This window comes from Hakea prostrata, chromosome 3 (genome assembly GCF_041222555.1).
Source record: "Hakea prostrata isolate BN-2017 chromosome 3, UWA_Hpros_2, whole genome shotgun sequence".
NCBI lineage: Eukaryota > Viridiplantae > Streptophyta > Magnoliopsida > Proteales > Proteaceae > Hakea > Hakea prostrata.
This window is the reverse complement of record NC_142602.1, coordinates 73,714,515-73,771,932: the sequence shown is the minus strand read 5'-3', so window position 1 is coordinate 73,771,932 and position 57,418 is coordinate 73,714,515. Positions and strand designations below refer to the sequence as shown.

The window sequence follows — 57,418 nt, the reverse complement described above, 5'->3', positions numbered from 1 at the left end:
ATTTCAAAAGGCTCTCCTATGTACGTATTTATGTAGAAGTGTCTGCTACTCATCCTCTCCCGTCCTCCATCTCCATTGTTGATGATAATGGACTCAACTATAGACAAGTTATTGTCTATGATTGGGTTCCATCAAGATGCATCTCTTGTCGACTATTTGGCCATGAGACTGCCTCCTACTCTTCTGCTACCCTGAATACCCCCATCAGCATCTTCTAGCAAAGAATTCATGTTGGTTCTTGGTAGCCTCATATTGACAAATTAGAAAAATGTTTGATTGATGTCTCTCGCACCATTGTTGCCACTGACCTAGAAGATTTTGTTGTTGCCGCTGTTGCTCAAGAACAAGAAGGCACCGTTGCCGCCACTGCTAATCAAATCCTTAAAGAAGTTGTTGCTGTTACTGGTGCTCAAGACACTTTACCCCTTGCTGATTTTAGTGAAAATACCTCTGCTCTTGTTTGAGAATTTCTAGTGTCAAGCACTCAGAAGTTCCTACTCCTTCATCATTAGCAATAGCAACCTCTATCACAGCCGTTGTCATTCAGGCGGTTCCTTCAATATCAATAATTGTGATTCAGGGTTCTCGATCGCCGCCGGTAGCCAGTACTTACCGGAGAAGAAGTCGATTAAATCCTGTTCAGACAGCGACAATTCCTAGCATAATGCCCCAAATTGTGAAGACCTTCAAGAAATTTTGTCAGTTCACTGTAGTCAAAGCCCCTGCTTCCTCTGTCGAAGCTAGGATTTCTGCTCCTTCCACAACTTCTGAAGGTCCTTCTTCCTTTAACCAGTCCCTACAGGAGTCATTGTATCTCACTCCTAGCCCTCGAGATCAGACCACCCTCTTCCGTGAAACCCACACCTTTGAGCTCTCTGTTAACCCCTCACCACCTATCCAACTTTTCTCTTTGGTTAATGAAATAAACATTTCAACCACCGCCACTTCATTCTCCTCTCATACCCATGATCAATTTGGCCTTCCCATTTTACCTCCCCAAATTGTTCCATTTTGGGCCCTACGCCCCATGGGCCTAACCTTATTAACCCCTGCTCCTCTCCTCACTCTTCCCCCACCCTTGTTCTGAACCCCTTGGCCCATTCCTCTAATCCCCTCACTTGCTCCACCTCTCACCCCTCTTTCCTATCATTAACCCTTGATCGCTCTGCCAAATCTCTGACTTGTGATTTAAAACCCACAGAGCACGCTATTGATTCTCTTATCTCCGTCCCTACACACGATCTAGACAGTGCTAGGTGTAGAAGGAGTAACCATCCTATTAAAGGGCACAACCCATTCGGTGATGACTTCTTGGTTGATCTCAAGTCCTCCAAGAGAAAGAAGGAAAAGAAAAAAAATTCACAGAATAGCTTCTTTGGGTCTCTGTTGGCCCTATTTCTTTGGGATATGTCCTAGCTGCTTTGTCTGTGCCCTTAAGCTTCGCTAAAATTTTGCTTTGATGTAAGTGTGTTTGTTCGGTTCTTTTTAATGCACTTATTTATTCATCCAAAAAAAACAACGCTTTTTGCTAGTGCTTGTGATGGTAAGAAATCACAACATATATCCTAACATATATGTTATATAATGAAGAAAAAAAATGCCAGAATATATGTATACATGACAATGATTTTGTAGAACATTGTAATAAATACATTATATCTACGTTTTTGTTAAATATTGTCATAACACCACCCAAAGTACTGTCGTTTACCCCTTTTCTTGTACTAAGAAGCTCATAAGTTGAATTAACATGGATAGAATTTTCATCTTTTTTACGGGTATGAGACGGTCATCCCATCCTATGCCTTCACAGGAGGCATGCTCTCAAATAGTCATTTTCCCTCATTATATTGTAACTTTCACATATGAATCCACGACCACTATAAAGATTAACCATCACTGCCCATCCTTCCTTCATTATTGTGGCTTATATTTCACCACCATCAAGTCCCTACATCCTTGTGGTTCTTGGCAACATGTCTTTGGCATGCATCTACCGTGACACCATTACTAATCCCTTCCTAGATTATGAGTAGCCAATGTTTCTACGTGTGAACATTCTTCTAGTTCCACTATTGGCTCCTTCACGAGGAAGTCTAAAGATTGAAATGTTTCGAGTTTTCTTTTTCTGCCTATTTTTTATGAGAAAAAAAAAAACCCGAAAAAGTAGCAAACAAGTTGCTGCACACCTTAAGGACCAAGGTCAGATGCCCAACTGTCCATAAAAAATCTATCACTGACTTATCTAACAAGTTGAGTATTTGTAACAAAGCAAGGACTAAATGCAATGGCCAAGGTTTCTTCGATTCAAGCAAAAACCAACTCGATTGATCAAAATTGGAGAAGACGAAGTTGATTCAAATTCCCATAGTTGCTACATACTGTAAGCCTTGGTGAAGTACAATCAACATATATAGCTATTAAACAAAATCTTTTGGTTCCCCATAATATGCTATTGCAAGAGCCTTTGTCAATGAAGCCACAGTACCAAGTGCCCTCCTGCGATTCCCAATTTTGCTTGATCGGCAATGATTAAGGAATTATTAGGCAACATATTCCAGTTAAAAAGAGAATTATGTGATGAAGTAATTTGGGACACAAAAGCTTCATGGGCCTGATTTAAAGAGAAAGCCTTACTTAACCAAGTATCCCAATAGTGAATTTGTTTAACTAGACGCAAGGGACTCAATTTTTTTTATAGAGTCTAATTGCATTTCTCTCTCCCCAAATTAAATAACAAGTTATTGCAAGTATATTAAAGATCTAGGCGAGATACCCTATATCCCATTTATGCACGATGCAAAGCTATTTACAAGTACTCAATAGGTTATTCAGGTGAAAAGGCCAAACGAACACCCAGAAAAAAGGGTCCCGCGGCCTAGGTATGATTAATCCAATCGCATTCAAAAAACAAGTGAGAGATGGTCTCTTCCTCTTTTTTACAAAAACAAAAAAGGGGTCTATGTGAGCCCACTTCACAATTACAAAAGAAATAGGAACCCCACTATTTATAAGCCGCAAAAACAAACACCTTGGAGTCATTTTGATTTCAAAAAAACCACCACCACTTTTTTATCAATCTATCAGCTTGATTAGCCAATGAAAGAGATTTTGTCAATCTATCATTCTTCTTCTTCTTTTTCTTTCTTTCTTCTTTTTGAAAAGGACCATTGGTTGTCAACAAAAACTCTCGAGAATACGAGGAGTCTAAGATGGAGATATGGAGGATGGCCCGGGTTACTTCAAATGGCAGATTTTGAGAAATAGTCATTTCCTGCCATTGGAAATTGTTCACAAAATTTGAAACTTGAGAGTAGGGGTCACTTATTCTCCAAATATGATGGATTGAATGCAATGAAATCCCCTTAACCCAAGGGTCATACTAGAAAAAGGTGGAATTCCCATTTCCCAGTTTCCTAATAGTGCCATATTTTAAAAGAGACGACACAAAAATTATAGAATTCCAAATTCTAGACCCCTGCTTAGCTTGAATCTTTGGATCAAACATAGATGAATTTGGAGGGTTTTTGGTTTTTGATACTTTTTGCCCAAATGGATTGGGGTTCACTGAGAAGGCGCTAGGCTTGTTTTAAGAGAAGAGCTTTATTACGTGTTTCCACCTTCTAAAACCCAATCCTCCTACCTTTGTAGGGAGACAAAGTGTATCCTAACAAATCAAAGCAGAGTTAGATTGTTAATTATCTATATTCCCATCCATAATCTAGATGCTATGGAATCTATTTTATAATAGCTCTGTTTAGGTAAAGCAAACACTCATAAAAAGATGGGATGGAAGCTAGAAAGGATTTGATTAAGATCCTTCTCTTTGCAAAACTAAGACATTAGCTTTCCCTTTTAGCTTACTGGCTACTTTCCTAAACAAAAATCAAAATCTTGAGTTTGAGACTTCAAATGAAAGAGGTAAGTACATGGATACTTACTTGAGGTACTAATAAGAGGATGACCAATTTCTTCACTTAATTGAGTCTACAAAGGGATATGAACTTGGAATATTAGCACTAAAGAAAATACCGCTCTATTGAAAATTAATTTTCGGTCCAGACAAATATGAGTACAGGGTAAGAGCTGCATAAATTGTTGCAAAATCCTTTTCCGTAGCCTAGTAGAATATGAAAACATCATCTGCAAAAACCATCTCCAAGTTATTTTCTCATTATATTTTGTTTTTTGGGTACAAAGTGGGGTCACAAGACCCAAGAAAAACTAAATACACCCTGGTGTAAGATCAGTAGCACTAATGATCTCCCTCAAATCCTCAGGGGGATTTAGAAAGAACACCGATGATTGCTGAGCAAGGAGCCCCAACTTCGACATCCAATCGGTTGCTTTATTGGCTTCTCGTACAACGTGCTTGAAGAGGAAACCCTCACACAACCCCACCACAACCTGAATACTTCCAACCACCATCACGACCACTCCTTGAACTTGAGCATTTGGTTCAAGGAGACTGACCGCCTTGATCGAGTCAGTCTCTACATAACACGGCCAAGTACCTAAACTTTCCACCAAATGAACTCCCTCTAAAATCTCTAACAATTCGGCCTCCACCACTGAGCTAGCTTGAATACTCTTCACAAACCCTCCCAAAAACGTCCCTTCGCTATCTCGGATAACCCCGCCAACCCGGTCACTTCCTTTCCTCCCAAACGTCGCATCCACATTGCATTTGAAGGGGAGTACACGAGGACGCTCCCACTTGGCTACACTCCTTCACCAATGACTTCTTTGCACTTGCAAACGGCATGGATCCTAAGCCTCCCTCATTGAAGCATAAAGACCATCAATAGCATCCTTCCCATCAGCCGGTCTCAAAAACTCGAGATCATGAACTCTTGGTTATGCCAAAACCAAAACAAATACAGGGCACAAGCAAAATACTCTGGCCACCCCTCACTCCATCGCCCCCTTGAATCACAAATATTATCCCTAATCCACTCCTCAAACGAGCACCCAAAAAACCAAGAATGATGGCGAACATCTACCATACGACTCCACACTCCTTTAATGGCACGATAGTCCGTGAAAACATGAATAGTGTTCTCTCTCATGGCCAAACACAATCCAAAACTCTCATTAGCCGTCAAACCTACACTAAACTTGCTCTCATTTGTAATTATCCTCCCTAGACCAGACAACCAAACAAAGGAACAAATCCGGAGAGGCATCCGTAACTTCCAAATCGCCTCCCAAAATTTGTTGTTCAAATTTAATTGCATGAGTTGAGGAGATTCTGCAGACAAAACCTCATATGCCGATCTCACCTTGAAAACACCATCCGCAGTAGAGTCAAAATGATGACGTCCCTACCCATCTCCACCTTAGGCGGATCAACATGTTCAAGTCTATTAATGGCTTCTTGGTTTAGAAAGCGCTCCACTTCTTCTCACTTCCACTCACCAAAGTCATCCACAAAATCACTAACTACATTGAGCAAAAAAAAATTTGGAGGCACTGCTCAACAGTGTCGATAAAGCACCATTCTTGCTCAACCCAAGGAATCCACCAAAACAACGTAGAGCGACCATCACCAATAACAAACTTATAATTTTTTATAATTTTGGAAAGCACTTGGCAGATCCCTTTCCACAGAGTTGCATCCTCCACCTCAACCATAAAAGGAGAGCGTTGACAAGAAGAAAGGTACTTGGAATTGAGAACCTTCGCCCACATAGAATCTTGGTGTAAAAAAATCCAAGCAAGTCTCATCAAGAAAGCATCATGCATTAAGGGCAAATTTTTAAACCCCAAACCTCCATTTTCTTTAGAGCAACATAAGTAGTCCCATTTAACTAGATAAACCCTCTCTTGTCTAGACTATCCCCCCACACAAACCCACGGGCAAGCTTCTCCACCTCGCTCAAAATTCCCTTTGGATAATACAACTTTGCATAGTATAATAAGGAAGAGCCATAACAATTGACTTTGCAAGAGTCACTTTACCTGCCAAAGAAAGAGAAGACACCTTCCACCTGGCCAAATGCTCCTTAACTTTCGAAATAATAAAGTTATACCTTTCCTTCTCCTCTCTGCCACCCATCCCTGGCACTCCCAAATAGTGCTCAATGTCCTTGGATTCAAAGAAGCCACTGATATTCAGAATGTCCTTAGCCTATGCAGGAAGGACACTCTTAGAGAAGAAAAAAAATCTAGTCTTCTTTACACTCACCTTGCTTCTTGAGGAAACACAAAAATTATTAAGACAATCAAGGATTAACCCCATCTAACTCAAAGAAGCCTCTGCAAAAAGAATAACATTGTTTGCATACATGAGATGAGAGATCAGCGAACCCTTCTTGCCCAAATTAATTGGTTTCCATCCGCCTCCTTCAACAACATCCTGAATGCAATGAGTCAGACGTTCCATGCAAAGCACAAAGATGTAAAGGGAGAGTGGATCCCCTTGCCTTATACCCCTAGAGGCCAAAAAGTACTCTGTGGCCACGCCATTCCATAAAATGCTAACTCTGGTAAAAGAAACACAAAGCATGATGGTCCTAACCAACACATCCGGAATACCTGCAAATTCGAGAGACTCCTCAATAAAGTCCCATCTCAACCTATCATAGGCTTTCTCCAAATCAATCTTGATTGCCATATACATAGTTTTGCAACCTTTTTTGCTCATGTAGTGAACCACCTCGTGAGTAATAATAATATTATCTTGGATTTGCTGCCCAGGAACAAAGCTGGCTTGATTAGAAGCCACCCAACTAGGCATGTATTGCTTCAATATGTTGGTTATAGTCTTCGTTAAAATCTTCAAGCTTACATTGCATAGAGAAATAGGTCTAAACTGGGTCACCTGCTCAGGGTTGTCAATTTTTGGGTAAGGGTAATTAGAGTGTCATTGAGACCCTCATATAACGAACCCCTAAAGGCTCTCTGGCACATTATGATCATTGTATTACAATTAGCATCCCAAGAATGCTGATAAAAGGCAGCACTAAAACCATCAGGACCTAGGGCCTTCCAAGGGCTCATCTGCTTGATCGCTCTAAACACCTCATCAACAGAGAGATCACTTGAAAGATTAGATAGCCATTCCTACTCAAGAACAGGAAAAGTGTGATTAGTCAACAAGGAAGGGGGAATCACACTCTCCACAGCAAAAAGGTTCTTATAGAACCCAATAACATGATTCTTCATAAGTTCTTTATCTGAGATCCAATTCCCATCAGAATCTTTAAAGCATTCAATTTTATTTCTTCTCCTCCAAGCCACAGTGGAAGTGGAAGTATTTTATATTTCTATCTCCTTGCAGCATCCACATCTTCCTAGCCTTCTGAGCCCAAAGGATCTCCTCCCTATACAAAATCCTTTCCAATTCCAACCTCAGCTTCTTCTCAAGCTTAATAAGAAACTATTTGTTCCTCCCTGCTGCTAAACTTCTTTGAATCCCTCCCAATCTCGCATTGAGTCTTCTTTTGACTGCCTCAATACGCTCAAAACAATTGGTATTCCATTCCTTAAAATGACCCTGGAGTTTTTGAAGAGCAATGGGCAAATCCAAATCCGCATCCCAATTATTGCTTACTACTGAAGAAAAATCATTACGGGTAAGCCACATGGCTTCAAATTTGAAAGGACATGGCCTATAAGGCTCTCTCTCCGAGAGAAGATCAACAAGGATAGGGTGGTGATCAGATTTCACCTTAGAAAGCACTCTCACAATAGCATCAGGGAAAAGAGTACGCTAGTCAATCGAGCACAAGCCTCAATCCAACCTCCTAAACACTCGATTTTGACCATTCCACAACGAACTCCTCCATGTAAACCTGGGTCCCACAAAACCCATATCCAAGAGACTACATTTATCCATACTATCTCTAAAGCATTTGCAATGTCATTGAGGTCACCAACAAGAAGCCAAGACCCTAGAATATTCCTTCAAGCCATCTTCATCTCTTCCCACAAAACACGCCGAACAACATCCTGTGGGCTTACATACGCTGCCGCTAGAAACCAATAACTACCATTCACATCTTTCACTTTTATTAAAAAAAAATTGAGAATGAGAGAACAAGAAGTTACATTGCCATCGAGTGTCCATGAAAATACACCAAATTCCACCAACTAGCCCAACTGCATCCCTCTTGAAATGATATGCTCCTCCCATCTTCTTAATGTCCTTATCCACCTTACCCCCACTGATTTTAGGCTCAACGATAATTAAACAATCAGGTTTGAACTCTTTTTTATAGTGTTTTAGGGTCGCTGAGAATAAATTGCTCCTTGCACGTCAAAATTCCATGCAAAGACCTTCATTATAATAAAATAAAAAGAAAAGGAGAAGAAATATCAATCTATTTGCATAACATCGCTACCCTTGAGATGCCCTCTATCCACTGCCATAGTCTAAACTTGGATCCAACCTGCACCATGATCCAATGGGTCAGGTGGCTTATCTGGATCCCAAGGAATCTGTACATCATTCACCATCAAACGAGTATATTTTGCAATATATAAGGAAGCTTCCAAATTAGGTGCATGTATAGGATCCTCCATCTCCATAAATTCATTCGAGCGGACCATGTTTGAAAGCCTACTAGATCCCTCCATGGTAGCCACAGATTGCCTAGCTTGTGCCAACTCATCAGGCAAAGAATAGTGAATTGTGAATCCAAAGACTTCCTTCAATTAGCATTAATTAAATACCTACCAACCACATGAGAATCATTCCTTTCCATTTCAACTTGTAACCTACCATGCACAACCCCTCCATTACTATGGTTGACTTGAAAATTCTCTCTCTCAACACCTGGCTTCCCAAATTTAAAGCCCTTGGCCCCACCTCAGCATCACCCTCCAAAATAGTTTCCCTCAAAATTTGAAATCGAGATTTAGAAGTTGCGCCCACGTCATTGGTGGCAACACCTTCCCTATATTGCCTCCACCTTCCATATGAGGATGACCCCTCCATAGCCGCCACCATCTCCTTTCACCACCGTCATCCACGACCCATACATGTCTGTCGGAGCTGCCCCATCACCACCACCATCATTCACCTCCCACTGCTGCTGCTCAATCCTCTTTACTTGATTCAGTATTGAGAACTCTTTCGCCGCCTTATGGAAAGAATAATTTTCTCTACTGTGTCCAAACCAACCACACGAGTAGCATAGAAGGTGCAAAGACTCATATAACACATCATAAACTCGCCCCTGCAACTTGAACTTGGACAGAAGAGGTTTCTCTAGATCGAGTTCAACACAGACTCTTGCAAACCGCCCCCTGGTAGCCCTTTCTATTGTGGTATCAACCTTAATTACTTTCCTAACCTTACTTCCTAAGTTCGCCAGGAACTTGTGATCGAAATATTCGATCGATATCCCTAGGAAATGAACCCAAACAACCAACTTCTTCAACTCATCAGTATTAGGATCAAAATTTGACTCCCATCTACGAATTGATAAATAAGGGTTAGCAATGATCCAAGCACCATCGGTTAGAACCTTCTTGTAATCATCTGAAGAACCAAACTTGGCTATAAAGTAATCCCTTCCAACGTCAATTAACTCCATGGTACCACTTGGTTTCCAAAGTTGAAGCAACCGCCCTGACAACATCTTGTATGTGAAATCCAACCCAAACCTAGCCAGGGGACCCTATCTGTTTTGGGTAAAGAAGGGTTAGTTTAAATGTTACACCTTAAAGTTGGACCTTGATTTGATCTTAGCTTGTTGGTTGTAGACCCTTTTGGTTGATGATTTGGTGTCGGAACCCAAGCCCATGGACATTGTCGATGATGCCCCTCACTTGAGAGCATTGTCAGTGTTAGTTTTGAATCTGCGCACCGAAGAGGGGTGAATTAGCTGAAATACCTAATGAACTCTTCTGATCAATCCGAATATATTTCCTGAAACTAGACTTCTTGATGGACTTGTAGGAGAAAACCTCACTCAATGTGACCCCATATAACCTTCCAAATCCTTGTCCGAAGTTGCTGAACTATGTCTGGCAAATCCTGCTTGCGCATCGAAGAAGGTGAGCTTAGTTGGTGGACCTAATGAACTCCAATTCTTGATCTGAAAGTATTTCTGGAAACTAAACTTCTTGATTGACTCGTAGAAGAAAACCTCACTCAATTTGACCCTGTATAGCCCTCTGAATCCCTGTTTGAATCTTGCTGTCCTAATTGGTCGACTCATTGGTCGATTGGACCAGTAGACCAATCAATCGACCAATGAGTTCTGTTTTACCAATTTGGTCCTGTCTCCTCTATTTAAGTCCAAATCTCGGGATTACTTCACCTCCTATGCCTCATAAGCCTCTGGAACGAGTTAGAACCCTAATCTAATCAATTCCCTTGCATTCCTTGGTGATCTCTCACAAGACTTGAAGAAATCCTCATCCTCCTACAACAAAGGTATGTGTATACTCACTCTTTCTTCTCCATCTCTGATTTTCTTTCTTTAATCTGTTCTTGGCTGAGATCAGGAAGAAGATGCTGCAATCTTGCAACCATCTATTCCATGATCTCATTCCATCCTTTGAGATCTATGATCATCGTCATGATCTCAACCCTAGCCAAAAGGGAGAGATTTTGAGGGGAAATTCTTGGGTAACCCTCATTAGAGGTTAACCAATTTGGCAACCCTTTTATTTCTGTTAATTCATTGGACCCTCCCCAAAACCTTTCTTGATTGTAAATTCTTTGCCCTAGGGTGAATCTTTATTCTCCCTAGTCTTTCCGTGGGATACACGAATCCTTGTTAGTAAATCCCTAATCGTATGATTTGAATTTCTTTCCTTTCACTTTAATTGAGAACCTTATTTTCTCTCATTGGTAGACCCTTCCTAATTCCATTCTTGATTTTGAAATACTAATGAGATGTTCCTTTATCTATCTTGGGTTGTTTTTGTGAGAGTTAATTATGGGTAACTCTCATGGGAGGTAACCAACTCTTATGAGAGGTAACCATATCTGAGACCCTAATGTTCTTTTATCTGTTGGAAACTTCCCAACACCTTTTCTGATTGTGCATTCTTTGTTTCTCTTTCCCTAGGGTGAATCTTGATTACCCCTAGCCTTTCCATGAGAGCCATCAGTTATGTATGATGAAACCCTAACCCCTTTGTTATAGACATTTTGAGATTGATTTTCGGACTAAGATCTCCCCCATGTATTCATTAGGGTTAGGTTGTACTTGGTCATCAACCTCATGGGCAATGTTTTTATTAACCTAAACTAGATTTCCTATGATTTCTTGTTATTTTCTTGATAATAATCATTCCCTCTCTTTCTGTGATCATAACCTTTTTATGGGAACCATTAGGTTGAAACCCTAGTTTCTTGGGTTAAATCAAGAACCCATCTTTTTACCATGACTTGATGATTTTATCTTCCCATGTGATTCTAATACATCCTAGGGAGTTCCCCTTCGAATTGCGGATCAATCCGACTTCAAACGAAGAAGTTATGGCCAAAACAGTTTTCACTATTCCGTACTGACTCGATTGGTCGACTCATTGGTCGACTGGGTCAGTAGACCAAGGCAATCGACCAATGAAGTCAGTAGCTTCAATTTTTGCTCGATTTGATTCGTTTGCTCTCTGATCTTTTAGGTATCTTTCCTAATGTTATATCTATGATTGTTAGGGGTTTATTTGCTAAGTTTGGAGCCTCTCTCTTTGATCTTTGGATTATCTTCGGCGATAATCAAGGTAAGGATAGTTATCTCCTTAACTACATAGATTGCATACTCTCTGGTTTCTACTTTACGAAACTATGAGTTGTTTACTGTTTGTACACTTTATATTCTGATTTACTACTGTGAGAACAGTAGCTCTTTATCATGTTTCTTTTATTACTTAGACTTGTGTGAGATTGCTTATGACTATATTGTTTTATGAATTGATCATGATCTTATATTCTCTTTTATATGATGAAGTGTTGACTGTGTATGTCATGACTGATCTGAATGTGTTTGTTTAAGTTTGGTTTGGGATTGGGGAGTATCCTTTTGATGCTTCTGTCCTTGGACATTAGAGGGACTAGTATGGGATGTTCTCCGAAGATGCCCATCGACGCTTTCCCGAATCATTGGTTGTCATACCTAGGGATGTCTAGCAGTGTTTGGCTAGGATATACCCCTATTATATCAGACCCGATTCGGAAGGGTATTGAAACCGAACGACCCGTGGTAGCAATGGGGATTCGTGGGCGCTCAAGACCGGTGAGTTATATCCGTGAGAGGACATGAGAGCTTCCCGTTTACCATATGTGGATAACCAATAGGGTTGATGAGTTCGGTGAATAATATCCGTGACTCCAGTGGAAAGGATACCGGAAAGGATCGCCCGGGGCGAGGAATGGAAGTATCTGGACTTGAGTTGATGTAACTGAGTAGATGACTTGCATTGGGCTAGGCTTTTCCCTGACATGCGCCGGTACTTATGCCAAATGGTTGTGAGAGAGTGTGTTGACTTAACCCCCTGCCATGGTTTGTCCTGAGGGATGCAGGACCCATTACCAACCAGCTGCCCAAGATATCTTAAATGGTTGAGGGAACCCAAGATATCTTAAATGGTTGAGGGTGTCAGCGGACCTTCCCAAAGAAGTACGGTGCTATGACTTAAAGCATGTCTGCCATAAAGACCAGCATACATAGAGTTTAGATGCATTCATACATTATCTGTTTCATATTGCATTGCATCTTGTGATGTTTTGCCACATGTTATTTATGTTGTTATGGATTAACTTGCCTTACTGAGTTTCTTTCGAAATTCATTCCTTTTTTTGTACAATCTGTTGTTAGACTTCTCTACAGGTTCGGACTTCTTTGAGGGCCCATATAAGGAAGCGCAAGATGAAGACTGAAGGAGAAGAAGAGCTGACTGAAGATGTGGATTAGATTTCTCTACATTCTTCTAGACTTATCTTTTACTTTACTTGTATTAGCATAGAGCTTTACTTAGATTTCGATCTACCTTCCGCATGTGTTTGTAGGGTATATTTCCGCTATACTCTACAGTTGTCTTTTGATTTGGTATCTTGTTACTCCGCACTCTGATATTCTATAGTGATCCTTCTGAGATCCTTTCTTGACTTTTATTATAAATTACTTGAACATTATGATTTGTTCTTACTTTTGATTATGTTATTGTGCAAAATGGATATGATCGTCCTAAACTTGATCTTTTGGGCTATGGATCACTCCCTCGGGTATGCCAGTTAGGGTACCGGCTGGGGGGATGTGACATTGTATCCAACCAATCTACCTGCGAGGTTAACTATCACAACCTGCCTCCAAGGCCGCCGGAGCCGCTCCTTCTCTTCTGGCAATATGTAGATTGTCAGGCACAGGTCATTACCATTGAAAGTATAATCCTCACCCTTCCTACCTCCTGAACTCTTTGCCTAACTCTCTTCACCACCGTCATCCTCCATGCCCCACTTCGACGAATCCTCCGTATAAGCTTCCTCATCATCATCACTAGCCTCCTTTTCATTCATAAATTCCTGATAAAAAACCTCGTCACGCTTACCGCGAGCCACCATCTCAGCGTATGACCTCCGGTCCAAACCTTCATCAGAGCCATCCCCATCCATGACCTGCCTTCTCCTCCTGACCTTCTTGTTACTCTGTCGAATTAGATCCAGTTCTTCGTTAGACACTCCAGTCAGTTGTTGCTCTCCGTTCATCCCCATTCCAGTCATTACCGCCTATAATGGGTTTTTTTTTTTAACTTTATTTTATTTCCTCATTATATAATTCATAATCTTTCAATCATGTTATTTTTACAAGAACAATTATATGTTGAGAAAAAAAATCATAATTTCGAGGAAACACAAAAATGGGCCAGAAAAGGCCCCAAAATAGATGTTTACATGATAGCCCATTAAAAGTCAAAGTAGTACATATAGATGTGAATACCTAATTAAATTCTCAATTTATTTGAGGAGGAGGTTGCTTCTTCCCCCCCCCCCCTTCTGTGAAATGTAAATTTATCAACAAGAACCATGAAATCATTTTGATTCATCTCCTTCACATAGAAAAAGAAATCGGGAGTGGAAAATGGTTGGACTATGAAACACATAACCTTATCAACAAAGCCTTCTTGACTAAGTTAAAACGACATAATTGATACACCTTAAACAATATATGATAAGTCAAGATCCTCGTCTGCAGAATCTCTTTTAAGAGTGAAGTATCTTTAGTATATTTGTAACAACAAAAATAAAAAAAGGAGTATCAGAGAATACTCTACCTTTAGAATATAATTAAATAATCACTTTAACTTATCAAATCCTTATTTATGAACTAACCTTTATAGTTTATTCTACCTAAAGTAAGACTTTCAAATTATTTAAGTAATTATCAATATATTTTCCTCTTTCTTAGGCTCTTATCCTTATTTTCCAAATTTTTATATTGTATTACTCCATCAACCTTTAGGTTTAAAGATTAAACACACTTTTCTCTTCACAAATCACATCAGCTTTAGCTACGAATAATGCATACAAATGTAATGAACACCTAGTTTACTATATATTCAGTGACATTAGGTGAGGATTTGCGTGTTTGGAAAGGAAAGGGAAGCTAAAAGCAAAAGCCAACAGAAATGAAAAGGATGCTTCTTCCTGATTTTCCTTTTTTTTGGGGGAGAAGCTCTACCTCCTTCAGCCTCATTTATTAACAAACCCATCATACTCTTATTAGTGTAGCATGTCAAATTGTCAATAGACAATCTTCTCTTGCTGTTTGATGTTTCTTTGACTTTTCTTTGACTCTCATGTCATTTGGGTAGAAAATCCGCTTACCAATTATTCTCTGTCGCACAGAAAATTCGATCGCGACTGCGTGTGGTGTGGTCAGATGGAAAGCTGAGCCTGAGAGTATCTGCAAAAGAAAACTCGTGCTTCCCTGGGACTTCATCCTTAAAAGGAAGTTCTTGGGAGGTGGGCTTGCTTGTTACGTTATCATTTTGCCCCTAATTGAGAATTTGGCGATTGTTAAGAACTTTTAAGGATATTAACCGTAAGTAGTGAAGTGGGTTTTGTAGCAGAGATGATTCAGCTATTGTTCTTGGTACTTTTTGCTGAAGGGGTTGTGGCGTTTCTTCTCATGGTGAAGATTGGGCCCTTGAGGGAGCTGGTGATGAGAAACTTGGACCAGCTGAAAATGGGGAAAGGCCCCCCCACTGTGAAGACCATCGCTGCGACCATGTCCGTGATTTTCGCTTCGAGTGTTACAAGCATTCTCAAGATCCAGAACAAAGGATCTAAGATTGGGGCTCTCACTCCCATGGATCAAGTTCTCTGGAGGACTCATCTGCTAGAGGCTTCACTCATTGGTATGACATTGTCTATCTCTTCTCTTCATACCTCGTTTGACACTTTAAATTTATTCTTACCACTTCCCTCCTCTTTTCCCATGTTGTTTCGGCAAGTGATTCGAAATTTGGGCTCCCCATAGATCGTGTCTCATTTTTAAGTTTGTTTGTTGACTGTTTATCTGAAACCCATATCGTTCAAATCGTAATTTTTCTTGATTGATAGAAAAATTTTATGCTATGATCAACTCTCATTCAGGAACTTTACAAGAAACCCTGAATGTAGAGTAAAAAAACTGGGTTGTCATTGTTCTGTAGCTTTATTAATGGTAATACTTTGGAGAAGCAAAGTTTATCTCCTCAATCGGTGATTAGAAAAATTCATTTGTTGCTTGATTTGATAAATTAATGGTGCTGCTAGGCTAGGCATCGAGCAGAGTTTATCAGTTTGATTGTTGCGTGAAAACTTCATTTTTCGCTAGATGTGATAAAGAAGGTGAGCAGAAGATACCTTGGTGTTAAATCTGCATCCTGCTACGAATTGATTCAGCAAGGTTCCCACCAATCTTGGTAAATGCTGGATGACGTTGATGTTTGAATTGCACTTGGCATAAGTAAAACTAATTCTATAGCTGATATTGACACATTGTTGATACTGTGAGTGGTGTAGAAAGTCTGGATGATGAGAACCATTGTGGTATCAAATCGGTTGATACACACTAGAATGCCAGGTAGTGATAGATTTTTAACTGGCATCAGTATGGTGGCTGGTACGTGGAAGTCCCTCTGGTTTCTGTCAGTTGCGACACCAAGCAAAACTTAATTGGCACTCTTTCACAATACCTTATATTGGAAGAATGTGGCTGTTGAGATGGGAGGTAAGGCCATGAAGCCTTTCTTTGTTTTGACCTCACAATGGATTTTAGAAAGTTACAAGATGGTACTCATATTGTAACATGATTGAAGGGATTTCATTATTGACATTGATGTCTTGTGCATCATTACTAATTTACTATTTCTGTCTGCTCCTAACTATACAATTTCTTATTAGTCTCTACAATTATTTTGGTCTTCCTTAAAAATTTTTTTGGATGAATAGTTGAACCCCCAATACACGGCCACTTGCAAGCCATTTATGCCTTCTGTAGATAATTGTGGTACTAGGATGTATCATGAACTGTGAAAATGTCATGAGAAAGTTATCCTTTTGTTGTGAGGAAATTGCCGGGGAGTAGATGAGATATCCATATCATTTAAATGCAAAGTTAAGGTTAAGAGAAACATAAAGAAATATTCTTTTAATAATCAAACATTTCTTTTTATTTTCCTAGGCCTAGTTAATGGGTTGATTTATCTTCTGTTTTATTTAATTAAACTTTTCAGTTTTCAATTTGGGTCTTTTAAGTTTCTATCTGAGAGTCCAAAACTTTGGGTTAAGTAACTAACTTTACATGGTATTAATTTCTAAATAAGTTAGTTCTTTATTGGAGTTGACTTCTAGGTGACCAATGATCTATCCCGAGGGTCATTTTTATTTTCTTTTATATTTATACACTAATGTAATCCAAGGGACAAGCCTTGGTACAATGGAGGTGAACCACAGTTGTAGGCTGAGGTCAGGCATTGAAACAATCTCTCAGCAAAAATTACTAGGGTAAGGCTGCATAGGAAAATTGCCTCTTGGACTTGCTTGTGCAGAAGCCTTCGGCACCAGATTTGCCTTTTATACTTATGTGATCCAACGACGAAAGAAAGATATGATGAATGAATGATTGTTTATTGGAGTTTGTTGGAAATCAAAAGGTGTGTTTGATCAACTTCTATCCCCTCTGCCTAGCCTCTTTTTTCTTTCCCTCTCTTATATTTTCTTCCCCTTATCTTCTTTAACTTTGACACATTTCTTTATCTCCTACTGAACCTACACCGTCATCCATTAAAACTGCAACTTCGTTTGACCTTTTGTCTTCTTCATCACCTGCAGTGTACCTTTTCACCCTCTTTAACTTTTTTTAACCTTTGGCAGGTGACCCTCCAAAATTGTACTTCACAGAAAATGTTGGCAACTCTTAACAGTTGAATAGAGAACTCAAGGTCTAGACTGATCATGTCATAAATTTAAACTTCAAATTCAATTATTTATCCTCCCATGCAACAGCAGATGCCCCCTCCCCATGATTATACGTGCAACCCCCCTCTTCCCCCAGTCCCATGCACCATCTTCAGAGTCCTAGATTTTCTTGATGGTTTATTTTGCAACCTGCCCAACTCAGATTAGAACTTGACTTGTTGGCAGTGACCTTCGGTCAATCTGTCCACAAGATTTGGGGTACATCAGAGCTTCCACTTGGCCGATTTGATGTTGCATGCAACTCCTGAAAACCACCCAAGTTAGTGATCCATAACCATACTCTTTGATCTGGGGTAAGAGTCCAGATCGATATGGAGAATAAACCAGGGCAATACTCTTTAAGTGTTTCTGTTGGGTAGTCTACCTGAATAGAATCTTTTCTTCAAAAGAAAAAAATATTAGCAATAACTAGAGATTGTATTTTATTGATCAATATTCTTCTGAGTGGATGGGCAAGGCTGCATTGGTTGCGAAGATTAGATTGCTCCATTTTTAGCAAGTGCTCATGGGTGGAGACTCTGTAAATAGCCCCTCTGCGAAGCAGGGGTAGGGCTGCATACATTATGACCTCTCCGACTCAGCAGTGGGCCAGCACAGGAGCCTCATGTAACAGATACTACCTCTTGGTACAACTGAAGTGAAATCGTTGGAAACTACTTAGGGTCTACAGAAAGCCAAAAATATGCACGAGTAACCCACAGACTGGATACATCAACAGTAAAGCATTGGATCTCAGGTGGAAGAGAAACAGTTCCCATATGGCTCCAGTGAACTCTTCAGTTGCCATGGCCCAAACAAAATTCATGGCAGTATCAGTACAGATCCTGGGGAACCTCCTAGTATTGTCTTAAAATATTTTTCTATACCATTCCTTCTGCGAACCCCAACATTGTAGCTTAAGGGATCAACACTACAGCACTTCATCATAAGGTTTCCATTTTTTTTGGGTGAATAAAACTGTGCTATAAACAGCACAAAAAGGAAAAGAAGACAAGAGGGGGAGAGGGGGGGGGGGCACTAGGATAGACAGACCTAAGAGTAATAAAGGTGAATCTAATCCCTAGGTAACGACATTGAGTCTGTTCCTTGGGGAGTCTAACAGGGGTTTTGGAACAAGAAGAGAAAGTTTGGAGCTGACATCTGTATAGATAGCCTTCCAGATCTGCTCAAGAGATCTCGATTTGGAGGTCCAATTGCGGAAATTTTGCTCCATCCAAATATGAGAAACACACACATCGAAAAGAAGCTTTCCTACCGTGTCAACAATAGTGGAACCACCAAAGGAGGAGGTGACTAGCGGCACTCTGGCTCAAATGGCTGAGGGTGTCTACTATGGGGCCTGATAGAGGCTAGTGCACAGGCCCAGATGGGCTTAGAAAGGGGGGTTGGTGAAGAACAGATGGCTAAAGTCTTCTCAGGGCAAAAGATGCAAGAGTGGGGAGATTGGATGGCTAGGCTAATGAGAAGGGATTCGGTGGGAAGGAAGTGAAGGCTTGTGGGGATGTGGCCTTGGAACCAGACTAGAATACACCAAAAGACCTTGGGTGGAGAGTAGGGATAAGGAACCAGATGTGGTTGAGCTCCTTTTGGGGGGGGGGGGGGAGGATTTGGAGGGATGACCCAATTAACAAAAGAGATGAAGAGGAAAGAGGGGATTCTTTGGGGATACTTGAAGAGTAGACAGCTCTAGCCCCCACAAGATTGAAGAGGATACCTAGAGGATGTCAAGGGCTGAGTCAGAAGGAAATATTGGAGCTTCAAAAGATGGAAAAGGAAATATCAGTAAAGGTAAGGGGGAGGGGGAGGATAAATCTCCAACTCCCGGTGATGTAAGCAAGCCTACCCCTCGTTCCTGAATCATAAATTGGGCCCAAGAACCAAGCCCATTGGCACACCAAGTGGGCTGGCTGAACCCTACAAGGGGTAATTTGGTCTTTTTCCCATTTATTTTGGACACTAAAGTAGTCTAGTAGTTTTATTTTTATTTTTGTAAGTCCATATCTACTTTTGTTTCTTTAATTGAGTTAGTATTGATAGTCCTAGTCAGAGAGGGATTCCCAGTTGGAATCAATTTTAAAGTGAGATTCTACTTAGTTTCTACATTCTTTCTTTCTTTTTATTTTATTTTTTTATTATTTTTTTTAAAGGATTCCCTAGTTGACTCCAATTTGGTTTCCTCGTTTAAGTCCAAGCCTTTTCCCTCCGGTCGTAGGCTATTTAAAGCCCTCACCTCCTTGTGAACAAATCAGTTGAAGTTTAATAAAATCAAAGACTTGGAGTTGTGGGAAACATAGCCCATGACCTGGGATAGAAGTTTATTGAGTGCTTTACAGGTCCAGCTTATTATTCATCTTCTTCAAGTGTGGTGACAGCCAACTTCAACTCAAATTCAGAATTCAGACCTTCCTGACCAGTAAGTACACCCCAGCCCCTCCCCCACCCTAAATCCCCTTCCCTACCCGTCTCAGACCCCTGTTCCCCTTTCTCTGAACCTTGCGGCAGCAAGCCGCCACCCTTCCCTCTCTTTCTCTCCTAATCGCAGCCCTTCCACACCCCTCCCAAACCCTGTGGCAACCCCTCCCCAGCCCTTTCTCTCCCTTCCACCCCCTTTTCTCTTTTTTTACTGGATCTTGTGGTAGCATTAGAAGAAGAAAGAAAGAAATTCAGAAACGAGCAAAAAAAAAAAAGAAAGGAAAGAAAGAAAAGAAAAGAAGCAAGAAAGAAAAGAAAAGAAAAGGAAGAAAGACAGGAAAGAGAGAAGTAAGGTTGATCAAGAAGGACTGGGAAAGCTCAAGATCCATCCAAGAGTTCAAGAACTCCATCAAGATCAACCGAGAATCCTATAACAGCCCACATCTTTACGCATTCCTTCATCCATCCATCCCTAAACCCTCCCTAGACTCAACCGCAAGCTTCCCTTTCCATCCTAGGCATGGTTATCAAAGCGTCCGCCTAGGCGCGCCTAAGTGGCTGCCTAGGGGGCAAAACAATTTTTAAACCGCTTAAATTGTGACCGCTTAACTAACGGGCTGATTTCTTGCCGCTTTTTTTACCACTTTGCTGCCTTTTGCGCCATATTGCCGCCTAGATGCTAAATCATCCGCTTTTTTTACATTTTGTAATTTGTGCATATTATTTTTTCTTTTCTTTTTTATCATAATTTATTCTACAATGCCTTATATAAATTTAAATATGTGAGTCATTTCGGAATCGAGGCCTAATTTGCAAATGAACTCTGAGGCCCAAAGTGGCTGTCAGCAACAGAATGTGAAGCATGAACCATATTCAACATTGTTAATCAATGAATCATTAAATAAACAATGACTTGGAAATCGGAATAATGAGATCTATTAATTTATCATGTCGGCACTGTTTGGTTAAAAAAAGGGGGAAATGGATACATCAATTATGATTCCAATTCGAATATTATTATTCATGTATATTTAACAGAAATGTCACATTAAAAATAATTTGACTATATATGAATAATATTGTTATTCATAATTGTGATTCTTGAATTTATTTTTATTTTTATTTTTATGAATGTAATTGTTGAATGTTTGTTTAGTACTTTAGTTTATTATAAAAAGTATTTGTATTAAAAAGTAGTTTGAAAGTAGTTATATTAAAAATATTGACTAAACCGCTTTGGTCGCTTTATTGCCGCCTAAGTGCCGCTTAGTCGCCTAATCACTAAGACGGAGCCCTAATCGCTTTGGTCGGTTTGCCGCTTTAATAACCATGATCCTAGGTAAGTTTGGTAAACCCAAAGCCATAATTCTTCCCTAAACCCATCCCATCTTGATTTCATTAAACCTTAATTTTCCAAAATCCCTTCCTTTCTTAATTAAACCAACCCATTTAGATTTTGTTAACCAAACCTTTCCCATGTTTTCCCCCCCAATACCCTAAATCAACCCAAAATCTATCCCATCTTACTGATTGTTACACCCAAATTTTCCCTAAACCTTCCCATATCAGTCCTTCGTTTGCTTCTTCACAAGGAAAGGATCCTGGAGTAGACCTAATTTTAGGGATTTAGTTGCAGATCTCAAAACCCTAGAATTTAGGTTACATCACCCAGAAGGGTTGGGAGGGGAGGGGATAGTCTAAATAGAGTCTTTCTTTGGAGATAGGAGTAGAGCTAATTGACTGAAATGGAATTCTCTTTTGAAGAGATTTTCTGGAAGAGCTTGAAGAGGCTGGCAACATTGTAATCCCTAATCCTTCTTAATGCTAAGGCCGCTTTCGGACTTGGGTATACAAATAGAAGCCCAACTGATAGGGTAGAGAAACTTGGAGGATTCTTGACCTTTCCAAAAGGAAGCTGCAGAAGAGGGATTCCATAGTGTGGATAGTGAATTTAGGGAGAGCAAAGGTTCTACACCAGTAGATCTTGGAGGACTGTAGAACAGATCTGATGAGTACAGCTCTCAGAAGGTTTCCATTTCTTTGGTTGTTTTTGGTATTTTACAAATTTATGAATAGTAGAGAAAACGATATTGTGGTTCAAAGACGGACTACATTCGTCTTTTGAATCCTGAGTTGAAAGGTTTTGGTAGAATCCTCCTGTGGTTTATCCTACTTAACTAAGTTGTTTAATAACATTAAGTACAACTGTACAAGGAAGATGGCAAATGAATGGAGGAGTAATATTGTGGATCTGATTTATGAAAATCAGTGTGATATTCAGAGCTGCAGCAAAATCAAGGCATAAAACTTAATAAGTCATACCACTAAATTATGGAAGAGGGTAATGAATCCCACCCAAGACAAAAAACAGCTACAATGGAGAAACAATTTGGTTTCTATGCCGGGAAAAATCCATGATGGGAACTATACACTTATGAGACTTATAGAAAGATGGGACAATTTCCTAGATTCACTAAATTAAAGAAGATCAATCTTTAAGCCCTTACTTGTTTGTGCATATCATGGATGATCCAACCAAAAACATTCCAGGTGAGATTCCTTGGTATATGTTTTTTGTTGATAATATTGTTTGTTGGTTGTGACAAGAGCAGGAGTTAAAGCCAAGATGGAATTACAGAGATCAAACTTAAGATCATAAGTTGTAAAAATTTAGAATGAGCCAGAGTGGACAGTGTATTTTAGTCAGACTAGGACATAAATTGAGGTGGTGAAAAATGATATGTCAGAGATCCTGCAAAGTCATTATTTTAGATATCAGACCCCGGTAAGTAAAGAAGGTGATACAAATTACAAAGTATGATATTCCATAGAGCATTAGAAAAGGATAATAAAATGGAGAGGTGCACCCAAAATGTGATTGATTTTCTCATTAAAACTTAAGGAAAATTTATTTCACAATCATTCGACTTACTATGATGGATGATGAGGAATGCTGGGGAATTATTTAATCATGTAGATAGGCTTAGTGTAGTAGCGCAGTAGCAAGGATATAGTAAGAAATGATCATGTAAGAGCTGATTTGGGAATAGCTTTGATATGCAGTAAGCTGTGCGAAAGTCATTGGAGGTGGCATGTGCATGTTCAGTGGAGGCCTTTGGATGCTCCAATGCGGGTGAGTGATTTGCTTCGTATTGGAGGAACTGAAAAAAAAAGCTAGGGACAGACTGAAAACAATCCTAGGAGTAGGGGTGAGGAAAGGCATGCATACTATATTCCTTGTGATGTAGATCCTAGGCATAAACAGTCCAAAAGGACAAGATTAAGCCACCTTAACAGGTTTTTTGAAGGCCAAGAAAAAAACACCTAAAGTCTTTTCGCGGTACTGTTCGCATGAATTGTTTCATAGCCCCACATTTCACTTGGTGAGATGATTTCTAGATCTTTTTTTTTTTTGGTGGGCTGGGCCAGTGGGGTGGAGGGGTGGGGGTGGGGCAGGATCAGATTGCATGGAGGCTTTATGCATGTGATTTAGGAGATATCTTGCTAACCCCTTACCATGGTTTTCCCTCTTCACTGCTCCAAAACCCCATCTCCCCTCCCCCCCCGGGGTCCCCTTCTGGGTCCTCCTTTGTAGCCCCTGCCCCTATGCTGCTCTTAAACCAGGCATATCTCATTAGAAATTTACATTGGTTGGGTAGTTTCTTGGCCCTTGCCCCTCCATCAATGTAGTAAAACCTCCCTCTTTAAGCAATGGTGTCTAGGGCAACCTGGAAGTCATTCTTCTTGACAATGACACGTTCTTATTCAACCTTTCCTCCACAGAAGACAAGGATAGGGCTATCAATGGATCTCCATGGCTTGTAAGTGACCTACCAATTTTTTCTCAAGCAGTGGGAACGATCTTCCCTCCTCTATAAGATCGACTTTATTTCTCCTTTTATGGATTAAGTTGCCTGGTTTGCCTCTGAAGTTAGGTGCTTCAAAGGTGGCACCAATCTGGCGCTAGATCTCTACTTCCCAAGAAATTGCCAACAATCGCTACATCCCGCTGAATTTGGCTCGCTGATGGCTAGGCCCGCCTGCTCTTCTTCCCTCACGGGCCTGAATTGTTTCTTTCCTCTGAGATGGATCCTTGCGCCTTTGCAACCCTGCGGTCCTCTGACCTGTGCTCACCTTGATCTCCCCTCCTTTGTCTAAAACTGTTGTACCCTTGCTCCCCAGCTTCCCCTGCTCTTGAACTGCTGCCCCTGTTGATGCTCTCTCAATTCTTCCCCTCTTCTCTCTTCTCCTCCTGTGAGTTCCCCCTCCCTTTCTCTTGTCTCTCAACTACTGTCATGTCCCTCTCTCAGGCTCCCTGTTTCCCTTTTCTCTGTGGGCTCACCTACCTGCCCCTCTTCCTCTTCTCACACTCACTCTGGCCTGGCCTAGTCCACCTAATCCCCCTTTCACTCTCGGCCTAAACCCTCTCCTCCCCCTAATCCCCCTCTTACCTCCCTTCCCCCCCCCCCCCATTCAGCCACTCCTCCCCCTTCCTTGGCCCATCCCAAGCCCACTGCGCCCCCCATCTCTCCCTTCTCCTCTTGCAGCCCACCCTTCCCTCCCCCCCCCCCCCCCCCAAGCCCTCTAACCAGTCCCCTGAGTTTCCCCCTTCTCCCGTCTCTTCTTGGGCCGACATTGCCCATGTTACCCCCTTCTTCCTCTCTCTCTTATTCCTTAGGCCCGACCCCCATTTTTCTTCCCTTCTCAGCCCACTTTTCTTCTCCTTCTATGGGGACAGTCCCTGCTTGCTCTTCCCAGCCGTCCAATCACTATCCTCAGGCTCAAATTTCGATAATTGAGGGTTGTTATGGCGGGCAGGCGGCCTCCTGCAATACTGAGACTGGGGGTTCTTCTGATTCTAAACCCCTTCTCCTCCGCTTTAGGGTTGTAATGGAAGTAGCTAATCAAATAAAGGGTGCCATCACCTAGACGAAGACTTAATTGTGGAGCTCAAGTCTTCTAGACAGAAGAAGAAGAATTTTGGGAAAAATTAGTTTTGGACTTGGAGTTTGTCTTGGCTCTTTAATCTCGGCCTTTAGTGCCTAGTTTCTTTCTTTGCTGTGCTTTTCTTAGGGCCTGTTAGTTTTGGGAGGGCTTTGTCCTTTGCTTTCTTCTTTCACTCTCTCCCCTTCCCTTCTCTTCTTTTGGCTAATGAACTATTTATTCATTGACCCCCCCCCCGCCCAAAAAAAAAAAGGGTTAATGTACGAGTAAGGTCCCAAGAAATAATTTTCAATATCTGTCTGAATATTGGTTGCTCATGATGTAGTAATAGTGAGAAGCATAATCTGTCAAAAGTAGCAGTAGATACTAGCAGAAAATATTGGGTGATTTTAGTTGATCCAATATCAGCAGGTCAGAAGGACGTCGTAAGATAGGTGGATAGAACAGGATTTGATATCCGTTTCTCAGGTCTGAGAAAACTGAGAAAAGACAAGAGTAGCAAGGAGATGTAATAGAGGGTCTTCCAGAAAAAAGAATTCCGGCCACCAAAACAATCTTCTAGCAGTGACCAAAGGTTCCTTCAAATAGGTTTAGAAATCCTCAGATAAGCAGTAACATTACCATGCTGATCTAGGGACAAGCGTGTAACTTGTGGGGCTATCAGTGGTACTCCAGAAAACTTGATAGCAGTAGATTGCTAATGGTCCAGCACCCACAGACAGTAGCATATAAGAGGACAATGGTCTACTGAAGGGAGTACCGCTGAGAACTAAAGTGGAAGACTGCAAAGTGATCTGAACACTAAAGCAGGAATTAGAAGGTCGCAAAAATGTCAACAGATACCCTGAACAAAAAGAACATCCACAGGGAAGTTTGGCTGGCCCAGATTAGGAATATCAAACCACCAAAGTGCGACCCAAGTTGCATTGAGTCAGCCTCCAGTGAGATAGAGGTAGCTGTCAAGGAAGCAGCAACATCAGCAGGTTATATGAAGAAACTGAACTTTGAAAATTGCTGGAAAAATACCCTGAATCAGCAACCATAATATGTAGAAGACCTAATTCATGTTTCTAATCCAATAACTAGGACAGAAGTAGAAAATAGGCAGCACAAAGAAACTGCTGCAAGTAGAACTGATTGAGTCTCAACTCTCAACTCTTCCCTACCGCTATAAAATAGTAACCAGAAAAATTACAACTATCAAGTAATTCCTTGAATAACAAGATAAAATAAAATACAACTCCTAATCTAACTAGAAATGGAAATCTAGCCCATGGTTCAAGATCTCAATCTCGAGGCCATCTCGCCAACTTAAAATAGAGAGTTGGCTTGCTAGGCGAGATCTCACCGAGTTGGGGGGAAATTTTCTCCCCAACTTGAGGGGTATTAGGGGTCATCTGGGGTTAAAGTTGCTGGCCAGCCTATTTCAGCTCTCCTAAACGCAATGGTGACCTCAGATTCATGAACAAATAGTGTAAATGTAAGTTATACTTTGGACCCCCAATTGGGAAATCACTGTGGTGGAGTAAAACCTTGAATGGCCTATGGTACACATCATATATTCATACATTAATGCTCAAAGTTGAAAATTCAAACAAGTTTAATACATTAGACATGTTCATAATTCAAATGATAATTCAATTATCAGAGTTAACTTGAGAATCTAGACTAACCTATGTGCTGCATTGTAGGCCACTTCCTTGGTTCTTGGCCCCCTTTCCACATTGTAAAATTTTCCATGACCAAACAATGGAAGCCATCTGGCATTCTCGAAACCTTCTTGCTCGATGATGGGTTCTTCTTGTTCAAGTTTTCAGATGAAGTAGACAAAGAAGGGCTCTTGAAGGAGGGTGATGTGAACACAAGGACCCCCCCCCTAATTGGGTCCCAAGATCTAGATCCAAGTGGCCAATCCAAGCTGGCTGAATGCCCCCCCCCAGGGTATTTTGGTCATTTACCAGCCTCTTTCAATATGGGTCTAGATAGAGATTCCCCTTGATCCAAGGGTCGTGGATCTACTTCTGGTTTTTTGCTTGAGTTAGTAGTTTGGAAGTTATTTGAGAGTTTAACTTGTGTTGAGTTAGTTGTAGATAAGATAAGATTCATTATCCGAAGGAGTTCTTATCTTTAGAGTTGTTTTTATTTGGAAGTGAAGTTTAAGTCCCAAGTCAAGTGTCTTTACAAGATTCTAAGCCTAGGGTTGTGGTCTTATAGTAATTTGATTACGTTTTGAGTGTTTTGGTCTAGAGTTGGGATCCTTATCTCTTAGGGATTCCCAACCCCAGTTGAAGTCTTTTATTTTTAGGCTATAAATAGCCTATTCTAGGCTTCTAGCATTGTAATATAGAGATTTGATGAATTTAAGAATTTGAGTGTTAATTGCCTGAGCGAGTGGCAGGGTTCCTTTGAGGGGGACACTGCGGTTGTCTATTGAGAGCTTTCATGCAGTCAATAATCAAGTTCAGAAGGTCAATTCAGCAAATCCAGCAAGTTCCTTTGACATTCCAGCCTATTTCATCAATCCCCAAGTAAGTAGAAGATCCCAACACCAGCCTCACCCCCACTGTAGCCTCTCCAGCCCCCTCCCCTTGTGTTTGAGCCTCGAAAACCTCCTCTCCCTATTGCAATTATCCCCTGCCCCTTCCCCTCTAGTTTCCTTCAAGCCCTAGACCCTCCCTCACGCATTCCCCTCTTTCCCATGGCAGCAATATCCTACTCCCATTGGGAAACCCTAATTCCCAGCCTCTTTCACCTCCATTAGGGTTGCCCCTAAGCCTAAGCCCTGCCAGTATTTCTGCAATTCAATTTTATTTTGCCGAATTTTAAGAAAACCTGCACTTCATCTTTTTCCTTGAGATTCTGCAGAATTTTTATTTTATTGAAATCTGACTTTATCTCCAGTTCTGAACATATTATAAGCCAACCACCTCAGTTCTGAACCTGCTGAACAGCAGCTCCTGTGGCTCTGAACTACAGTTACAGCAATCCCCTCCCCCATCCCTAACCCTAGCTGAGTCATTCCTAAACTCTTCAAATTTCAAATCTGAGTTTCAGTTCACAGGAAGATTCAGATCCGAATCTCAGTCCTAGCAGGCTTTAAAGTACCTTAGAAACCCTAAAAACTCTTCTGCCTTTGTTGGACTTTCCTAGGCAAACCCTAAGTCTAGGGAAATTACTAAATGCCCCTAACCCTAGACCTGGTTTACATCATAGGGTCTTGAATGCTAGTAAAGAAACCGTTATTCCTCCGGCAATGGCATCATGAATTGCAACTCACCTGGGAGGATTTCTCTTCATTACCTCTTTGGGTTTCATTTCTTTGGCTCCCCCACCATTACTGGTGTGCTGAGGGGTTGAGCCTAGTGAGCTCTGCTCTTGGCACTTCACTCTTCTTAGACAAAAGAACTCTAGCAAAAGACCACCTAACCAGTGTCCGAGTCTGCATCAAGGTCTCGGCAAAGACCCCCTTCCCTCTATGATATCTTTCAAAGAAGAATCAGGTTCTGCCTACTCTCAGGAAGCCGTTATGACTGGAGACCACCCCGTTGCCTAATTTGCAGCAGTTTTGGCCACCATTCCTGTGCAGAGAAGCCCTCTCAGGAGTCTTAACAAAAGATCCATTGATGTCTTGCCCAAAGGCAGATCTAGGTCAGCCAGGCTAAAAGTCCGCCTTCTGCTTATGCCTAAGGCCGGGCAACACTCCTTGACCTGAACCATTTCTCTCTCTTGGACCCTAAAATCCTTGCTTCAGTTGAAGAATTCCCGCCGTCCCCTGCCGTGGCTGCTCCCTCTGCCTCTGCAGAAGTAAACCCTCCTCTTTCCCCAACTCCTCATTGCGCCCCACTCCTCTCTCCATCTGTCTTCCTTGACCTTGAATAGGCCTTCATTCTCCCATAGGCCCAGTATCCTCCCCCCGCCCCCCAAGCCCGTGTCTCCTCACACCCTCTCCCCCTCTCCCAAGCCTATTTGTAGCTCTCTTCTCAAGTCCTGACCTCTACCCAACCTCTCTAGACACGGCCCACTCCTTCCCCTTTGTAACCCTTCCCAACCCATTTCCCCCTCCCTTTTTATGCAGCCCATCCCCTCTATTCCCTCCGAATTGGGGATTTATTATTTTTTAAAGAGCATAACCAGCCCCATATTGTTCTCCCACTTCCGTGTGGCTTTGTCCCCTTTGAATTCCCCTTCAGAGGTTGCTGACGCTGATCCCTCTTTCCCTGACACCCATGAAGGTTTATTCCCCTCCTAGAGCCTTTGAAAGAAGCTAACCTGTTGAGAACACTATTGCTATTGACACTGATATCCTTAAGGATTGCCTTGAGCTTGACTGCAATCACGCCAATTGTAGGCAAAGTAATCGTCGTACCAAGGGTTGTCATCATATGAATGGAGACTTTATTGTAGACTTTAAGTCTCATAGTAGGAGGAAGAAAAAGAACAAAGGGAGGAAGTAGATTCTAGTTTTCTTTCTTTTTGTTCCCTAAGCTTGCTTAGATTTCCTGCTGCTGTTTGTGTTATAATTTGGTTAGGCTTGGTCCTTAGTGTGCTATTGTATCTACTCCCCTCCCCCTTTCTCTCCTTTCGGTTAATGAATTAATTTATTCATCAAAAAAAAAAAAAAAAAAAAAAAAAAAAAAAAGAGGAAAGGAAAACATAAGGTTGTTGTAGATCTGATGACTCCGCATTAGGTTGGTGCTAAACAACATTAAATGTTGTATACTAGACGGCATCAGGCTGTGAACCAAATAAATATGCATCATTGCTATATTCCAACATCAAAGATAAAAGTTCTTGCTGATGACCAGAACATATAAATGGTAACAATCTTCAACTGATGAGTGGATGACACAAACATATTGATCTTCAACTGATGAGTTGAGCAGATGAGCATAGAAATCTGAAACAACAGCCAAAAATCTGAAGTCATCTTCAAGTCAATTGAAATGGAACCTTTCCGACAACTTGAACTAAGCCAACAGTTTCTAACCTCAGTGCTTTAAAAGCTGCCTTTAGCTCATCTTGAACAGAATTACAACGGCAAATTGGGGCCAGAAAAGAAGGCTAGCATTTCCATTACAACTGCAGGATGGGGTTTTTCTCTATAGATGCCTTCAACATTTAGCTAAATGCTGTTGCTGCTTCCTTTTTATTTATTTTGGGAGGGTGGGACTTGGTATTTTCAACCTCTATAGCACTGGCCAATATTCTGAAAAAAAGAGTGGTGTTTCATATGCTAGGGTTATGTGAAATAGGGCTATGGGTCTTTAAAATGTAACTCGTGAATTGGAAAATGGCCTTTTATTAGTATACGCACTAACCATTGTGTTGCAACATTAAACTCAGTATCACGTTATTGAATGTTGTTCATTTAATTTTTATGAGAAAATGAAACACTTAATAATACTACTCACATTAACTGTTTATCTCCTTCCAAACAATTAGATTGTAAGTGAAAGAAATTGTGTACTTCTGAAAGTTTGAGCGTTTAGTCATGTCCATTAATCCAATGTGTTAAGAATGCTGATTATATATGTAGTTTAATATCCTCTGATTCATATGATGTTTCTACATTGTTGGTTGTTGACCTAGTTTTTATGAATGTTGTCATCTGTTCCTTACCATCTCATTGATGAACAACTGTGTACTACTATTGTAATCATCAACCAGTTAATAGCGTCTGGGGGCCCACAGGCCCGGGGAGAGGGGGGAAAGGTGTGGTAGCGAAGTGTGAACCCATGACCTCCTTGGATTTACTGCCTCTACATAAGAGGCTGCCACCACTGTGCTAGAAACATGTCAACTGTATTCTACTTGATGGAAGAGTCATGGTGCCAGGAAAATTGTTTATTGCCTGTACAGTTTGATTCAAGAGCTTATATGTGGCTCAAGCTTGGAATTATAGCAAGTAGTGAGGGACTCACATAACCCATCTTGTAAAGATATATGCAGTCGAAACAATTGATTATTGCCTGACAAAGTTTTTTCTAATTTATACCTAAAAATAGACTTAATATTGCAGGATATTCTTTATTTCTTGGATTTGTAATTGACCGTTTGCACCACTATCTACGCAAGTTATCCGGGTTTAGGGCATCCAAAAAAGAACTTGAGAAGATTCAGAAAGATCACCAGCATATCAAAGAGAAAGAAGAGAAAGCTTCCAAGGAACTCAAATTGCTCTTGGAAGAGATGTCAAATTTGACAGAAAACATGAAGAAGCTGAAATTGGAATGTGAAGAGAAGGATAAGAAGGTCCTTGCTGCTGAAGCGCATGTTGCTGCCCTTCAGAAACAATCTGAGGATCTACTTCTTGAGTATGATCGTCTGTTAGAGGATAATCAACATCTTCAGAGTGAGGCTCTTGGATATAGGAATTGAGGGGCTGGTGGAATACCAAACTTATTAGTTCTTCTTGGTTTGTATCTACATGCTGGTATCCTTCGGTCATGTCTCATTGGTCAACAATATCGATAAAAATCAACAGCTTCCTTATTGGGGACAATTTGAAAGAAAATTTTCCAGTTCCTTTTAGTAGATGCTGTTGAAAATTTTGTAATGTTTATTGTACAAGTTCTCCATCTAGATTTTTCCAGATTGTGTTGATTCTGACCCAAAATAGGTGAAATCTACAGGATCAAGAAGGCTGATCCGGTCCCTTACTGGTCAAATACCGTTGGATCATCAATGTAATTGAAAAGTTAGAAGAATATTAGCTCCATCATGAGTTTTATTAGGGCTTTCTACTTTTCTTTTTCTTTTTCTGATTGTTTTGGTAGGAATGAGTTCTGTTGTGCTTTATTGAGAGCTTCTGCCCATTTAATGTGGTTACATAAGAAAAGGCTAATGGAGAGGTTTATTCCTTCCATACTCTTGATGCCATGGGAAGCAGGTCCGTGGGCAGTTTCATGCTTCACTGGCTTTGTTGCGCACCTGAAATTGTGCAATTCCTAGTGCGCATCACACTAAATTGAGTTGTCACTGCATCAGCTTGGATCTTCCAGGATGCAAGTAGGGAAAGTGGCTAAGGTTCTATATGGTTAGTAAAGTGGTTACACCAAAAAAACAAAAAATATATGGTTTGTAAAGTGAAGCACAGTGATACAATATTCCTTTATAAATGGATTTATAAATGGAAAATGAAATGAAATCAGGAATTTCTGGAGGCCACAGTAGCACCCTTCGTAGTTAAAAAAATTCTATTTCATGAGTTATTTGGAATAGGAAAATCTGGAAGTAACCTATGCAGCAATGGCTGGGGGAGCACAGTATCTTAATTTGAATTTTCTGAAAAATCAGCTTCTGTTAGTGATGGCAGTAACCATGGCTATCTTTGAACGTAACTGAGATTTCTATCATCAGTATTTATTTCCAAAGAAATCTTTACTTCTCAGCTTCCTGTTGTATCATTTATGTTTACAATCATGCCGAAAAGGATCCCAGATCTGTCAATGGAACAAGCTAGTACAGTTACCATGAGCTATAAGGCGAGACTCATTGACCCAGCTCCCCATACTGCAACCCTAAAGCCTCGAAGAAGAAGCGGTTTTGTCGGGACCCAGGTGCAAGCTGAAACATCAGCCAAAACTCTCTGAGATGATACATGGTGGTATTCTATAACAGCAGAGGAAGAATATGTTTTTGCAACTTTAGGCCATAAGATGCAGTGCAGTGACAAATGCAATTTCCAAGAAGGGCCAGAATACACCCTAAGCATTATCAAAGTGGTCCAAGTAAGAACACTATCAATCCATCTCAATCTGGTAGGTTCGAGTTCTTTGTCTTACAGTATAACTGATGACAAAGCAGCACTTCAGCCATTGCCATGTATGTTTCACTTACTAATATTGTGTGGTAACCCTCCCCCTTGTAGTCCATCTTCACCTTTATATAATGTATATAAATGTATGAGGTTCCACAGCAACTCTAGCTGACCCATAAGAATATATATCAATGACCAGGACAGATATTCACTTGCATGACTGGTATCTGAATACATCACTTTCCATAGGTTTAAGAATGACTAGTCACATTGATCAGGAATCAGACAAGTCTAATGGTATCAGCAACATATTCAATGTTTTAATGGTTTATCATGAGCAAGTCTTTTAAAAAGAATTAATTTCTTATCTTCATTGGCGGTCACTGACGTAACCGGGACTGGCTGAAGACCGAGGCCATGCCGGGTTTTCAGTGCTCAGCCCAGACCTGGTCCTGCCTGGCTCAGGGAAGGTCAGTAAAGGAGAAAGATACAGGTTGGTGGAGAGGTTGTGAAAGGGAATGCAGTGTGCAGTGTGCAGTGTACATCATTTTCCAATGTTTGATACTTAAAACATCATGTGGGGGAGGGAAAACCTCTCTTTTTTCTTGGCAATCTATTTGCTGCAAACACCTTTCAACTATAATGTACTACTTTCTTTCTTCTCTTTTCAGGTTTTTACAAGTCATCTTCAAGAGGGTTCTATTTCATGCATGGCCCTTTTAGCTATGTTCGTTAGAGAATCCAAACTAATTTTTAAAGTTGCTTTCTAAGGAATCTAGTGGAAGCAGTATGTGGCATGCATGCATTGTCAATGTGGTCCTGTATAGACCATGATTACAGTGCTTTTGGATTCGTGTTCTCATGGTAGAGCTTCTTTCAAAACCAGAGAGAAAAAGAAGTTCTTTTTAGTCTCTCCTTTTAGATCTCCCCAAGATCAAAGAAACTGAAAAGAAAAAGAGTCCCCAAAGATCTTAGGACATCCAAGTGAAAAAGTGGAGTGGTTAGAAGATCATTCAAATTGTAAAGCAAGTGGAAGCTTCAAAACTGACTGATTTGTTGGCATCTCTGAACTTACTTTAAACCAAAAATGTCACCAAAAGTTTGCTTTAATTTGATTTGTCCAATGTGTATCACATATTTCTCTGACACCCGACCTGAGAGAGGCCATCTTTCTCTATCTAGAAGAGCAATTGCAGCTTCTACCCAATTCAATTTAAGAAAGCTACACGTAGAGAAAGAAAAGGGTATCACAAGAGTTTTTAAGGTACATAAAGCTTGACAAGAGATAAAGTTTGATTGATAGTGGTAACCACACAAAGAGGGATGATGATTTGCTGCCACATACATGATCACCAAATAGATTGAATCCATATGTATGTGTTATAGATTGAGAGATTGAAACTATTAACTAGAAAGGGAAGAAAAAAATTTCAAGAAGACCCCATGATAATTGACAAAAAAGTGTAGACACCTCAAATTATATTGAGTTGGAAGAATGATAAAGTAGTAAGAGAAAGATGAATATACTTTTAATTGTATTATTATATATCTTGTGACATAAAATGACAAATGAAAGAAGAAAAAGAAAGGAAGAAAGAATATGAACTTTATAAAAAAAAAATTTGGATGAATAAATAAATCCATTAAAGACGAAAAAACGAACATACAACGGAGCGAGAATGGCGAAACTAAAGTGAAAAGACATAGCAACTACAACATAACCAAAAGACAAGGGCTAGAATGAGACCAAAAGAACACCATTTAGCTGATTTTTTATTCTTTTTCTTTGAAACCTTGTGCTCAATCACGAAGTCGTCACCGTAAGGGTTGTGCCCTTTAGAAGGACGGTTACTTCTTCTACATCTTGCACTGTCAAGATAGGGTGATTGGAGGGGGGAGGAGACATAATAGTGCGCTTAGAGGGGTTCAAATTTATGGCTGAAGATAAGGCAGGGTTGTCCGAGGATGAGGCGAGAGAGAGAGAGAGAGAGAGAGAGAGAGAGAGAGAGAGAGAGAGCAAGTGAGGGAATTGGAAGAATGGGCCGAAGGGTTTAAAAGAATAGGACCATGGGGCAAAGAGTGAGGAGAGGGGCTTGGGCCAGTAAGGTTGGGCCCAAGGGGAGAAGGGCCCACGGTGGAACAAGCAAGAGGGGGTAAAATAGGAAGGATATTTTTATCAGGGATAGGGTTGAGAGAAGAGGACGAAGGGTTAAAGGGAGGGCAAAGAGATTTGTTAATCAAAGAGGGAAAATGGAAAGGCGGTGAAGGGAACTCTGAGATATCAGAGGCAAAACTTTCACCGAAGAGGGAGGGGAGATTGTGAGGGTCATTTATAATTTTTATTTTACTAAAGGCGATATTGTAAAGTTACAAACAATAAAGGATATGATAGCTTAGGAATTATGAAATTACCTAGTCATGATTTAGTAGAATATGCTAACAAATTCTACTCTAATACAAATTTAAGAGACATTTTGAAGGTAGATTTGGAGTGTCTATGCTTTTTACCAACTATCTTAGGGTATTTATGAAATATTTCCTTAAATATAATGCCAGATGTACAGTAAAATGATTTTTTTTCTTCCTCTTATACGCACCTCGACCAATCCTCAGTTTGGTTTCATAAATATGAGACTTTGCCTTAGCCTGAAGAAATTCAATCTCTTGAGCTCATAATATATTGACTATTGTCGACTAAACCAACCCTTTGAGATTTGTATTTAGATAAATCTTTTGAGATTTGTGAACTAATTTTCTTTCCCTTTAAGTTTTTTGGAAATAGGTAGCTTTTGTTAATAAAGAATGAGATCTATTACGTATACTCAAACTCGGCACCTCACAACTGAGTTACCCTTCAAGGGGTGGTGAACTAAATTTTTTTTCTTCTTATTTTTAGAATAAGAAGTTTTTATTAAAAAAATAATTAAATAAGAGGATTACAATCTATAGTATGGTTTTCAAACAGAGTCAGGATCAGTGACCCCGACGTGTGCTCCCCGACCTTTTCCTGACCACAAAGATCAATGCGGCCCATGGTGAAAAACACTTTTTGGAAAAAATAAAAATAAAAAGCTTTTTTTCACCAATGGGACCCACTGGTTTTTGTGGTCAGGAGGCCATTGTTTGTGTTCCCTCGACGAGGAGATGATCCGGATTCTTTCAAGCAACATCATTAGAGACAATAATATCCAAACTAGAAGGTAACCTCCCGGATCAAATTGTATCTCACCAAGAGCTCTAAGTAACTTTGCGAATAAGTCTGCTCCTTTGGTGAACTAAATTTTACAAACCATAATTGTGTAACCAATGAGAAATTACGCAACTCTATATAAAAAGAGATCTGCACCGTTCAGTTAGTGGACTTCTGTTGACCACGTAATCTGATACACTAGGAATAGTTGCTGACGAGATGAATATCATTTTTCTCCCCAAGTTTTGCAACAGAAAAGGAGGAGAACTTGGCTGAGAATGGGAGAGAGAAGAATATGGAAACGTTGAGATCGCATTGGGAACCGGGCAGCCTCGAGTGATGTGACCGTTTTGGCCGTACACATGAGAAAAAGAATCTCCAATTTGTATATTCCTGACACGCGTGAAAGGACCCACTACTCCTTTGCCACGTGTCCACGCCAGAGCTCAACTGCTCGCCGCTCACTCCCACTCTATCATTCCACGTACAGCCTCTCTCCCTCTTCCTCCTATCATGTGTGATGATATCTCCAAAAACACAAACAAACAGAGCAAACCCGATTGCAAACCAGAGCTCTCTTTCATTCTCGTTCATACCCGTATTATATAAGAACAATATATCTTTCTGAACTCTGCAACTCATCCTCTTGAAATTAACATTTCGGTATTCGAGTGCGTTGGTAGAAAGATTTGATCAGTTGGGTTTGGTTTGGTTTCTCTCGTAGTTCCAAGTTCATGTAAGCTTCAGGTTGTTCTCTGCGACTTGCATTTCGTATTGGGTTTTGTAACAAGAATTTGAAGCACCTGGGCTCTGAGAAATGGCTGGGAATGAGTGGATTAATGGGTACTTGGAAGCAATTCTCGATAGTGGGGCTTCTGCGATCGATGAGCAGAAGCCGTCGCCAGTGAGCCTGCCAGAGAGAGGAGACTTCAACCCAACCAAGTACTTTGTTGAAGAAGTGGTCACAGGTGTTGATGAAACTGACCTCCATCGTGCATGGATCAAGGTCGTTGCTACTCGCAACACTCGTGAACGCAGCTCCAGGCTCGAGAACACTTGTTGGCGTATTTGGCATCTCACCCGCAAGAAGAAGCAGGTTTTCAACTCAACCATTTCTGTCCATTCTCTATCTTGAACTGTTTGGAGTGATTGGGATGTAATTTAAATACAGATTTTGTTTGTTTAGTGAATTGGGTCTTAACTATTTGTGTTTGAAAAGAAAAAGAAAAAGGTAGGATTGGGAGGTTAATGGTTACTGGTTATTGAGGGAATGACATTATAGGAGAGTATACAGAAAGAAATAGCTGATTGCTGTAGATATGACAAAGGAACTAGGCCAAGATTGTGGCAAGAGAAGAAAAAAAAATAGAACTAGATAGAGAACAATTAGGTGAAGGAATCAATTCATTGACTTATGCTTACAGTGAAATAAATGGATCTTGAGATACTTCTGTCATTGCTGCTGTTATCATGATCGCTATCATTGCTTATGGATCTGTTGTGGGAAATATTTTCTTTTAGCAAAATCTAAGAATGCTTCTTTCGTGGCTGAATGAATAGTTAGAATTGGAAGATTTCCAACGAATGGCACACAGGAGGTGGGAGCGGGAGCAAGGACGAAGAGATGCTACGGAAGACATGTCTGAAGATTTGTCTGAGGGTGAGAAAGGGGACACCGTGGGGGAGCTAATGCAGAGTGAGACTCCAAGGAAAAGGTTCCAGAGAAATTTTTCCAATCTTGAAGTGTGGTCTGACGACAACAAGGGGAAGAAGCTCTATATTGTTCTTATCAGGTAACATCTATTTCCTTGGATTGTGGTGCAAAACAACGTGAATTCTTCTGTTTAGTTGTTCGGATTGAACCATATTGCTGCTCACTGGTCAAGGTGCATTCATTCATCACAATTTGGTCATGAGATCTCACTAAGGAAAACCCTGTAATTTAGTATTCTGACCCAAATTTCTGTCAAAACCCATTCTCCCAACCAGTTTGCATGGTTTGGTCCGTGGAGAAAACATGGAGCTTGGTCGGGATTCTGACACTGGGGGACAGGTAACTAGGATAAACATTTGGGAATCAACTTTAAAATTGCGACGGAAGGAAGTTGTTAATTTGGTTTGGAAAATTTCAGGTTAAATATGTTGTGGAGCTTGCTCGGGCTCTTGCTATGATGCCAGGGGTATACAGGGTGGATCTCTTCACTCGCCAGATATCCTCACCAGAGGTGGATTGGAGTTATGGAGAACCTACAGAGATGTTAACTGCTGGCTCAGAAGATGCAGATGGAAATGATGTTGGCGAGAGCAGTGGTGCTTATATTATAAGGATTCCCTTTGGGCCGAGGGACAAGTATCTCAACAAAGAGTTACTTTGGCCATATATTCCAGAGTTTGTGGATGGGGCTCTTGCTCACATTCTTAACATGTCCAAGGTCTTGGGTGAACAGATTGGTGGAGGCCAACCAGTTTGGCCTTATGTCATTCATGGTCATTATGCAGATGCTGGGGATAGTGCTGCGCTTCTTTCTGGTGCTTTCAATGTCCCAATGGTTCTTACAGGACATTCTCTTGGAAGGAACAAACTGGAACAACTTCTAAAGCAAGGACGCCAATCAAAGGAAGATATAAATTCAACATACAAAATAATGCGGAGGATAGAAGCAGAGGAGTTATCCCTTGATGCAGCTGAACTGGTCATCACAAGTACCAAGCAAGAGATTGAAGAGCAGTGGGGCTTATATGATGGCTTTGATGTGAAGCTGGAGAAGGTATTGCGTGCCCGTGCCAGGCGTGGAGTCAATTGCCATGGGCGGTACATGCCAAGGATGGTGGTGAGTTTGAAGTAATACCTCATAGGTTCTATAACAGTTGTGCTTCATATTATCCCCCCCCCCCCCCCGGAAAAAGAAAAAAAGTTTTTAGCAGAAACAAGTATGATAATACAGTAACATAAGATTTGCAGGTTATTCCTCCTGGCATGGACTTCAGCAATGTGGTGGTTCAAGAGGACACACCTGAAGTTGATGGGGATCTCACTGCACTTATTGGTGGCACTGATGGGTCATCTCCTAGAGCAGTCCCACCTATATGGTCTGAAGTAGGTCTTCGGCTACCAATTTATCTGCTTTCAGTACCATCATACCTGTCTTTTGCTTGATCAAAGAAGTATGTCTCTACAGGTGATGCGCTTCCTCACAAATCCTCATAAGCCAATGATCTTGGCCTTGTCAAGACCAGATCCAAAAAAGAACATCACTACCCTCTTAAAAGCCTTTGGAGAATGTCGTCCTTTGAGAGAGCTTGCTAATCTTGTAAGGACAAGTTTCTCAGGTTCCCTCCAAGACAATATTTAGATGCTTATTTGGAAATAATATTATTGTACAGACGCTCGTAATGGGGAACAGGGACGATATAGACGTCTTGGCTGGTGGTAATGCAACTGTCCTCATAACAGTATTGAAGCTGATCGACAAGTATGACCTCTATGGCCTCGTGGCATACCCAAAACACCATAAGCAATCCGATGTTCCAGACATTTACCGCCTTGCAGCAAAAACAAAGGTATTTTTAATTGATCACTGTCTTTAAGTTGATTTCTCCAGTTTCAAGAAAGCTGATCAGATGATGGTTGGGAATCATGGCAGGGAGTCTTTATTAATCCAGCATTGGTTGAGCCATTTGGCCTTACTTTAATTGAGGTTTGTTTCATTTGTATCTCATGAATGCTCATATCATCTTCTAAACCCATTAAACTAAATTTCAACTCCTATCTGACATTATCTAGGCAGCAGCACATGGGCTTCCGATGGTTGCTACTAAAAATGGTGGTCCGGTTGATATTCAGCGGGTATGGAATTTTTACTCTTGTTGATAATGACTATACTTCAGGTTATAAGACAAATATAGAATGGGAAATAATTCATACACAAATGAAGAACATAATGATAGTTGCATTGCGTAATTCTTTTGGGTGAATTGCATACTTGATTTGTGCTTTGTTTGCAACATTGGTCATTATCAAATACTCCAACTTGATGGGTGGACCCTATTTCCTATCTAGATCATAGCTTTGAGGAAACCTAGAAACCTTTTATGTTCTAGTAAAAAGTCACCTAGTCCATAGTTGACATGAATGAGCTTTTTATCCACTGGCTTTCAGTTGAAAGAGCACTCTGTGTAGTATGTACCACTACTAATCCCTCTTTTTTGGGTGCATACAATTCCCCCCCCCCTTCCCCTTAGCATTACAAAGATTACTTACTTGCTTATTGAGTGCACCACTAAACCCACCTACTCCTCTCCCCCCCCCCCCCAAAAAAAAAAAAAAAAAAAAAGCCCAAAGGAAAGACCCACCATTGAGTGTACTATTTACTTGTAGTTGTTGAAATTTTTTGAAAGGTTTGTAAAGAAGGGACTGTAAACCCCCACCCTTTCGTTGCTTCCTTAGCGTGGGTAAAGATTTACTTGATTTATAAATTAACACAGTAAATCCTACTAAGGTGATCTGTTTAGAAGCAATTTCTCTACCAGGATTGTTTTCTTGTAATGTTATCCAAGAATATAAAAGCAGGACAGGATATTTTGTGTTGTATTTTCAGAATGTTGCAGAACAACATTTTATTTATCTCTTTGAATGATTTTTAGGCACTGAACAATGGGTTGCTTGTGGATCCACATGATCAACAAGCTATTGCTGATGCACTGCTTAAACTAGTTTCAGAAAAGAATCTGTGGCATGAATGCAGAAAGAATGGATGGAAGAATATACACCTGTTTTCCTGGCCTGAACACTGCCGTACATACTTGACAAGAGTGGCAGCATGCCGCATGAGGCATCCACAATGGCAAACAGATACACCTGTGGATGACATGCCCACAGAAGAGTCCCTCGGTGATTCACTCTTGGATGTGCAGGACATGTCCCTGAGGCTATCAGTAGATGGGGAGAAGTCCTCACTCAATGGTTCTCTTGATCCTTCTGAACTAGAGAAAGTGGCAGCAGCCAATAGTGATCCAGAGGTACAAGACCAAGTGAAACGGATCCTAAGCAAGATAAAGAAACCAGCATCGAATCCTCAAGAGGGCATGGGTGGCAAGAAACATCTTGAGAACGTGGTGAACAAATATCCTGCCCTGAGACGTCGAAAGAGGCTGATTATTATAGCAATTGACTGTTATGACAGAAATGGAGACCCAGACACTAAGCTGCTTCAGGTAGTACAAGAAGTATTCAAGACTGTCAGATCAGATCTCCAAGCCTCTAGATTCTGTGGGTTTGCATTATCAACAGCTATGTCGGTATCTGAAACTCTAGAATTCTTGAAATCTGGAAAGATTCAACCAACTGAATTCGATGCTTTGATATGTGGTAGTGGAAGCGAAATGTATTACCCAGGTACTTATACAGAAGAGAATGGGAAGCTGTGTCCAGATCCAGACTACACTTCCCACATTGACTACCGTTGGGGTAATGAAGGCCTAAAGAAAACTGTCTGGAAATTGATGAACTCACTGGACGGTAGAGGAGATCTATCTGATGATTCTTCAAGTCCCATCCAGGAAGACAAAAAGTCATGCAATTCTCATTGTGTATCATATCTGATCAAGGATCCCACCAAGGTACATATAAATCTCTAGGAGGAATTGACAGTTTGGAATTGACAGTATATAACTAATTATTTGATGCTATTAGATTCTGCTAATATTGTGGTTGCCAACTTCTTAGGTGAAAAGAGTGGATGATTTGAGGCAGAAGCTAAGAATGCGTGGGTTGCGTTGCCATCCAATGTACTGTAGAAATTCCACAAGAATGCAAGTTGTCCCTCTGCTTGCATCTCGAGCTCAGGCTCTCAGGTACTGGTTAGTAATTTGTGAAAATGATAGGCCAAATCTGATGAGAAATGAAACTTTGTTGCTAAATCAGGCTTTCTAAGACTACTTTGTACAAAATTAAATGCTTATCCAATTCTTTCTCTGGAATAATCTTTTTAACGATGAAAATGTAGATCCTATGGTGTAAAACAGGGGAATAATTCTACATCAATTAACACTAAGACCTTGGACGATTTTATATACTTGTTGGGCCACTCTACCTATTAACTCTAGCTTTGGAACATTTGAACATTAAATGAACAAGAAGTTAGGCTAGGTATCTCTGCCAGCCCAAAGAAGTATGCAAATTGTCTACTTGAATCTGACATTGTGGCCACAATAACCCCACACATTACATTAAAAATTGTGGACATTGGCATGTATAACTTAATAAATGGCATACAAAATTGAGATAAGTATCAATCACCTCTTGGATGAACAATGTTAACAGGAAGATATGCCAAAGCTCATCTCAATCAGAATCCAAACTTGTTGAATTGCTTAATACTTGGTTGGGTAATTTGAACTTGGAAACTACAATTATAGGATATCATCTGTTGTACGATTCAAAATTTCCTTCCTTTCTGCAAGCTCTGAATGGTGCTTCTGTCTTCTTATGAAATGGATGCTAGGTATCTCTACGTTCGTTGGGGACTGAATGTTGCAAATATGTGCTTGATACTGGGCGAAACAGGTGACACAGATTATGAGGAAATGATTTCAGGAACCCACAGGACTGTAATCATGAAAGGGTTGGTGGAGAAAGGATCTGAAGAGCTGCTCAGAACCATAGGAAGCTATATGAGGGATGACATTGTTCCTGGGGAAAGTCCATTTGTGATCCACACTGCTGGTGCAACTACTGAGGATATTTCAAATGCTTTAAAGGCAGTATCCAAATCTATTGCTTGAACATGAGAGGACAAACCCTATGGGTTCTATTAAGATGGAGATTATTTTCCACTTGCGTGAAATGCAAGTTCATGATATGCTGTAAACCACAATGTAGCTAGATGATAGCCAATGTTTTTTCTCATTCATATATGTATACATGCCCTTTGTTAGTTAACAGATGACAGCATCCAAGTTACTGTGCGTGTAATTGCTTCGCAGCTCAGTTTTTCTTGATTGTATTGGATGGATTCTACCCAGAAAAGCAATCTAGAGATACCTTTCAGTCTGAGGACATCCCAGTTCCTGGAGCATAAATTTTTTTTTGTATCAGTGTGCTGATAACTTGAAGGCAACGCTGTACACATCCATAATGAATGCCCTTAACGTACATTTTTTCCCTTTACAGAGTATATTCAAGTGAAACTAAAAAATCCTCCTGCTCTTCATTAATAATTTATTTAGATACTATTTATAGTAAAATTTGAAATTAGAAAGAAGACAGCCATATATTGAGATTAAATCTTTTTGTTATGTATCCCAGAATTTTGATATGAGGTTGAAGAACACATGATAACTACCTAGTTGAGACATATGCAATTATAGAACTTCTGAATTCTAACTATTTGGATGTTGAGGGAGGATATCACTTATCAGCTGGGGATATTGTTGGACATTTATTAATAGCTGGGTAAGCATTTATTGCCATTGAAATGCAAACTTCACCAAACTCTTTCTCCAAAACCTTGATTGGAAGGAAAAATAAAATGATTCAATTCCATCTACAACTGGTTGGGCTTTCCCCAATCATCATCTTAAAAAATAAAATAAAAAATAAAAAATAAAACTAAACTTTTCTTAGACCTGGAAACGGATCGGATTCGGCTCGGATACACTAGTATCTGAATCCAAATCTAATTAGCAAAACCGCTATCCAAATTCGAATCGAGCATAAATTTAAAGTAAGCATCCGAATTCGAATCCAGAACTTTATCGAATATCTGATAAACTATCCAATTATTAATTGGTGATTGTCATTTTTTTTTTTTTCTGATTACCAATTTCCAGTTGTTGATTACTGGTTTCCAAATCCGAGTATCAGCCCTTTTTTATAAAGATGTGTTTAATACTTTACTCAAACTGGATAATTTCCGATTTCCGATTATTCGGTTTTCGAATCCGATTATCATCCATTTTCAAAGAAAATACTTTAGGCCTGTTTGGTTACATGAATCCAGAGATTTCAAATCTCTGGATTCATGAATCTGAGAATTATACCCGTTTGGTTGTAAAAATCTCTAAATTCATGAAATCTAAAGATTAACATTTTTACACTAAAATCGTGAATCTGTAGATTTATGGGTAAGGGTGAAATCCAGAGATTTCAAAAAAACTATACATTTGCACATTCACAAAAATCACGTCGATCAAATAGTTTTTTAAGATGAATCTACAGATTCCATTCCACAACCAAACATCTAATTTTATAAATTATAACTCCATAAATTTGGAATCTCCAGACTCATGTAACCAAACAGGCCCTTACTCTATCTAGATAATTTTTATTTGGATATTATCCGAATCTGGTTGCTTAGTGGACGGATATTTTTCAGTAAGAAAAATTTTGGATACGAAGACTCTTAAATAAATTCAAACGCGAATTCGGAGGCGGATTTCGGCTATCCATTTATAAGTCTACTTTTTTTTTTTTTTTTATCATAAGAAAATATAAATTACTAAAGGTAGTTAGAGCTGTTACAACTTCATCTGCCGGATATTTAGGGAAAGAAATTAACCTATTGCTATACATGTCCGTAGTTAAAGTTTGTAGAAGGGTGGGGAATTTAAAGTTACAGACCGATACACTGTTTATTTCAAGAAGAATTTTAACCAAAATTGGAGTATGAATGAGTGGCCATATAGACTGATCTGGTTTGGATAGTAGTTGCACTACTGTCAGTTGATTGCACCATATTTCTTTGATGCTGAATTGATATTCTTTTGCTTGCTTCATTCCCTCCCAAATTGCCATGAAAGCTGCCTATATTTCATCCCCATCCTTTTTCCTTCCGTTGCTTAGCTTTATCAGGTCCGCTTCATCCTCTTCCGCAATAACCCCCACACTCCAAGTTGATTCTCCTAGAGATTTGTGATATACCCCTGCACACAATAAAATTCTAGAATTAGCATTATAAGTGACCATTACTTTATTAGTTATCATTGGAGAGGAATAATTGTGTTCCTGATTGGATTCAGCCACTAAATCCTCAGAGCCATTCAATTGTAAGCTATGAATCCAAGTGTCGATATTTGTGAGGATTATGTATGGGTTTGGTGATTGTTTTTTGAAAACTACATTATTTCTTTCTACCCATATAAAGTAGCAAGTAATAATGAAGATGGAGAGACACCACCGCTTTGTTGTGTAATCCAATTGTTCATTGTTTAAGATTGTAATGCCCCAATTTGTAATTGAGCTTACTGATATGAATTCGGTTTTAAGTCCCAGTCTTCCAGCCGCCCAGATCCTCTTAGTCCATTCGCAAGATAGAAACAGATGCCAAATGGTTTCATTTGCGTTTCCACATAGATCGCAAGTTGGGTTCACCGCCAGCCATTGTGAGAGGACTGCTTTCACTGGTAATCCTGAGTTCTGTAAGCGCCAAAAGAAAGATTTGAATTTTGGGTGGATTGGTAGTTTCCAAAAGAACCTCCACCATGTTGAGGATTCTGTTGTAATTGATTGGTTTTGTTTCATCAACGCTTTGGCTGCTAACTTGGCTGTGAATTGCCTCGTTGAAGAGATCTCTGAAACCCATTTGTCATCTGTAGAAGAGATATTGAGGTTAATAAAAATTTGATTGTAGTTGTGGAGAAATGAGAGATACTCCCTGTTTATCTGAACAATTTGTAGCATTTGTGCTACAGTTACTTTAGTGTCCCAAATGTCTTCCTCGGGATTCTCTTCCGCAATGGTGGTAGGTTGTTGGTGCCATCGATCATACCAAAATGAGGTGGTAGTACCATTTCCAATTTTTCGTCTTACCATTTGTTGTAGAGATGGAAGAATCTGGCAGATGCTCCTCCATGGCCATGATCCCCCTTTTTTCCTGACTTTTGGGTGAAAGATACTTGAGTTAGAAAAATATCTAGCTGCAAGTGTTTTGGCCCATAATGATTGAGGTTCAGAAAGGATTCTCCATCCTTGTTTTAGTAGAAGGGCACTATTTACATCTTCCATTTTTTTGAAGCCCAGGCCTCCTGCCTCTTTTGGTTGGCAACACTTTCTCCATGAAATTAGGCTTAATTGCTTTAATTTGGTAGGATGCCCTAGCCAGAACTTGTGGCATAGGGAATCGATTTGCTTGCAGATGGATTTAGGGAATCAGAAACACTGCATTTGGTAGAGAGACATTGGTTGTAATACTGATTTGATGAGTACCTCTCTGCCTGCAAATGAAAGTCTGCTTGCTTTCCAAGTTGCAAATTTTGACTGGATTTTTCTCAAGATGAATTTGAGAGATTTGGTCTTGGCTCTTCCTTGCACAATGTTAGTTCCCAAATACACTGAATTATTCTTCAATTCGTTTACCCCTAGGTAGGATAGAAATTGTGTTCGAAGTTGTTGTCCGACATTCCTGCTAAAGAAAGCACCGCTTTTCTGAAGATTAATTTATTGCCCAGTAATATCAGAAAATAGTTCCAGGGCCGCTTTGATAGAAAGGATATCTTCTTTTTCCGCACGAAAAAAGATAAACGTATCTTCTGCAAAAAATAGATAAGAAATTTCTAGTGCATTCTAGCGACTTTGATTCCTCTGAAGAGGTCCAACCTTCCATATTCATTGAGTAATCTAGATAGAATCTCCATAACTAGAAGGAACAGGTAGGGACTTAAGGGACATCATTGTCTAATTCCTCTAGAACCAGTGAACCACTGATGTGGGGTTCCATTTAGTTTTATGGAGAAAGAAGCTGTCGACATTAACTTATTGACGAGACTACACCATTTCTGGTTGAAGCCTAAGAAAGAAAAAATCCTGCTAATGACCTGCCATTCGACACGGTCATATGCCTTTGACATATCCAGTTTCAAAGCAACATAACCCGTATGAGACATAAAATGAAAGATTTCATGTGCAAGTGAGATATTATCAGAGATTTGCCTCCTTGGAACAAAGGCCCCCTGGAGCGGAGAAGTAAAAGAATGTAGCAAGGTTTTTAATTTACCAGCAAGTATTTTGGCCAGAATTTTATAGCTGACATTGCACAGGCTTATTGGTCTAAAATCCGGGATTTCAGAAGCATTCTCCTTGTTTGGGATGAAGCATAAGAGGGTGTGATTGACCCCCCAATGCATACTTTGATGTGTGAAGAAATTTGTTACAAAACTGTAGATATCTTCACAAATTAGGTCCCAGTACTTCTGATAGAAGCAAGCATTGAAACCGTCGACACCCGGGGCTTTGTACGGTCCCAAAGAAAACACAACCTGTTTGATTTCTTCCATCAAGGGAGGGTCAGCCAAATTCACGAGTCTTGTAGAATCAAGAGGTGGAAATAGGGATTCGACGAACTCGGTATCGAGCGGATTGGAGGTGGTGTAAAGATTTTTCATGTAATTAGAGAAGGCCTGTGCAATTTCAGCAGGTTGGGAAAAAATTGATCCGTTGGAATTTATGAAATTAATTCTTCTTTTAAAAGATTGAATTTGGAGGTTAGGTGGTAAAACCTGGTATTTCTATCGCCCTCCAACAGATAAGAATTTCTGGATTTTTGGAACCAGAAAAGTTCTTCAGCATTGAGGGCCCAGGAGAGAATTTTTTTTTCTCCGTAATTGCCCTCCAATCGGGGTTCGGGCCCGACTCCAACAGATCAATTTCCTCCGAGACATTCCAAAATAACTGAGAGATGTTCCCGAACTCATTTTTGTTCCAGCTCTGAAGAAATCGAGATAGATTGGCCAACTTACCTTCCAACGCTTCGCCTTCACTTGCCTCCCACGCGTGCTTGACAACTTTTGGAAAATGAGGGTGTAAGTGCCAAGCAATCTGGTAGTGAAAAAATCGTTTTCCTCGGGAATGATTAGACTGAACAGAATGAACAGTCAGTAGCATTGGGTTGTGGCGGAGCAGGTAGCTGATAATTTTTCTGCCGTAGCTCCAGGGAACATTGAGATCCACCCCGGATTCCCAAGAATGTAATCCAATTTTTCTTTAACAAGAGTCGGTGGTTTTTGTTTGTTACTCCAAGTAAAGTAGTTTCCCGGAGCAGAAATTTCCGACAAGGATGATGAAGAGATAAGGTCAAGAAGGAAGGGTTGTGATGGTGGAGGTTTGAACCCATTTTCTAATTTACCATTGCTTGAGAGAACTTCATTGAATCCCCCATAACCATGAAAGGTAAGTCGAGGTTCTGAATAAAGTTAGACAAGGATGTCCAGAACGATTTGCGCTCAGAGTAGGTTGGTGGAGCGTAAATGAAGATGATTATCCATGGTGTCCTGCCTTCACATCTAATGGCAAGCAATCCATCCTCCATTTTCAAAATCGATATCTGCACCTGGGGTCTAGACAGAGCCCAAATCCCTCCTTTGAGGCCTTTTTTCCCCTGCTGTTGCAAAAGGAAGCGAAGGAGAAGTTTTTGAATTTGAATTTATGGGATTCGAACAGCTTGGCATGATTCGAGCATTTTGTTTCACAAATAAAGAGGATTTCAGGATTATATTTTTCAATCAATTTGTGGAGACATTGTAGAGAGAATTTCCCATTGATTCCTCTAATATTCCAGGAGATGATCTTCATAATAACACCGAGGAAAGGAGAGATGGGAAACAATATTAAGGGAAAAGGAAAGAAGACAAATAAATTAATAAAGTAGGATAATAAGGCCAGAATTCACATGATAAGCATTAACAAACTATGAAATAACACAGAGATCGAGACTAAAAGCTAAAAGAATAGATAGCGATTCTAGGAGAAAAATCGAAGAAAAGCCAACAGCTAGCACACTAATAATATCAACAAGAGACACGGCATCCAACAATATAGTAACAAAAAGGAAAGCAAGCAAAGCACATCAACCTATTCAAGGGTTGATTAACACTGAATAGTGACAGCAACTAACTTTAATAAAAAGAAAGTGATTTCTTCAAACAAAAGATAAAGTGGGTGTGCAAGCTGCCAAACCCACTTTACAAGATAATCAGTGGAATAGATAAGCATGAGACGATATTTTCACAAAAGACAGAAACCACCGCTTAGTGGTGCAAAGGAAGCTAAGCAAAGTAGAAAAAAAACAAAATAAAGCAGACACTCAGGAATGACGATTCATTTGTTTTTTGTAACCCCAAAAGAGAATAGCCACAGCATAAATGAAGAAGGTAAAGCACAGTTCAATGAAATCAGAGTAGCGATGATAAGGAAGGACACTGGGGGCAAACATTGTAGATCCCAAGTTGGCCGTCTGAAAATTTGAAGCAGACATCGAGTCACCCGATGTGAATCCAAATAGATTGAAGTGGCGTGCTTTCATATCCTCCCAGAAGATGAGGAATTGCGCCGTGGGATCCGGTGAAGCTGCGAGAAGGGAGTTCAAAGCCAGCTGAAAGGAATCAAGAGGGGTGGGATTATCCAAAGGAGGTGCCATTCGAAGATGTTTTCGACTCTGGGTACGGGCATCCTCAATATCCGACGAAAATCCACCAGTAGCTCCATCCTTACCAACATCTCCAGAAGGTTTATTCTCAGCCAGACCTTTCTCTAATTTGGGAGCATTGTTCACATTGATATTTTGAATATTAACAATTTGGAAATTGCACTTCTCGCCTCCAGTTGAAATTTCAGTAGTTCAAGCAAATTTTTCACAGACGTGTCAGCAAGTATTTTTTCCTTCATTTTTTCAGAGTTCCCTTCAGAAATATCTTCAGCTTCCTGGACAGGCAGTGGTGGAATTTCAAGTGTTCCAGCTTCAATCGTGGTAGCCTTACAAGGTTGAGGTAAATCATTTGGCCCAACAAGAGTAGAGTTGGTATTAATACAAGAGGGCTGAGCTGAGTCCTTCTTGCCATTCATACCATGGGAAAACAGAGCATCAAAAATGAAATCAGCATCTTCAACAAACATTTTACCTTTTCCCTTCATGCGAGTCATCTCAGCGAACCGCTCTTGATCTGTCATCAGAGCTTCATTTTTTTCCCGCTGGAGATTTTCAAATGAAACTCACAACAAAGTAGCAGTGTCGGTGATGGGAACAGAGTTAACAGTACCCATTTCCTTTTGTAGTACGTTTTGAACAGAATCAGCTAAGGAGGAGGAGTCTCCAGTAACTGGGGAAGTTTCACCAAAGGTATTAACGAAGTCTTCATCCATAATCTGCAACGGTCCTATCGGAGAAAGCTGGATTCTAGCAGTTCGAAACCGAGTTTAGTAAGAGATCCAGTGCTCTGCATCCTCCCTGGGTCGTCACTCCCCTTTTGATAGGGTCAGTGGTAACATTTAGGTACGCATTAGCAGAGCAAGAAACAAAATTTGAAGCGTTACTTTTTTCATACAAACTACAGAACTCTGCTTCATGTGTAATCTTGCCACAGTTGGAGCATAAGAACAATAGACTCGTGAAGAATGTTAAGGCAGAACCATTCTCCTTTCATATTCCTGATGGAGGTGGTAGTTCTAACAGGCATATTTGCGTCTAAGAGTACCTTCACTGTTGCACAGTTGATAGGTAATCCCAGGTCATGGAAGTTCAGTTGAACATCCAAAACTTTCCCAATCGCCGACGCAGCATTGAAACACTGTTCGAAGGCAAAACAATCCGGTCTGACATCCCGAAGTTGAACCCAAATCGCGATTGGTGGCAGTAAGCCTTTCTTCCTATTCTCCGAGAAGGGTTCAACGGACAAATGCATTAGGTGGTTGCCAACCCACCAGGGTGACAAGGAAAGCACCATGCTCCTCAGTTCATGTGAGGAGAACGTGGCCTGAACCGTATCGCGACCACCGCAGACGACAGATAGGACCCCCATCTCCTTCCGGAATTCAGCCAGTGATCCACACGGGAATGCCATAGAGATGGGAGGAAAACCCAAGGCGTATCCGTACAAAATTCTTTCCGGGGGCACTCGAAATTTTTTTGCCAATCTCCAAGGAGACGTGGGTTTCACAGAGGGTCTGGTGGATTTTTGTCGCTGTGAAGAGGATAGGTGCCGGCCCATCATTTTAACGCCTGAAAATGGGAAAACAAGCAAGACAGAATACAAGAAGAAGGTGATAGAAGCAGCGAGTATAGGGAAAGCCAATCAAAGTAAAAACCGTATTAAAATGCAGGGACCAGCAAGGTCAAATTGAAAAAGAGCTTCGTTCAGAGCTCGAGAAGAATAAAAATAGAAAAAAAAAGGTAAAAGGCAAGTGGGTAGAAATGTACGTAACTACCATAAATAGCAAAGCTCTTAAAGTCGAAAAAGCGGTTGCAGCAGACTGGGGAGGATAAAGCTTACCAAATTTGAACTGAAAAAGACAAAAAAAACTCACAATCAAGGTTCACACCGGTACCCGTTTGCTCCACAATTTAGTTCGACCAACTAGCTACTACATATCTGCCCCCTAGAAGGGGCTTAGTGATGGATGTAGAAAGATTTGACAGGGTAGGAAGAGATAAGGTAAAGAACAAACAACAGCAGGGAAGAAAACAAAGACTTCATACTTTCCGCTTGATGAACTCAGCAGGGAAACATTTCCGCTTCATATGTATGGTTAGCTATGCAAGAAAAGTTGGGTTTCAATAGTCCAGGGAAAGTGTGAAAGTATAGCATTCATGACGACTTCATTCTCTATTTCATTTCACGCCTCCCTCCCTCCCTGTGAGGGTGTAAAATGGAAAAACTTGCCTCCGCCGCAACGAATAAGAATTGATTATCCTATCCATATCATTTTTGATTAACCGAACAAGGAACATTACAGAGTGGCCATGTCCACTTTCTTTCTGGTGACTCTTGTGTCTCATAGGTCTACTTTTCTTACATAGAAAAAATGCCTTAGAAATGGCCACTTTTAGAAAAGCAATGCAAAAGTACTTAAACAATAAGAGATTTACATGGTTCACCTAAAGGTTAAGCCCACAACCGAATACAAATGGTAATTCACTATAAAGACAAATAAAAACAGGATACAACCTAGCCGTTTCCTACCCTGCTCAACCACTTTGGGAGATTATAAGTACAGGTGAAAATCCTATGAAAAAGACCAAAATACCCTTGTACCTGAAAGAATGCCTAAAACTGCAAGATAGGACCTCCAAAAAATTTATAGTCCACAACCAGTCAGTTTTAATGACTCAAAATTCTAAACAAGACCCATGGCATACCTTAGCGATGGCCGATGTCAAAAAATAAATGTGCCTAGAAACGGGCACCCAGAACATTTTACATGATGAAAATTGGTCTTTACCACAACAGCCACAAACAAGACAGCTTCAATGGCACGCCTGAATCAGATTGCAACATGAAGTTCCTACTTTGAAGTTTTCCAACTACATTACAAGCGCTGCATGTAAGGGCAAGGACGGTGTCACTACTACTCCGAGGTACATACAATCCTTCCAAAATAGTAGAGCTCTTGAGGACTCTAGGAAGAGCTTCCTGCACCAGGAAAAGAAACACATAAAAATAACTCTTTAAATACCCATGTCCCTAAGGAGATCAAAGCAAAGAACCAAAACAAAGGGTTTTCTCTAAGCAAAGAACCAAAAACAAAGGGTTTTCTCTATCTTTCCTGTTCTTTCTTGGGGTCCTATGAACAATGAGAAAAAGTTAAAGAGAAAGACACTCTCATAAAGCAAAAAACAACAACAAAAAAAAGAACCACTCATCTTCAGATTACAAAAGAGGCAACAGCAGAACACTCTGGAAGAATAAGAAATGAGGAATCAAAGTTTCCAAAGGTCTAATTCACAATATTAACCAAAACAACAAACCAGAACAGATCCTTTACTACTAAACATGGCAGGCATGCTGTTAGCGATCAAATCATTAGATTAATGCAACAATTTTGAATTTTCTATTTTTTTTAACTTACTATTTGAATCATTTGTTTCTTTTTGGTTAAAATTTAGTTCCTATTACTGAGACAGATTGGGCCAAGCTATTAATAGGGCCATCAACAGTACTAAAATCTAGGCTTGATTAATGAATTTCTATTCCTTGTTTGCAAGCAATTGGTCTAAGCAAGACTTGTCTTAAACAGTTGATATAGCTATGGTGAGAGAACTAAGCTGAGATAGCATAGCATCCCTATCCCCTCCTTATTGTTTACTTTTTATTTCATATATACAAACAGAAGAAAGAAATGGCAATAGAAGTATCAGTTATTCAATTTGTTCATCCTTATCACGTTGATACCTGGCTGTAAACCGATCTTCCGTTAGTTTCCTCTGTTCATGATCAATTTTTGAATTAACTAACCACATAGAAATGTGCACTGAATCTCCCCCAGAGGTACAAACCTGCATTTCTTGAAATTTGTTCTCAGAACAAAACAATGTACACGGGCAATGGGTTCCACAACAGCTCAGGCAAAAGCCAACAACAGTTACATCTGAGGTAGTTAGTATGGTATTAGTGGCAATTTCCAGGTCACCACTTCTTATTCACACAATTTGCTGACTAGTCAGCAACTTACCCCAAGTGTAGCTCTTGTTGAGAATCTACTTGCCTAGGTGGAGAGAGGGAAAATGGATTCATGTGTTTGCTGAGGTGGTCCTATTTCTCAGTGGTCTTCCACCACATGAGAACAGAGAGTTGGGCAGGGGAGAGGAAGAAGAGAAGGTAGACATGATGGCTCGTCAAAAAGGCTTGAAATTTCTGAACAGGATGAGATAGACAGAGATTCTGCATGGGAAAAGAGGACCATTTGTGGCATTGTAATAGCATGGACTGTTCTAGCATGAATTTCACACTGGAGAAGTGGTAGACACAGAATCAAAAGAAGCCACAAGTTTGTGGTAACAGAAACAAAGAGGTTTTTGTCGGAATACGTTAAGAATTATTGGACTGAACTAAACATTGAAGCTGAAAAGGATTCAGTACTGTGAGTGGGAAGGAGTTGGCGGGGCCGCGGGGGATCTTTATGTCTCGAACTTTCTACATTATTTATTATTACTATTATTATTATTATTATTACTTTTTCAAGGAAAGACCAGAGTAGCAGTTCTCACTCGCTCCACTGCCCCTCTCTTTAGCTAAAGAGAAAGAAACCTATAACTTTGCTGGAGCCACCTCTAACGGCCATGAAAAAGAAGTCGGGTTCAATGACATGCAAGTCCTGGCTTCCGATACCCATGAAGATTGTGATAAAAAGCAAGGAAGAATGAAAGAAACCAGAATATCCTAGCCCAACAGATTATAAATCAAGTGTTACAGGTGTGGGACTTGTACTATCATACTTTTTATTCCTAACTAGCAAAAGCTGGATAAGTAAAAGGGATTTTTTTCTTCTTTTTGGGATGAATAATAAAAGGGGAGGGGGGGGGGTTAACACATCTAACCACTCAATGTGCAAATTCATGGAGAATTATGATTTTCATGCATTGAATACAATACACACACACAACCAATAGACCTCCGGTTGTTATCTACACATGACCATCAATGTGAAGAACATACAACTAAGCATTTAGCACCACCAAGCTGATGATTCAACTCCCAACAGCATGAATCTAGAAAACTACTAAATGTAAATGTAAGATTCGTCAAACGAGCCTATTTTTTGTTATTAATGATGGCAGTGGTTATTACCATAACATGGCAGAACTGCAGGAGAAATTCAAGCGCAGTAAGCTTATTCCATTTGGATTGGTTAACCTCAAAGGTGTGTGTAACACCCTCAAGCCCAATGTAGCAGGGAATCCAGATTTTTGGAGGAAGGTGGATCAGGGCCATGAACCCTACCAGTTGCAATATGGAAGTAATCTTGATTTGATCCCAGCTCAAATAAGGACCAACTTCACAATGAATTGACCGCAGATATACAGATCAAGATGATCCCAAACATTCTGTTACCAAGAATAGACCCTGTGGTTGAGATCTTGGCCACCTAAGAGTCAGGGACAAATGTTTCTCACCAGTAGTCACGACATGAGCAAACCCCATCCTTGAAGTGGTGGAAGCGTTTCACATCTCTTACAATAATCTCTCTGTTAACAATCTTGGAAATGAACTTTGTGGCCTCATGGCAATCCCCACACACCCTAAGGTTCTTTGTTATTAGCAGATTCGTTCCTGGTCTAGTGTTTAGAAGTCCAAAAGCAATGGCCAGTCTCTCACTGTGGTTACACAACATCCTTTCCTTCACTTCCTCATCAAGGTCATGCAACACAAACTCAGTCTTTGGAACATAACCCATGGCTCTCATCTCACCGTCCAACTTCTCCAATATGGCCATGATCTCCTCATATTGAGGGTGGCTGCGATCCTCCATTAGGAATGCATGGAGCTTGCCACTCACTTCTACTGTGCTGTAACCAGGCACTTTCTTCATTCCAGTCTGCTTCATCATTTTCCTCACCACAGCAACTTCATCCCACTTCTTTGCTGCAGCAAAGACATTTGAGACCAAGGCATAAATTCCTGGATCATCTGGCTTCAGCTCAAGAACCTTTTTTGCCACCTTCTCTCCAAGTTCTAATTTCCCATGGTTACGGCAACCCGCAAGGAGGGCAACCCAAACAGCAGCTGTAGGTTTAGTCACCATGGACTCTATCAGCCCATATGCCTCTTCAACTCGACCTGCACGGGCCAACAGATCGACCATACAGGCGTAATGCTTTTCAATGGGTTGGATTTCAAATTCCCTAACCATGAGATCAAACCAGTACCGACCTTCTTCAACTAAACCCGAATGACTGAAGGCTGATAGAAGAGAAGCAAAGGTTGCATGGTCTGGTCTTAGATTTGTCTCCTTCATCCGCAAGAAAAGAGAGCGAGCTTCCTCTCCACACCCATGGATTCCGTAGCTAGCAATCATTGCATTCCAAGAGATAAGATCCCTTGAACTTACCTGATCGAAGAGGAGCCGTGCACTAGAGAGGGATCCACACTTTGAGTACATGTCAATAACTGCAGTGGCTGAAACCCGATCAAACTTGAGCGTCCTCATAATAAAGCCATGTATTGATTTGCCCAACTTCAAATATCCTACATGTGAACAAGCCAACAGTGCACTAACAAGTGACACTAAATCTGGTTTCAGTCCAAAAGTTTGCATCTCCACCAACAACTTCAGTGCATCACCTGCGAATCCATTTTGGGCAAATCCAGATATCAATGCACTCCAGGAAACCACATTTCTGTAAGGCATCTTCTGAAAAACGCAAGAGGCTAGATGCAAGAGTCCATTCTTTGCGTACATGTCCACAAGGCTGGTTCTGACCACAACATCCATCAGAACATCTCGGCGGATCATATAGCCATGAACAGAACGACCCATATTCAAATCCCCGATATTTGCACAAGCTTGTATCAGACCAACCATCACGATGGAATCTCCTTGGATTTCTTCCGCTTGCATCTTTCGGTAGATATCAACTGCTTCAACAGGGCGGCCAATCTGCGAGAATCCAGTAATCATCGTAGTCCACGACACAAGATCCTTTTTTGGCATCCCACCGAAGACTCTAAGAGCTTCATCCATCTTCCCACACTTGGCATACAGATTGAGAGCCGAGGACCCAACAAAAACATCGTCCTTATACCCAAAATGATTCGCTTCGAACAGGATTTCTTCCCCCTTTTCTAAGTCTAGCAGATTGGCACAGGCTTTTAGAGTGACCGTGAAAGTTGAGCTATCTGGTCTAATACCTTCAGCAATCATCTTCGGATAAAGATTCAGAACTTCAGCTGAATAGTCATTCCGAGAGTAAGCAATGATCATGGCATTCCAAGTGGTCACTCCTCGTTGAGGCGATTCTTCGAACACTCTGCGAGCTGTAGCAACATCACCTATTCGACCATAGGATACTATTAGTTGACCATTGGAGTATCCATTGCCGAAGATTCCAGTCAAGATCATAAGGGCATGGATTTGGGCGATGGATTTCAAGTCTTTGCAAGTCGCCAAGAGAGAACTCGGCCAGGGAGATGACACCCTATGGGAAATGAAATTTCCCGCGTTTTTATACATAGCCGTTGCATCTGCAACTCAAAAAGTGCATTGAGAAAATGTCATTGTCTTCTCCTACGAGATTATGGAGACTTTCAACGCTCACTCGTTACCATGTGTTGTTGGACTTTTTGTAGTTTCTCACAAAGTGATCTCTTTCACGAGGAAAGAAAGCTTAGAGGGGCTTTTTTGAGAGCTCTCGACTTCAATGCAGCTGTGATTGGATTATGATGTGTTTTTTCTGAGGTAGATCGGACTATAGTGTGTTTGGAAATTTATCAGGTGGACCATCATTTTCTTGCAGATGTGTGACAAGTGTCCCAGCACCATTTGACATCAAATGGTGAAGGTAATGTTACCTGGCTTCAATTACTGTGTTACATTATTTAGTCATCATAATGCTTGGGAAGTAATGGCATAATCATGGGAATCATTTACATCAATAAAAGTGAATCCGGATCTTCTCCCCTGTGCTCCCCCATGGCTTCCTGGCCACAAAACCAGGTCGGTCCCACTAGTGAAAAAAAAAAAACTTTTTTTTATTTTTTCCAAAAAGTGTTTTTCACCGCGGGCCCACTGATGTTTGTGATCGATGGCGTCGGAGCCAGCTCTTTAGAGATCCACCCCCCCCGGAACCGTCGAGACTCGGCCGATCCAGACTCAATAAAAGCATGGGTCTAACTTCATTTTTCTAGCTAATGATTATGTTTTTTTCCACTTGACAATGATCAATGCCTTATTAAGTAAGACAATCATGAATGATAAGGCTTTTTC

General features: G+C 40.5%; 3 protein-coding genes across 5 annotated transcripts; 2 read left to right on the top strand and 1 right to left on the bottom strand.

Annotated features, from left to right (window-relative positions):
* Positions 1-14,461: 14,461 nt before the first annotated feature.
* On the top strand, positions 14,462-31,701 carry LOC149023042 (uncharacterized). 2 transcript variants are annotated; one of them, XM_089147399.1, is made up of 3 exons: positions 14,466-14,530; positions 14,807-15,318; positions 30,801-31,701. In XM_089147399.1, the coding sequence occupies exons 2-3, from the start codon at positions 15,033-15,035 to the stop codon at positions 31,157-31,159; spliced, it is 645 nt and encodes a 214-aa protein (XP_089003525.1). In that variant the 5' UTR covers positions 14,466-14,530; positions 14,807-15,032; the 3' UTR covers positions 31,160-31,701. The 2 variants fall into 2 exon arrangements, with proteins under 2 accessions (XP_089003524.1, XP_089003525.1); XM_089147398.1 differs by having other exon boundaries at positions 14,462-15,318.
* Positions 31,702-36,225: 4,524 nt separating this feature from the next.
* Positions 36,226-42,917, top strand: LOC149023041 (putative sucrose-phosphate synthase 3). The gene is made up of 12 exons (XM_089150904.1): positions 36,226-36,826; positions 37,291-37,523; positions 37,720-37,783; positions 37,863-38,561; positions 38,693-38,827; positions 38,910-39,041; positions 39,115-39,291; positions 39,375-39,428; positions 39,515-39,577; positions 40,375-41,349; positions 41,456-41,583; positions 42,234-42,917. The coding sequence occupies exons 1-12, from the start codon at positions 36,548-36,550 to the stop codon at positions 42,511-42,513; spliced, it is 3,219 nt and encodes a 1,072-aa protein (XP_089007030.1). The 5' UTR covers positions 36,226-36,547; the 3' UTR covers positions 42,514-42,917.
* A 9,154-nt stretch (positions 42,918-52,071) lies between these two features.
* LOC149023040 (putative pentatricopeptide repeat-containing protein At3g25060, mitochondrial) lies at positions 52,072-56,903 on the bottom strand. 2 transcript variants are annotated; one of them, XM_089147396.1, is made up of 2 exons: positions 54,283-56,903; positions 52,072-52,128 (listed from the first exon to the last, which is right to left on the bottom strand). In XM_089147396.1, the coding sequence occupies exon 1, from the start codon at positions 56,663-56,665 to the stop codon at positions 54,605-54,607; it is 2,061 nt and encodes a 686-aa protein (XP_089003522.1). In that variant the 5' UTR covers positions 56,666-56,903; the 3' UTR covers positions 52,072-52,128; positions 54,283-54,604. The 2 variants fall into 2 exon arrangements, with proteins under 2 accessions (XP_089003522.1, XP_089003523.1); XM_089147397.1 differs by having other exon boundaries at positions 52,110-52,128; positions 54,436-56,903.
* Positions 56,904-57,418: the final 515 nt, after the last annotated feature.

What these genes read in the sequence shown, in the direction of transcription:
- LOC149023041 (XM_089150904.1), top strand. Translation starts at nt 36,548, where the DNA reads ATGGCTGGGAATGAGTGGATTAATGGGTACTTGGAAGCAATTCTCGAT. An exon ending in GGTACATGCCAAGGATGGTG is followed by an intron (nt 38,562 to 38,692) that starts GTGAGTTTGAAG and finishes TAAGATTTGCAG; the next exon opens with GTTATTCCTCCTGGCATGGA. An exon ending in GTCCGGTTGATATTCAGCGG is followed by an intron (nt 39,578 to 40,374) that starts GTATGGAATTTT and finishes AATGATTTTTAG; the next exon opens with GCACTGAACAATGGGTTGCT.
- LOC149023042 (XM_089147398.1), top strand. Translation starts at nt 15,033, where the DNA reads ATGATTCAGCTATTGTTCTTGGTACTTTTTGCTGAAGGGGTTGTGGCG. An exon ending in GCTAGAGGCTTCACTCATTG is followed by an intron (nt 15,319 to 30,800) that starts GTATGACATTGT and finishes TTAATATTGCAG; the next exon opens with GATATTCTTTATTTCTTGGA.
- LOC149023040 (XM_089147396.1), bottom strand. Translation starts at nt 56,665, where the DNA reads ATGTATAAAAACGCGGGAAATTTCATTTCCCATAGGGTGTCATCTCCC.